The following is a 61,897-nucleotide window of genomic DNA, read 5'->3' on the forward strand; positions in this document are numbered from 1 at the left end:
ACTGATCAGCTCAGTTCCGTATGAGACGACTGAGTCTAACTTACAGTTGAGATTTGAGAATACGAGTCTTTAATACCTAGCAAGTAGCAACTTTAATGGGCCATACATAATTTGGAGTGATATAAAGGATCATTATCATCTGGCCTAACAATTTGGCAATATGCAATAATGAGCCGGAGATTGCTACATCTACCCACTGGGTAGACTATCCATTAAAATTAAAAAATAAATAATTTTATTGATTTGGACTCCACTTATTATTAATGTTTATCTCTAGTGGGTAAATTACATAATTAGTGAGTAGACAAAGTTTTTCCCTAATGAGCCAGATGATAGAAAAAATAGGAGTAATGCAAAATCTCATATATGACCGACTTATTATAAACTCTAATGCAGTAATTATAATCCTTTCATTCTTTAATAATTGTAACTACTCAATGTCAACGCTTCAAATTTGATTGTACTACATATTCCTTCATTGTTTGACTTTAAGAAGATTTTTAAAAGTTTGTATATGTCTGACTTTTACGACGACTTGTTCAATCTTAGGTTAGATAAGGGTCCTCTAAATACCCGAAGGGGCTTTTGAAGACAACAACAACACAACTTTCAGGAGATATTTTTCTCTCAATGTGATCTCACCACATTCATTTCATTCATCTTTGAAAAACTCCAGAGAGGAGAGCAGTACATTAAATACTAAGCTATGTCCACTGTCATAGTGACAAGTGTCCTTCTAGGAAATAGACAAAACAAACGGTCACAGGACCACTAGTACTGCTGCTGCTATAACAGAAAACTCAGAATATCAACCTAGGATCATGGGACACACCATGATTACAGATTACAGAGAATAGTGGACCATTACTACAATCAAGGGACCTATTCTCTTTACTCCCCCTCAAGCTGAGAGGAAGGATGAACTCCCAGCTTGGAGAGTAGGTTGTTATGTTGCTGAGTGGGTAGTATCTTAGTGAAGATATCTGCTACTTGTTCTGTGGAAGTAACATAAGTTGGAGAGATAACACCTTCAGTTGCCTTGTCTCTCACAAAGTGACAGTCAATTTTCACATGTTTTGTTTTCTCATGTTGTACTGGATTGGCAGCAATGGCCAGTGCTGCTTGATTGTCACAGAATAGAGGTGTAGAGCCCATGGACTTAAGACCAAGATCTTTCAGAAGTTGAGTTAACCACATGACTTCACAAATTGCAAGTGCCATAGACTTGTATTCTGCTTCAGCAGTGCTTCTAGCTACCACACTTTGCCTTTTTGCCTTCCAAGAGATAGGAGACTTTCCAAGTAAAACACAAAAACCTGAAGTAGATCTCCTAGTGTTGGGGCATCCAACCCAATCACTATCATAATAGGCCTGTAGTTGAGCTGCTGAGTCAGATGCAAGAAGAATCCCTTGGCTGCAGGAATTAGACAAGTACCTAAGAACCTTGATTGCAGCTTGATAACGAGCTGAAGTGGGTTGGTGCATAAACTGACTTAAGATATGCACAGTGTATGCAATATCTGGTCTAGTTATTGTCAAGTAAATCAGCTTACCCACCAGCCTTTGATAAGGTAGTGCAGGATCTGGTAAAGGAGTCCCTAAAGTAGCAGTGAGTTTAACATGACTGTCCATAGGAAGTCTAAGAGGTTTGCATTGCTTCATACCATACTGATGCAGAATGTCTTGAACATATTTCTTCTGAGACAAGAAGATCCCTTGATGAGATCTATCAGCTTCTATTCCCAGAAAGTATCTGAGCTCACACATATCTTTCATATTGAACTGGGAAGACAGGACTTGTTTTGCACTTGTGATAGCCATCATGTTGTCACCAGTGATGATCAAATCATCCACATACACAAGGATAGCAACAAAACCTAGCTCAGTTTGCTTAGTGAAGAGTGAGTAATCAGTTCTAGACTAAGAGAAGTTATGAGATGTCAAGGCTGTGCTCAACTTGGCAAACCATTGCCTTGGAGCCTGTTTTAGGCCATAAAGTGATTTGAGACGCTTGCACACCAGCACTTTATTGTTGCATATAGCTCTTTGCTCATCATCATTAGAGAACCTGAAACCTTGATGAGTGTAACCAGGAGGCATCTTCATGTATACAGTTTCTTGAAGATCTCCATGAAGAAAGGCATATTTTACATCCATTTGATGTACATGCCATGACTTCATTGCTGCAATAGCTAGTAGGGACCTTACAGTGGCAAGTTTGGCCACTGGAGCAAAGGTTTCAGAGTAATTTATACCTTGCTTCTGCTTGTTTCCTAGAACAACAAGTCTAGCTTTAGCTCTGTCAACTGTACCATCAGCGTGATATTTTGTTTTATAGATCCATTTACAACCAATTGGTTGCTTGCCCTCAGGCAATGTAGTAATTTCCCAGGTGTTGTTAGCTTCCAAAGCTTCCAATTCTTCATTCATAGCTGTTAACCAGTGCTGATTTTTCATTGCATCTTTTAGATGAATAGGATCTGGGTTTTGAGATAAATTACTCATAAAGCAGAAGAATTGAGTGGAGACAGGTGTAGATGTGGATTTATGGATTTGGGTAGGCAAGTTTGTGGTGGTCATGTTAGAAATATGGTAATCTGAGTGCCAAGATGGTGTTTTGTGTGTCCTGGTTGATTTTCTAGGTGGGATAGGTGAGGTTATAGGTATGTGTGTTTGAGTTGGAGTGACTGAGTAGAATCAGACTCATCTTCTTCATAATGATAGGAGTTTTGAGTGGGAACAGGTGAGGTGAGGGAAGGAGTGTTAGTAGGTTGAGAAGTAGAGTGAAAAACATGATAAGGGTATATGTTTTCATGGAATTTAACATCCCTAGACACAAATGTAATGCCAGTGAGAAGGTTATAGAGTCTGTAGCCCTTCTTATTCACAGGATAACCAATAAACACACATGACACCCCTCTGGGTTGAAATTTATCTGTGTTAGGTGTAGGATTAGATGTTATTGCTAGGCATCCAAATGATTTCAGATGGCTGTATTTGGGCTTAGTTTTGTGCAAAGCTTCATGTGGGGAGATGTTGCCTATGACAGGAGATGGTAGCTTATTAGTTATGTGCAGAGCAGTGTGAACACAATCACCCCAAAAATGCAATGGAAGGCCAGCTTGAAATCTCAAGGCTCGAGCCATTTCCAATATGTTTCTATGTTTTCTTTCAACCCTAACATTTTGCTGAGGTCTATCAACACAAGATGTTTGATGTAAGATCCCCAATTTTGCAAAAAATGGTTTACACTTCTTGTCATCAAATTCTAAGGCATTGTCAGACCTTAGAATCTTTACTTGCCTTTCAAAATGAACTTTTGCCATGTTGACAAGTGTTTCAATAGCATCAAAAGCATCTGATTTCTGTTTGAGAAGGTGAACCCAAGTAACTCTACTGTGATCATCAACCACAGTGAGAAAATATCTGTGTCCTCCCCTAGTAGAGACTCTGTAGGGCCCCCATATGTCTATATGCACTAGATCAAAGATTTGCTTTGCTCTAGATTGGCTAGGTGTGTAGGGTAGTTTGGTGAATTTGGCAAGAGGACAGGTTATACGTACCTCTGAGTCAGAGTGTTTTCCAATGTGAATCTCATCAATTTTCTCAATTTTAGACATAGGAGCATGTCCCAATCTATGATGCCAAAGGGTAGATGAACTCAATTTAGGTACTTGGGTTAGGTTTGTAGGGACATGACTGCAGGAAGTTGCAGCTGCCAGGGCTCTTTTTGGATGGTTTTTTGTGGTGTTAAAAGGTAATGTTTTTGCAATATTTTCAGAGTTTTTAAGGTTGGCTAAGGTGACAGACACAGGTTCATTAATCAAGTAATACAACCCCTTCACAGCTTTTCCTATTCCTTTCACAGCATTATTGTTAGTGTACAGCATTACTGTTAGTGTCTTGAATCACACAATATTTATGATGAAAAATGATTTTGCAGTTTCCTTCCTGGGTGAGTTTTGTTACAGATACAAGGTTGTGTTTAAAAGAGGGAATGTGAAGGACCTTAGTTAGGTGAAGATCATTTTGAAGCCTAATTTCACCAATGTGAGATATAGGTGATGTTTGTCCAGTAGGAACATTTATCTTAGGCTCATACTTGCACTGAATAGTGTTTTTCAAAAGGTCAAGGTTTCCACACATGTGGTCTGAAGCTCCAGAATCTATAATCCAGTCATTTACAGTAGCATCAACTAATGAACAAAACACCATACCTGCATAGGAGAAGTCCATTTCTTCATCAGTTTCTGATGATTGAACTCTGGATGGTGTTGGAAGCAAGCTTAAGAGCTGTTCAAGCTGTTGTTGTGTGATTACTGGGGAAGATGATACACTTCCTTCACCCTAGGAACTGGTTGTAGCATTAGCAGCTGTCATCTGATTTCCAGGCCTATGTTTGCTCCATTTTTGGGCATTTGGCTTCCATTTCTGCTTCTGTGATTGCTGGAACTTGTTTCTTGGGTGACCAGGAGGGTAACCTACCACAGTCCAGCACTTCTCTCTGGTATGTCCAGTCTTATTGCAAGCACTACACATCAACACTCCCCCTGTGCCTTTGCTGTACATTGCTAGTCCTTCCATTTCTTGTTTTACACCCCCAAGCACATCTCTCTGAGATTCTTCTTGCTCTAGGTTGGCACAAGCACCTTCTACAGAGGGTAATGGACTCATCATGAGCAACTGACTTCTCTGGGCTCCATACATTTCATCTAAACCATTCAGGAACTGAAATAGTTTCAGTTCTTCCCTTTGTCTATCCAGTGCTTCAATAAATGCTGAAAGTTCTGCTGTCATAGTGGTTATAGGAGGAAGAGTGTTTAAAGTTTCTAGCTCTTCCCAGCAAGCTTTCATCATAGTGTAATATTCACTAATAGGTTTATTTTGTTGTTTGGTTTCATAAACCTGTTTGTTTAACTTGTATTTTCTGGAACCGTTTGTGAGAGAGAATCTCCTTTCCAACTGATTCCAGATTGTGTGAGCACTGTTAACAAACATTATGGATTTTCTAATAGGGTCTGTTACAGATGACAGAATCCAAGAGATTATCATGCTGTTACAAGTTTCCCAGGCCTCTCCCTTTACAGCATCACTGGTATCTTTCTTCACAACTCCAGTGACAAACCCTAGCTTTCTTTTTGAAGCCAAAGCTATCTCCATAGAACGTTTCCAAGGTCTGTAATTACCAGTACCTTGAAGTTTTTCAATAGGTAGAAAGTTGTTTGCATCTGATGGGTGAAGGTAAAGAGGACTAGTTGTTTCAATTTTTGTTGTCATGGTTTAAAAAAGGATGAAGCTGAGAAAATAAGATTTTACAGATTTGAAGGAGAGAAGATTTGATGTTGTTGATATGAGAACCGTAGCTCTGATACCATGAAGACAACAACAACACAACTTTCAGGAGATATTTTTCTCTCAATGTGATCTCACCACATTCATTTCATTCAGCTTTGAAAAACTCCAGAGAGGAGAGCAGTACATTAAATACTAAGCTATGTCCACTATCATAGTGACAAGTGTCCTTCTAGGAAATAGACAAAACAAACGGTCACAGGACCACTAGTACTGCTGTTGTTATAACAGATACTCAGAATATCAACCTAGGATCATGGGACACACCATGATTACAGATATCAGAGAATTACAGATTACAGAGAATAGTGGACCAATACTACAATCAAGGGACCTATTCTCTTTAGCTTTAGAGGAGCATTATACGGAATAGGGGTGTCATGAAGGTCTGCTTTCATCATACACTTACAGTCCATTTGGTAGTTGGTCATAAATGGTGGTAATGAAAATGAATTTATATGTAAATTTGTGAAAAATATCATTGTCCATTTCCATGGTAATGCTAATTTATCCTAAAGTGTCCACTTTCTGAATTTTCATTCCCATCCAATACCACCTTGTAGGTGGTAATGAGTGGTAATGAAAATTGCTTCTCCTTGGAGGCAAAAACACAAGTTTAGGAGTGAGATTGTTTGCTCATGGAGAAAAAATGCCTCCCCATGGAGATTTTAAGGGTGCTTCCCTAATAAAATTACACTTAAAATTCATTCCCATTACCGCAATTTATTAACGTCGACCAAACGGGCCATTAATATTATTTTTACTCATTTATTTATTTGGTATCTCTAAATGAACATAGTACGAAGCCCAAAAAAGTAAATGAGCAAACAAAAAAAGCTCTGAATGTACCATACTCATGATACACCCGATATATGATAAAGATTGTCCGTAAAGGGTTTTTAATCAATACGAAAGTAAATTAAAGTCATCCATTGTGTAATTTTCATAAAGTTTGATTACAAAATTATTATTTATTTATTTTTAGAAAACGTTAAAATAAAACTCAAAACAAGCACAGTTGCTTACCTGTTTGCTTTATATTTTAACTAGCCTTACATGTACGCAATGCGTGTGATAGCATATGAAGTAGAAAATAAAATTAATTGAGTAGAAAAACTGTTTCTACATGTTTTTTTAAAAAAACAAATGTTCAATTTAAAAGTCATACTTTTCCTCTTTTCCCGTTCAAAATTCAAATGAAATAGTTAGTTATCCCCAATTTTTTCTTTTATTCCTTTTTCTTATTTTTTTTTTTTTGTATCCCCAATGTGTCGCCTTGTATAATAGAGATTCAACAACAATTCAATCCAAAACCTAAAAGTGAAGACCTGCTTTTGTGAGGCTATTGACATCTAACACATCCGCAGGGCTTCTCTTCACACTACACATCCACACGGCTATAGCACGTCGCTGCTTACGCGCCCACGCTACTGACGCTACTTCTTCGATCCTCCATCTTTGCTGACTCATCGATTTAGGTCTATTTTTTTTATCTTTGATTTCAAAGTTTTTGATTTTTTTTTCCTAAGCAATTCTGACTATTTGTTTATTTTTTGGATTTTGGTGCAAACTTTTGTTGTTTTCCTTAGATAGTTAAGTGTAATATTAATTCTTTTTATTGTTTATTTGATTTTTTTATACAAAATTGTTTATTTGATTATATGTTTATACTAGTTTTAGGACCCGTGCATGATGCACGGGAGTATTAATTGCTTGATAGCATAACTAATGATCAATAAAAATAATCAAAATAACGTAACATATTTAACTAATCATATATGAAGGCATCAAATCGTTATTTACAGAAATGATTTTTGTAACACAATCTATATGTTTGAAAACACTTCCTTGTAAACTACGTATGTTGTACTTGTACGCACTCCGTGTTCTTTGTCAAAAGGAAGTATCTTCAGACCTTTTTTGCTCGTAACTCTGGAAACAGCAACATAAAATTGGCCGTGGCTAAAAACAGGTCTCGGGAGATACAGGCCTACATGAGACAAAGATTGTCCTTGACTTTTATTTATAGTCATAGCAAAACAAACCATTAAAGGAAATTGACGTCTTTGAAATCTGATAGGAAACTTGGTGGAGTCCGACGGCGTCAATGTCATTCTTGGGATAAAAACTTTTGCACCCACATTACTTCCGGAAGTAACAGTAGCTTCAATAGCACGATTACCTAAATGATTGACGACTAACCTCGTGCCATTACATAATCCAGATGTTTGATCAATATTACGTAGAAGCATAAGGGCGCACCAACCTTTAATCGTATGCTATGATTTGGGAGACCAGAGCATTTAATTGTATTGAGGAATTCAGTGGAGTATATTTCGTGGACTCCAAAGTTTCCTTCCTCTTTGCTTATAGCATCCGAACTCAAATAGACTCTCTCTTCTCCTGGAATAGTAGATAGAACATTATAATTTACTATCTCCACTATCTCATTTGTTGGGGCCAAAATAGTTCTTTCTTGGAAATATTTAACTTCCCAAATATGCTCTTGTAGGTCTGGATACGTGCTTTCAACAATTGCTGAAATCGGATCGACCCCGGATCTATAAGGATATCTTTTGCAATCTCGATGACGGCTTCACCATCATTAGGACGCAGCATTTCTATCTCCTACGCTTAGTATCCACTCTGAGAATTCTCGCAATTCATCAACAGAAGATTTCGAGGAATCTGATTGTAATCTCATATTGCGAGTAAGTCTTAGGACCTTACACGAATCCCATAAGTAAGACAAACTAACAGTGGCGAACACGATATCCTGCCTACTTCCCTTTGGTACAACTGGTAATATCTACCTGAGATCACCACCTACTACTATCACTTTACCTCCAAATGGTCGATGCAAGTTATCCCTATCAACAGACCTCATTATGTCCCTCAAACTTCTATCAAGTTCTTCAAAACAATACTTATGCATCATTGGAGCTTCATCCCAAATGATAAGTTTTGTCTTAATGAGAAGAGCAGTTAATTCTGACCCAGGGCGAATTCCGGCGCAAGTAGAATTTTCATTTACATTCAAAGGGATACCAAATCTAGAATGAGCTGTTCTTCCACGTGGAAGGAGGAGAGAAACAATTCCACTCGAAGCTACTGGCAATACAATTTCGCCCTTCTTTCTTATTGCAGCACATAATGTTTTCCAAACATATGTTTTACCCGTCCCTCCATAGCCGTAAACGAAAAATACACCTCCTTCTTCACTCGAGACGCATCCAATACTTCTCGATAAATCATCGACTGCTCATCAGTTAAACCTTTATACAATTTGTCGTGTTCCAAGGTCATTTCCTCAATGTCATATGAAAGCTCATCTGCTATAAGCTTGTTTTGTCCTTCAAAATGATTAGTTCATCCGGAAACGGCATTTCCGCAAGCTGCTACCATTACTTTGGAGCATGGTTTCAATCTCAGCCAATGCAAAAGATTCGATTTGATCATCGGTTAAATGCAGGTCTGTGAAACATATAAAAAAACAGTAACCTATATTAAGAATGCAAATTGCTAAAAAGTATGGTTTTTGACTCAAAAATCTTTTCGTAGTTATTTACCTTTATTTTTTTTGAAGACAATGCTGCTTGTAAAGTATGTCATCAGATAATAACTGCCATATCTTATGCCAAACTTCCTCGGCTTCGACATGCTACCAGATAATAGTATAGAAGAACAAATGTCTTAGATAATACCCTGATTCTCTAAAACTTGCTTCTGTTATTGCATCGACATATTCCTTGTCATCATCAAGTAAACCCTTGCGTAGCAAGCTTCCTTGAATGTAGGATACACTAAACCATCAACCGTTCTAATGTCTTCGTAGCATGTCGCCCTTTTACACAATTCAATAAAGTTCTAAGATAGAACTTTCTCCAGGTCCTGGTGAGACATGGTAGATTCGTCTTATTGTGAAACCTTTAGCTCTTGGTGTCCACTCTCTCTGTGCCTGTTTCCAAACAAATTTTGTAGGGAACTCCACATAAGTAAGCTCCCTAGCTTGTTCATATTTTTGGTTACATTGCATCCAAGATAGGAATTTCGTATTGTCAATATGAGGTCTGTCTAGTACAGATTCCACATCCGCATGGTCATTAAAAAAACGGTTTGTTCTCCTAGTAGATGAAAACTTAATCTTTCAACAGCAGGGGTTCGATAATGTATGCTGAATCCAAAAATCCTCTAAATTGCTTCACACGCCAAAATATATCGGCAATCATAGTACATCTTTATCTCATCTATTTCTTTAGCTTCACCTTCTTTCTGTTTATCTTGATAAGCCGCAGCTGTAACCCTATCATATCCCTTGTTTATATATTTGAACAAATATTTAATTGATCTAGATTGGTTACACCATTCAACGTTTATGTTGTCCTTGATATTTACGAAGCAATTCAGCACTATACGAAACAACATTCCAATTATCAAGGTGAACCCCACTCTTCTCAACTATAGATCCATTATCTCTTCGTCTGTACACTGGATATCCTTCATCATCTACCCTAGTTGCATCATTGAACCTCTTGGGAAAATGCTTACTGCATTGTTGTCAATCATACACGGAGCATTTGTATTTGCTGACCCACATGGATCGTGCATCATGTACTCGCTTACTGCTTGATATAGTTCTGGATCTTCACATTTATCGGGCAACTCAGCACAAATAATCTTATCAATATCTGAAGCAACAGGGTATTTGTCTCCCTGGTGCATGAACAACAAAATAGAGCGTGCGGACAAATCACGCTTTTGGAATTGAACTGTATAAACCACTGAAAATAAGCAGACAACAAAATAAGTTTTGATATTCAAATTAAATACAATATATAACGATAGCAATCCAATTAAAATAACATATAATAATATATAATAATTAATAATAATAATAATAATATAATAATAATAATAATAATAATAAAATATAATAATAATAATAAATAATATAATAATAATAATATAATAATAATAATAATAATAATAATAATAATAATAATAATATAATAATAATAATAATAATAGAGAATAAGGACGATGTCTAACATACCAGCCCTAACCCTGCCAAATATTTTGCGATCTTTCAGATCTTTCACCACTGGTCTAGTTTCATCTTAAAAACTCGACATATGATGTCTGGCCTATCCTCTGGCCTTAGGCCTCTTTTTTTTACAAATCTAGTAATCTCGGCCACTTAGGATTACACGTAAATGTTATGAATAAATCTGGATAACCATACCATCTGCAAATAGCCATCGCATCTTGATAGTTTTCTCTCATATAACTATGTCCTCCTGTGAAGGAAGATGGCAATACTATACGACTTCCAGTCGAAGATCCCTCTGTTTCACCTCTTTCGACAGCACCTCTTAAATTCTTGACATTCGCAGCTCTCAAGCTTTGTTGGTTGTGTCTAAGAAAAGACAACCTTTCAGCTTCAATCATTGTGTAAGCATCTACTAGAATTGTTGTAACAACCTCCGAGATAATAGTATTGTTTCCGCCTCCAGAGCTCGGTCTTGTATTTTGTATGCAAAAAACTCACGCATTGTGAGTTTAAACCTCTTTCCTGTTGAACCGTCTGATGGAGTCTTATCTCTATGCATAATATCTGTTCTAAATCCATCTTCTCCGTATGGAAATAATAGTGGATATTGCATAGCGAGGTAAGAAGGATGAAGTTCGGAAATTTGTTGTAGCTTTCCACCCTTTTCGATAATTTATTGTCACTATCAATATCTCCTACGATAAGTGCAGCTACTTCTGATGTTGTTGGCAAATTGTAAGTTCTTCCATCAGACTCTCTTTTGCCGATAAGTTTTAATTTCAAATTCTCACACGTGTTAGATGCAAACCTATCCCTAGCCATTCTAAAATTATGAGCTAAAGGGTTATTATGATCTAACATATCTTGTAATTCTGCGACTAAGCGATCTTCAAACTTGTCTGGGTTTGATGTACCGGTAAGACATAATGAATAATAAGTTAGGATTTGAAAAGGAATATGTAAATTAAACAATTAAAGTTACAATGATACTTAAATCCATTTACTATGTTGTACCTTGCAGCTGTTTTCCTGTTCTTTATTTCATCCTCATTATCATATATGTAAAGTTTTGGTCGTGCACCATCAGCAGGCAATAAAGTACCTATTAAGTGATGATTTTGACCACCAATTTTGTAATTTATGGACCTCGACCTTTAGTTGTAGGTGCAATAATCCTTCCACCCATTGATGTAAACGAATACATCATATTATATCCTCTTATATTTCTCAAGAAAATGGTTGCTTCTATTATGTTTCTTCTTCAATAGATCATAAATAATTTGAGGTGGATGTTTTAGCAGAGGTAACTGAACCTTCCCTTGCATGCAACACAACGAAAACTTTGGCTTGATGTTTTTGGTTTTCTTGTTGATCTCTCATAAACCACATTTCCGCGCCACAAAACTCACATACATATGTTGGGTCTCCTAAATCTGAGTAGCTCTCTGTGAAAAAACAAAATCATAATAAATATGGATATAAACATAAATATAAGAAAAACACAATAAATATAATAATAAGTACGACATTTCGCATGATATGCAATAGTTATTAAAATTATATGCCAACCTGTAACGATATCCATATAATTGACGTCGTTGTCACTATCGTCTTCTGTAACACATCATCTTGAACGGTAGTATTTGATTGGTCATGAGAACTTGATTCAATATTTTCATCTTTATATAACAGTCATAAAAAAATACATTTTAGATACGATGTGAAAATACTTCAAATATTAATACTTATTTAATAAGTAAATAATAAATTAATACCATTTATAATTCTCCTGTAACTGATTTAAGGATATTTGAACTTCGAACCACATGTCTCTTAGATCTAACATTACTATGAGATTGTGCCAATTCCAACATGTCTCCAGAAACCATAGAGCTGCCTATTAATTATTGCGTTTTAGTTAATATAAAAAAAATCGATGTAATTATCGAATACAATCATTCATTGAATAGTAAGAATGCATACCTCGAGCTCTTTTTTCTAACATAATCGCTTTCTGTTACTTCTGGCAATATCAGAAGGAGATTGTGTGGCTAAAGTAAATGTCAAATAAATATCTTCATAGATTTTGCATATTAATTTTATTTAATCGTTTAATATAAATAATAATATTACATATCGAATGTATGTAAAGCGTATACCGTTAATAACAATGCTGGTAGGATTATTGTTAGAATAATTGTGTTTAGCGGTGCCTCAAAAGACGACTTAGAAGATGATGATTGCAAATCTAGAAAAATAAAAATTTGTAAATTAATTAACTTAATATCAACAATTAAATTTAATTACCATATAAAGGGAATTTATCATATATTTACCTATACGCCCCAATGGAGTAGTACAAATAACTTGAATCATTAAATATTGTGCTTATTGACGGTGAATTAACAACGGATCCATCTGAATATAATACGAAAAGATAAAATAAGTTTATATTTAACGTACGATAATATTTCGTATAATAATAGCCTCTATAGTACACATCTATACCGTTCAATGAACGACAAAAAACATTGGAATTAAATACGGATTGCTGCGTCCCTAAATTGGCCGAAACTTTTTCACGTCTTTGTAATAATAATTGTTTTCTTTTTTGCCTTGCACATCGTTGTTCAATTTGTTTTGATACAATTGATTTAGAGATCTTGAGGATACTGCAAACAAACAAAAACAATACAATACAAAAATGAAGTTATATAACGACAATATAATTGCCAAATGAAAACCAAAACAAACGATAATGTGTTATACTAATTAATTAAATTTAGAATAATAATATTTTATTATGACTATATCTTAAGTAACTATAGTATCACAAATAAATTAATATTGAGAGGGTTAAAGATAATATGTTTACATATAAAGTCTTCTTAAAATTCATGTTTTTTGACATTAAAATAGACTGCTTTCATGAAATTAACCTATATATTATTTGTTTTCTTTTAAAAACATATAATAACATTAGTAACATACCATTTGACTATGTACAAAATATCAAATTATAAGCCAACATGTAGTGATTATATTTCGGTCAAGACAACTTTTATAAGCAACCTTGTTATTATATTGTGATGATTCACATGCATTCTATTACTTCATTTCATTACTCATTTCAATCATGACACAACTTCTTTTATTCTATCTCTCTAACTTCTCTCTTAGATTCTTCACAAATCTCTTCATCTACTCTCAAAAATTTCCAAAAAATTTCTTCATTTCTCACGATTTTGTCCTACAAATTTTTATTCTCAAAATCAAATACACAAATTCAACATCAAACATGAGAACACAAAAAAAATCAGATTTTTTGGTTCGAAATATCTCGGTAGAAAATAATATGGAAATCTACATATTTCCATTTTTTCAAAGTTTTAATTCGGGAATTTCTCAAATGTTGATTAGTTATGGAGAATTACTTGCAAAATATAGTTGCATGTCATCATCTCAACATATTCAAGATGGAAATTAAAGATTTTTGGTAAGTTTTATACTTTTTTTTTTTTCGTTTTTGTTTATATGGTATATGTTATGTGGATATGTAGTTTTATATTTTTTTTGCTTTTGCTTATAAAAATATGAATAAATACAATAATGAATTTCGAAATTTGATTTGCATGTAAAATTATGATGAATAATGGGTGAATTTAAGTAAAAAGTTTAATAGTAAGTGACAAAAATATTTCGTTTATAATTTTTTTCTTCCGATAATAGTATACATGATGAACTATAATTAAATTTTTCTTTAATTATAATTATTCATATTACTGGTTATTAATACAAATATGATTGAGTAGTTAGATTGCATTTAATGTTTATTGAAAATTAATTTTACCTTCATTATAATGAAAGTAAGAAACAAATATTTTTGGTAATTTTAACATGTTTTTTTTTCCGTTTATGTAGATATAGTTTGTATGATATTTATATGCAGTTTTTGATTTTTATTGAAAGATCTTAAAAAGATATGAATAACTACAAAAACATATTGTTAATTGATTTGCATGTAAAAATTTGGTGAATTATGGGTCAATTTAAGATACATAAGTTTAATAGAAAGTGAACAAAAGATTTTGCATATACAATTTTTTTCGTACGAACATATAATTATACATGATGAATTTATAATTACATAATTTTTTCATTATAATTATTAATATTATTGCTTATTATTATAAATGTGATTGAGTATTTAGATTGCATGTTAATATTTCTTTAAAATTAATATGTTATCTTCAACATAATGAAAATAAGAAATAAAGTCCTAATATTTTTTTTAATTATAATTTAAATTTAAAACAGTGTACTATTGAATAATAATATGATTTTATTGGTTTTAAAATTATAGATCTTGGTGGAATATCAACAATAAGTTGGTATATTTTATATTCGGTTCACTTGAATTGAATTTTAGGTAAGATTTTGCATATACAATTTTTATATTTTATATTCGGTTCACTTGAATCAAATATATCTTTTCTTCTCTCCTTTTTTCTCATGTTTGCTTTTCTACCCATTTCTTTTACATACTTAAAGTCTAAAAATTTATTTGTTCTTATGTCCAACTCCAACTCTCTAACTGTCTAACAATTGAATTTTCAATACAACAATTGTTTCATTCGCTCATAATAAAGCGACAATTTGACGAAGTGGATTTTCATAGACTAAATTTAACCAAGTAAAAAATATCATTATGTAAGAAAATGAGCTTTTTAATCTCTAGAACCCCTTTTATTGCAATAGATAAGTGAATAAGGGTCAAACTTGTGTGTTTAGGATCTTTAAGTTAATTTCCCCCATAAAAAAAGTTATAGAACAACATATATTAAAAATATTGATATAGTACAAAAATAGAATATGATGAAAGTATTTTTCAATACCTGACATGAACAAAAGTATAAAGTTTGCGCTATTATCTAATTTGAAACTCTATTCTCATTGTTTGTATGTGCCATGAAATTATTGGTCGATTTCTTTATGATACTCATTATATATTTATAGATAGTTTGATCGGGACCCCCCAAACATAAAATCCTAGATCCGCCTCTGCTCATACATTGTTTGTAGTTGACGAATTATATAGTATAATATAATTATAATGTGTGCAAATATTGAATGTATGTTAGAATATATTTAGCATATATTCTATACTGTTGTACATATCCTAGTTTAGCTAGTCAATATTTGGTTTCCATGATTCTTGCAAATCAGTAAGCTATTTTAGTTAGTGTTACGTTACCTTTTGTATAGCAATCTGCCAGCTAATTAGTAGCCTAGCTTTAAGCTTGTATCCTGCATATATTGTATGATGATGGAATACAACACTCACGGAATTGACTTCCTTCAATGTATGATGTGTAATTGCGTTGGAACCTTAATAAAAGTGAAGAATTCGAAGTAATATGATTGTTTGAGTCTAGAATAACCTTCAAATTGCATAAAGAACAACCAAAATGTATCAAATCATTAATCGAATTTGAATATAAATATGACAAAAGAATAAAAAGAAATGAAGAGGGATAAGGATTACATTTGATGAATTAACAAACAATAAAATACATAAAGAAATGATAACAAAATAAAAAACGGAATTTACAGGATGAACTAAAAAACAATTAATTAAAAAAAGATTAAGAATGAGAAAGGCTGGTTTCAACTTTAGCGGGCCATTTTTTTTGATGGATTTTCGGTTTCTATTATGTTTGGAGGAGAACATAATATTGATGTAGGAGTAGGGGAAGAAGTTGACATCAATATGCAAATTGAAAGTCCGAAATTGAGTTGTGATGTTTGAAGAGAAAACGACACTATTTATACTAAAAAATCTTCCGTTTTTTTTTAAAAAAAATTTACGTTATCTAGGTAATTATCGTTGATTGACAATCAGAATAACTATTGATTGATTGATTGGTAATATAATTTCGGATAGTATCAATTTAAATTAACTGATTGATTGACAATTACCATTGAGCGAGGGAATAATTAAGATTGATTGATAATTTAAATTACTTCCCGTATTTAGTTGATTAGTAAAATATTCGTATAAACCCAATATGGCAATTAAAAATTTCGGATATACACCAATATTAATTTGAATTTTGAATTACGAAATTGTACCAATAATTAACGTCAATCAAATTAATATATGAATGGAATATCCTTGATTTCCGGAAATCTCTTATGAGATCATGATATTAATTGCCTAATTTAAAAATGAATCAATTAATTTCCGAATTCCTTTGCATTTTTCATTAATTTTTCGGCTAAAAAAACATGCATTGCCACGTGGACACTCTCATTGAGCGTTTAATTGTGAGGAGCTCTAAAATTGCTCGGTTAATGTGAGCTTGACACGTCAGCTTTTGTCTTCTGCTTTAGATAATAGTATAGATTAGTTGTGAGATATGAATTGAATATCCTTTTGGTTAATAAACTCAATAATATCATATGAATTCCAAATAAAATAATAGTGCATGTAAAATTAGTGTTATAATTTTGGAATTTTAAAAAGAGCATGATTTGTATGATTTGTAAAGTACGTGTAAATTGTGTAGTACTGTGGTCTGTGGGTGATCATTTGATCAATGAGAACTTGTATTTGAAAGTAAGTATTGATGATTTAATTGCGAAAATTCTCAAATTATGATTTATTTAAGGATAAAGTCAGTCGCGAGGCTATGTTGGGGCCTAAGAGGGCCTTGACCCCTGCAAGCCTCAACATAGATTTGAAGAAAATAAATGGTTATCAATGATTATATCTTGCTTTATTGGTAAACTGACCTTCCGTTCACCTTATTTTTGCTTATTTCAGATCTAATCAAATCAGGTCAGATCAGAAAAAATAAGTTCAGATCAGATCATGCTTATATTTAAAAACTCATTATTATTATTAGGAAAAATTGTCAAGAATAAGTCAACCTTTGCGTTGACCGCTTTTAACAAGTCAACCTTCATTTATTACAATAGCAAGTAAAGCTTGTACACGAATTAGCTTTTAACAAGTTTTTTTACTTATGACCTGAACAACCCCTACAATTTTGTTCAGTTTTAACAGGTGTGTATTCTAGAACTCATTAAATTGTTCTCTAGAACATATTTGCACTGCTTGAATTTAATAAAAGTTCCGCGAGAAACTTAAAACTGAACATAATTGTAGGGGTTGTTCAGGTCATAAGTAAAAAAACTCGTTAAAAGTTAATTCATGTACAAGCTTTACTTGCTACTGGAATAAATGAAGGCTGACTTGTCAAAAGCGGTCAACGCAAAGGTTGACTTATTCTTGACAATTTTTCCTTATTATTATTATTAAATATCTTTCGTTACATATTAGTAAAAATTATAATAACTAAATATTAATAAAGTACTCATTGAACGAATTAAACAAGACCCCACATGATTATATTTCTTCTTATATATTGAGAAAAATCTAAAAGATAAGATCTTGTAAATTAGATCAGATCAGATCAGAAAAAATAAGTTCAGATCAGAAAATTTCAGGTGAACTAAACATATGTTTAGAATTCTTTGTTAAATTGGCCCGTCCACAACCAAGTCTGGTTTCGCCCCTCGATAAATCTATCCAATACCACAAGGAAAATTGTTTTATTATATAATTGTTCTACAAGCAGCACATAAATCTGGTTTTGTTTTATTATGTGACAATCATTTGCAGTAGGATTTGTACATCTTTTAGCCTAGCCTCGAATCCTTGATGTTATGTTTCAAAATATGGGTTGCAATGCAGATCTTTTCATGGCACATAAAAAGGACTTAAATTCTGACTATGGTAGATTACCAATGGAATTGTTGATGATGATCCTTATCAACCTCCCGGTGAAATCTCTTGTACAACTTGCTTGTGTGTGTAAATCTTGGTTGCGGCTCATTCGAAACGATGTTCAATTTGCTATCACACACTACGTCTCTCGAAGTACATCATCAGCTTGTTTGATGGGGAATTTTGATTACATTGCCCTTGACTTTGTAATTTGTCCGAGAAAACATGATGGCGCACCAGAGGAATCATGCGTTTACAATTTTTGCGCCTTCACTTTAACTGAACAGAAGACATTTCTTAAAGTGAAAGAGTTTGAGCTAGAACTTGGTTCGTACTCAGCCTACTAAGGGACAGAATTTTCCAACTTTTGTCATGGCATAGAGTGCATATATGTCATTTCTAAACATCATGGCCCTAATGGGAAGTCTTCTAAGCTCATAGTATGGAACCCATCAATTCGGGAAGTAGTCGAAGTGCCAAAGTCCCTTAACATTGATTCCCTTAGATGCACCGATTTTGGCATTGGGTATGACTCTATTTGTAATGACTACAAAATCGTCGCAATTATGAGGATTGAATGCTTTCGGTATGGTACTTGGGTGGTGGATATCTTCTCTATCAGTAATGGTTGTTGGAGTAGTCTGCATGACATAAACATCCTTCAACAGTACCACGGGGTTTTGTGTCCACCTGTGTTGAATAGTAACAGTAGTATTCTTAACTGGGACTGTGACAATTTCATACTATCTTTTGACATAGTTGATGAGAAATTTCGCGAGATCCCAATGCCAAACTGCCTATGTCAGGAGGGAAATGTACATAGTCTGTTAACCGCTTGCCATGTGAAGGCTTGCCTATGTTGTTACTCGTATCGTTGCAATGAAGATATTAACATATGGGTACTAACTTGCTTGAATGCAGGTGATAAAAGCAGAGTTGGTAATGATCCTGTTTATAGTTGGGTTAAGCAAGTTTCAATTAGATTTCCAGATCAAAAAATTGTTTACCCTATGAGTTGTTGGATGAATGACAACGAACTTTTGTTGAATGTGAAATATGCTGAGAATTTAACTGAGGTATGTTCTTATGACCTTCGCACCCAACAATTAAAGGGAACAGGGCATCGACGTAGAATTACATTCCGGGCTCACAGTTATACAGAAAGCTTGGTATCGATCAAGAGCCTCATGCAACATACAACATACAGTGATATAACATACAACAAATTCACTCCTATAGAACAAGATGGTCGCGAGAATCTAACATGTTTTACTGAATTACTGTGACAACAATGACGCAGTAGAGCACAAGAATAATGATGGATGCGTCTATTTCATTCGAGAGGTTGCTCCAAGAAGTGTTTAAGCTAGTATGATTATGAGCTAGTTGTCACAGTTCAGCCATCCCTAGAGCAGCGCTGGGCCGTAGGCGTAGGCTAGCAGCGACGAAGAAATCTGTCCGCACGTGACATAGTGTTAGCAAAGGTGCTGACAACATTTCTGTTGCTTCAAGTACAAGTGGATATTGTAAGTTCTATTTGATAAAGATCTTATCTCTAGTTAGTTATGCATTCTATCTTTACGTAGTCAATTTGTATAGTTGAGATATTCTCTCCTAGATACTTGCATATACTTATCTTTACCCTCAGCATATCTTTTTGTAACTACCTGTACTTATCTTTCTCTTCATATACTTAGTGCTGTAACATAGTATATATATCCTACGGGAGTCATTAATATAATTAAGCTTTTGCTAATCTTCACACTATTGACTATCAATCTAGAAATAATACCAAACAATAATAGAATATCAAATAAGAAAGCAAGGAAAGAACATCAGAAACTTTTTACGTGGAAACCCAAGAACTGGGAGAAAAACCACGAATCTGCACTAGGAATCGATGAATGTTTGATAGAGATTACAAAAGCACTCAAGAGCTCTCTCTAAAGCTTTTTCTCTCTCAAACTATGTGTTAAAGATGATGAATAATGAATAAACATAATTAGGGTTTATATTTATACCCTCATTAATACCAAAAACCGGAAAAAATTAGGCTTTGCGGTTCAACACCCCGCGGCCGCGCTCGACAACCCGCGGGCGGACAGAACCCTCAGTTTTGTCAGTTCTTCGTAAAACCGTCATAACTTTCTCGTTTCTCACCGGAATTGGACATATGACCTATCATTGGAAAGCTCTCGGAACAAGCTATCACCTCCACTTTAAATCACCTCAAAATCATTTATAGATTGAAAGATATGTCCATTCAAAGTTGGCCTTATGTCCCAAATGACGTTTTCCTTCTACGCAACCTCATCTCCACACCCATACACCTCCATGAGCTTCATATCATGCCATATACCCAACAATCTCCCACTTGGAGATAGGTGTAAGTGAAGAAAACTTCATACCTTCATCATCCTCTCATTCATCACAACTCCTACACACAACTCCCACTGCAAAAGCAATCTCTAGTTGTGCCCAAACCATGACATACATCAAGCATCCCATGACAACACATCTCCTCTACACCAAGGAAAATAACATTGAAGTTTGCACCAACTCCAATTCAAAAGATATCAAAGTCTACACCGATTTTGATTCTTAATCACTAAACTCCAAATCATTGCACCATCACTCCATGAACCTACACACCCTCCTACCCCAGAGGTCGGATCACCTTAAAGACAAGCACAACCAAATGAAGATCCCTTCCTCTACGACTAAGGAAGACAATCACTTCCTCTCCAACCAAAGAAGCACATTGAAGTCTCATCAAACTTCAATAAAACCAATTACCACCTAAGCCAAAGAAACTTCTCATTGTTCTAAAAGCAAACTCACATTGCTCCCACTCGAACAATACACCCTTTGTTCCACTTAGGATTTCCGGCACTACATGCTTGTGTGCCGTCTTCACCTTGTTCGCTTACTGGTCAATTTGCCACCAGGATACCGCTTCACCACGGTTCTCATCCCTTGGCCCATTATCAATAGTTTTCCGACCAAATGATACCTTACATGAAGTTCTCATCCCAATCCCAGGCCCCTTCACTGTGCTCCCCATGGTGTAAAGTGTTCCAGTCCTTGTCCCACGAGCTATGATCATTGCTCCCTTGACAATTTTCCAAGAACCACCATCAAACACAACCTTGTAACCCGATGTAGCAAGTTGGGCTACAGATATCAAGCTTTTCTTCAACCTTGGGATGAACTTGACATTTTTCAACTCCAACGAGCCACCATGAGTGAGTTTCACACTCACATCACCTTTCCCCATGACTTCCACTGCCTTTCCATCCGCAAGATAGACCTTTTCAAGTTTTCCGGGTTTGAAATTCCGAAACAACTCCTTGCATGGTGAGGAATGATGAGAAGAACCCGAATCCAAGACCCATGATCCCGAGCACCCAACCAACTCTTCCTGATCATCAATGCTTACCATCAAAGCATCGGAATCGTACTCAGAAATCAAGTTAGTTGATGCATCTTCTTCATCATCACTTTCTTGAACCTTATTCTTCCCTTTCCCATTCACTTTCTTAGGACAATCTCTCTTTAAGTGTCCTTCATTACCGCACCCCCAGCAAGTAACACTCTCCTGCCTTTTGACTTACTCCGATCCCCCTTTGACTCCGATTTTCCCTGAAAGTTCCTCCCTTTTCCCCTCCCTCCACCTTCTGCACTGTATGCTCCAGATGATTCTCCACTCTCCTTCCTTCGAATGCTCTCACTCAAAATCAGATCACGGACAACATCATAAACCAATTTCTCTTTACCAGAGGAATTACTAACAGCAGTTACAACAGTTTCCCAAGCAGTAGGTAAAGAGGACAACAAAATTAGGGCTTTCACTTCATCCTCAAAGGCAATATTAACCGAAGATAACTGACTTATTAATGAATTAAATTCATTAATATGTTCAGCAGCAGAACTACCATTATTCATCTCTAAACCAAACAAACGGCGCATCAGATATACCTTATTCATTGCAGAGGGCTTTTCATACATATCTGACAGTGCTTTGATCAATCCAGCCGTTGTTTTGATATCCTTGACATTGAACGTCACAGTCCGAGCCAATGTCAAACGCACCACCGCTAGTGCCTGTCTGTCCAGTACCTTCCATTTAGCCTCTTCCATGTCAGCAGGCTTTTCAGTCAAAGGTTGATATAGATTTTTCTGATATAAGATGTCCTCTATTTGCATCTTCCAATATCCAAAATCTGTCCCATCAAACTTCTCAATTGTAATCTTTGAATCCTCCATTGTTAATTATTCTAGATCTAGACAATAATCAAACCTAGCTCTTGATACCACTTGTAAGTTCTATTGACTATCAATCTAGAAATAATACCAAACAATAATAGAATATCAAATAAGAAAGCAAGGAAAGAACACCAGAAACTTTTTACGTGGAAATCCAAGAACTGGGAGAAAAACCACGAATCTGCACTAGGAATCGATGAATGTTTGATAGAGATTACAAAAGCACTCAAAAGCTCTCTCTAAAGCTTTTTCTCTCTCAAACTATGTGTTAAAGATGATGAATAATGAATAAACATAATTAAGGTTTATATTTATACCCTCATTAATACCAAAAACCGGAAAAAATTAGGCTTTGCGGTTCGACACCCCGCGGCCGCGCTCGACAACCCGCGGGCGGACAGAACCCGTCAGTTTTGTCAGTTCTTCGTAAAACCGTCATAACTTTCTCGTTTCTCACCGGAATTGGACATATGACCTATCATTGGAAAGCTCTCGGAACAAGCTATCACCTCCACTTTGAATCACCTCAAAATCATTTATAGATTGAAAGATATGTCCATTCAAAATTGGCCTTATGTCCCAAATGACGTTTTCCTTCTACGCAACCTCATCTCCACACCCATACACCTCCATGAGCTTCATATCATGCCATATACCCAACAGATATTTTGTCACATTCTAGGTATTTCACTGTGCTGTCTTCTATTTATATTTTAGCTTCTTGCTCCTTTTTTTCAACTCTACTTGCGTCATTTTTTTGTAGTATGACAAACATGATGCATAATTGCATATGTTGTAATATATCAGTCTTGACTCATAGGCTAGATTGCATTGCATAAAGGGTATCATAGTAAGGTTAAAGTTCGGAATTTGTTATCTAATCATGACTTAAAAATTGATGTGTTTTCAATACTACGAGGAACTCCAAAAAAATAACTGAGATTTGTAAACAATGACAATCACAATGGCAAACATGTCAAGGACAGTGTTATGCTTCTCGCATCACTATGGAGTACCTAGACTTTGCTTTTTGTTCGTTGAGCCACAAGTGCTACGCTTCACATCGCGAAATTCGCCCAGATTTTTTAGTATTGGATCGATTTGGCCAGATGAAAATAAATTAATCTGTTCATTCTCTTTCCTTTTCCTTTAAGGGAGATTTTGGAGTCTTCCCTTTAAGTTCTATATACTGTATTTTCTCTCGGTTTGTGGCACATTGTGCCACAACCTTAATCTTCATGCTGCTCTGTTCTGTGTGCTAGTGCATTGATTTCCTTGTTCATCTATACAAATATATTAAAAGGCGTGGATAAACAAGAAAATGCGCGTAGTAAAGGGGTTTGATCCCGAGACCTTAAGTACATACACTAAAGTCTTAACTACTAGACTAAGTTGTATTTAGTGTTATTATCATAGAGTATTCTATTAATAAATGAAATTTTTTCTTACCGTAGCTACCAGGAAACATGGTGGTATCACCACTGAGTAGTGAGTACTATGTTTCCATACAAGTCTTTCTTAATATATCCACATGACTACATCATATTTCATGATCAAATTATAGGTGATTTCATGGTACTAGCAGCTTCCATTCCAATGAAAGATGCATGCCTTTGTCTAATAGTTTTGATTTATCTAAGTTTCACCCATTTGGGGGAAAATGAGGGTTTTATAATGCAATTATTCTCATCACTTCCATCTGTATCTTAGTAATTCAATAATCAAACAATGAAAAGACATATTCCTATTGCATGCAAAACTTTACTCTTAGGTTCCGTTTGGTAGGGCGTAAAACGTTTTTCCGGAAAACTGTTTTCCTCTATTTTCGGTTTTACATTGTTTGGTTGGCAAAATAGTGTAAAACCATTTTCCCTTGGTGTAAAATTACTCTCCCAATGATGGAAAACCATTTTCCTTTCAAAATGAAGGGAAAACTATTTTTCTTATCTCTCTTGTACACTCCTCTCACTACCTCCTTACTTTCCCTTTTATTTTCCTTTCATTTCATCATTTTTCTTACATCGAACCAAACAACGGAAAACTAATTTAGGAATTGTGTTTTCCATTGTAAATTGTTTTCCATGAAAATCATTTTACACTGAAAATGTTTTATGCCCTACCAAACGGAGCCTTAATTAATGAATGAGTAAAACCATATAACAATTTCTAATTTGAAATAGCTTATACACATCAGGAGTACTTGAGGTTTTTGGTATGTGACTTTTAAGTAGCTTTTTTTATTAGCTTTCGGCATTTTCATGTGATTCAATAAAAAAAATATCAACGACTTTATCTTAACTTGGGAATACACATTTATGACAACACATGTCACCCTTCACCTAGCTCACAAATGACATAGCTCGCTATGTTATCATGTACACTCATTAACATTGACTGGTTTCTCAGTAAAAAAACACGCTAACAAATGTAAGTATCAATGCTTGAACCCACAACTTCATGGTAGATTTTTTACCACCATTATAATTTCCCAACTAATGTTAACAAAGTAAGTAAAAAAAAGAGAAGTCATATGCTCATCAATTATTCTAACTCTTCATTGCTCAATTTATTTTAGTTCAGGTGGTTAATCTCTTATGACACAATTATACACAAGTCTCTTTATTTACTCAAACATAGATTTTATAAAGAAAGATAATAGAAAAAAGGTATTCTTCCATTAATCAACTGAATTTTGTTGGTCACAAAACTTAATCAACAAACATCTTCTAATTTTATGTACACTTCATTCTTCAAATAATTTCGTAATAGTAAAGGATTAAAATCCAGCTTAAAGCTAAGCAAATAAATTACTTAAGAAATTAATTTGTTTAATTATTTGTTAACAAATTATGTGCTAAATTTTGAGTGTCATACTTATTTTTGCTCATTTTTGCTAAAGTGAAATAATTATCTGAACTTATTAGATATTATTAATCCTTATTAGACTTTATCTGGACTTATATTTTCTAGAAAAAGACTGAAAATAGTGTAAATATAACACTAGAGTTTAATTAATATTTACAAAATAATAATAGTCCACACCTATGTGGAGAATTATATTCATAATTCACCATCAATTAGAACAGTAAACGTAACAACACACGACATGAATTCTGAAAAATTACATGCAATTGATAATTTTCATAGAAGAAAATGAAAACGTCGTTGGGTGGACTTGAATGCAATTGGAACCACCTCTAACATTTTTGGAATTTGAGAGTTGAACCTTCATTACTTTAGTTTTGGGATTGTACCCCTTAAAATTCCCTTAGAAAACAACATAGTAGTAGGCCTATACCTCTAGTAAGCAATTTTATTGCTCCCCTCAAAGACCCCATGCTTCCTTCACTGGATCTAACAAACCAATAGAATCAAGATCAATGATGAATCGTCCTAACCTTTTCAAGCGTGCCTTGAAGCGATCACGCTTGCGAAGGCGGCCTCGACCACCAAGGTCGCATTCTTGTGTCGTACCACAATATTCGTTACTAGGTGAACAATTTCTTGTTTCCCAGTCCTTTTGCAACATATCTTTCATGCACTTAACGGGAACTGCAACACCATTATTAATGTATGCCCATCCTTTTACCCCTTCTAGTCCCGCACTTTGGCAATGTGTACAATTGATGCTTTCGACCCTCATGTGCAAGTTCGTTTGAGAAAGTGACATGCAACAAGGGTGTAAAAATATGGTATAACCAACATTGATAGTCAACACGTACCTCCATCCCTCCACAATTGTGTTACAAGCGGCACATAAATTTGGTAACCCTAATTGATGATTATTTGGTGGCAACATACTTCTATCTAACACAAATTGGCCTTGTGAATAGAAAGGGTGAAGCTTTTTGGGAGGAGCGTTTTGACAAGCTTTATGCAAATGATAGTCGCATCCATTTGTGCACGTATAGCAAGAGCCATACCCGATTTCTTGACATCCGTCGCATCCAAATGCGTCAAATTGCGCTTCCCTTAGGAAGGAATGTGCGCACGTATTTGTTCCCATCTTAGCTTTTGACGAACCTATCTAATCAAGAAGCTAGATGTGATTAATTCAGATGCTAGATTTCGATATTTTGCGAACTTATAATTGCATTTTAAAAAAAAAATTATATAAAGAAAAAGCAATAAATATAATAACAACAATTTAAACTAGGAAAAGCTCTATACATGTAATTTGAATGTAATAAGTTGTACTTACTTAGTTACTTTGAAGCGAAAATAAGTTAGGAAGAACGAAATCGAAACTAAATTGATATGAATGGTGTATTTAAGAATGTTTCGAGATCGTTTTTTTCTTTTAGATTCTAATTTTCCTAGTAACTAATTTGAAAATTAGAAAAGAAGGTGATCTACAATTTAGGAAGAGCTCTCAAGAAATGCTATTGTATTGGCTTATGGTATCCACTCAGTAAGGTCATGCGTTTATATATATGCACTTGGCTACTTGGGAGCTAGAGCATAGATGCATGCATTATTGGTGGACTAGTCTACACTTACAGTACTGATTGCGTATGAGAAAAGGTGATGAGTTGACGACTGAGTCTACCTTACAGTCGACAGTACGAATCTGCATTATTACTTGCAATTTATATGGGCCATTACATAATTTGGAGCAATATAAAAGGGTCATTGTTATCTGGCCTAGCAATTTGGCAATATGTATTGATCAGCCATTATCTGAGCAAAATAGCAATACAAAATCTCATATACTTCCTCCATTTCATAATACTCGCTACACTTTTCATTGTGGGAAGTTTCACGTTATTTGTTATACTTTCTTTTTGGACAATAAATTCTCTCTATCTCTTTCCTCTCACATGGGTCCCTTTTCTTTTTACCCTCTACCTCTCTCTTCTCCAAAAATTGTCTAGGAGTCCGTGAATTGAGAAGTGTAGCGAGTAATATAAAACGGAGGAAGTATGACCCACTTATTATTAATTTACACTAAGACGAAAAATATATTTACATGATCTAACTCGATCAATTGATCTCTTTAAATTAATAGGTCAAGCCTTTTGTTTAAAATTGACCCATTTAACTTATTAAGTTTAATTTATTAACTGATATTTTAGGGTAGATTTTGGAGTAGTCTTTACCTTTTGCATTAGAAGGTGAATCCAAGTGCATATTCTCATCATGCACCCTGTTCTTTGATTTTAAATTATATGTTCTTTTTATTGCATAGGAAATTCCCCTTGATAGGCTCCTACTTTTGAAAATTCCCGATATCAGGTTCAACTTTTATTTTTTTACTATTGCTAGGTTTCAGTTTTCGTAACTTAGCCAAACGTGACGTAAATAAGACTTAAAAGTTAATTTTATGTTGAATTTAGGCTTGTTATGGATGTCTCATGACATAGCTGGTTTGGATTTTTGATGTAGCACACTTCTTGACCTGTTGGCTTTTTTGGTTACTGATCTTATGTTGTTAATGATATTTTACTGATTGCTTATGTATAGATGCTTTTTGGTAATGATCTTATGTTGTTCTTATCAAATTATATATGCATCAACAAAGTTGTATGTTAGATGTATGTATTATATATAAGATTTAGAATCTCTCTTGAAAACCACCTTCAACTTCTTCAGAGTTGTGCTAAGATTTGAAATCTCTCTTGAAAACCAATCCCACCCACCACAATTTACACCCCAGAGTATTTGCACATATATTCTTGAGTGCACTCAGCTGTAATTGTTTAAGTGTTAAAGGGCATTTAAATGGCAAATATAGATGCCTAAGTAGCGTAACTGCGTAAGCTTGCACAAGACATCGGAAATTTGTACATTGTTATCATAATCAATGTTCCTATAATCTAAAGTCAATAAATTCCTCAACTTCCCAATTGATATGGGACTTTGGGAGTTCTGTAAGGAGATTGATTGAGTGATCCTAAGAGTTGTCAACCGTCTTATTATTGAATTTTCATTGGTCAAAAATACATTAAAACATTATTTTTATATCACTTATCCCCTCATTTATTACATACATATCTATTTTAATGTGTCTAATATGGTTGGCAACCTAGAAGGTTATTCAAACATTTTTCATTACGTAATATTTAAAGCATGAATACCGAGATACCTCAGTCCTCAAGTGTATCAAGCTGCCAATTTGTGAACAATGACAAAAATAGAAGAAAGTTTGTGTTATGCTAAGAGTCAATTAGGAGTGTTAACTTAATTATACCATTGTTAGGAGAGGTTAGGTAAAAGGTAACATAAGCACCAACTATGAGAAATCCATCAATCCACATGTGATGTGTAAATAATGAAAGTTAGTTACCATAGTCAATAGCTAGATATGGATAAGGGAGCATCGAATAAATATGGTGAGCTACAACAATGGCTAAAGAACCTAACACAGCTAAGTTCAGAGATAATTGAGCATGCCATGACGTTAGTATTAACATTCAGCATAAAGTTAACGTTTAAGCTTCATTAATGCCACGTTTAGCTAAGTTGCGAAAAGTGAGGCTAACAATAGGGAAAAAGAGAAATTGAATTTACCATTGAGAATTTCCCATGTTCTTTCCCATTGTATCATCAATTATTTAGTCTCAGAAAATTGACATTGACGTATTCAAATCACGATTCGATTGTATTGCGTTAATTACTTCCAATGAAAATCTAATTGTACTTTCCTTGTCTCTCCTCTGCCATTTTGCTTGCATAACCTTAGTTTTATAATTATAATTTTTGTTGTAAGTTATAACCAAATAGAGCTTTATTTTGAATAGGATTGGATTACTCGTGTAATTCTATTGCGGAATGTCGAATTCTGTTGTTTGACTCTCTTTTTTTATCCAAAAACCTCAAATTTAATTCGGGTTTAGAAGATGATTTATTTTGTCATATACTATAGTAGTCTTGGAGCTTAGTCTAATCACTTACAATTTTTTTGGATGAATTAGATAGAAAGGAAAGGGGAGGAAAAAAAAGTGAAGGGAAGGAAATAAAGAGGTAGGAAAAGTGAGCTCATAATTTCCTTTTTTCATCACTAAGAGGATTGGCTTTTGAGAAGAGGAAGGAGAATGAATTTTTCTCATTCCAATTTTCATTCTTTCACTTCTCCCATTTTATATTCAGACAAGAGAAACTAAGTCTTCCTTGTCCCTTTTAAATTTCTTATCTAAACATACTCATAGGTTCACTGAACATCCAAAACAATTTTAAATTTCTTATCTAAACATACTAACAATTTGTTTACTTTTCCACTCTAGGGTGCAAGTTAGATGTGGTTTATCTATACTAATATATTAAAAGGCGTGCATAAATCAGGAACGGTGCCACGTGGCGCTCTTCTTAGGGAGTTTTAGTTCATGTAATCCATGTACAATAAAAAAATTAGAAATTGCATAGTATAGGTTTTGATCCTGTGACCTCAAGTTCATGTACTAAAGTTTTAACCACTAGACCAAGTTGTATTTAGTGCTATCATATCAAAGTACAATATTAATAAATGAAGTGCTATCATATCAAAGTACAATATTAATAAATGAATTTTTTTCTTACCCGTGGCATAGCCCGGGCCTAATAACTAGTTATTTTACAAAATTTGACTTACAAATTGATGGTTTAGTCAAGTAATTAAATATTACTCCCTCTGTCCCAAATTATTTGCTACATTTCCTTTATCACAAAGACCAAGGAGGAAGTGGGGACCACTGACAAAACAAGAATGGACAAAAAACAAATAGGTAAATTGTGGGACATATGTACTACTTCCTCCGTTTTTTTATAGATGCTACATTTTCCTTAAATGGAAATGTCATAATAGATGCTACATACCATAAATGGATTCCTTTTCACGATAAAAATCTTAAAATACTATTAAAAAGTTGGTGGTCCCCCACTTTCTCTTTTAAAATACTCATACTTTTTCCTTAATAAATGGTTTTTTATTCAAAAAGTGGTGGTCCCCTACTTTCTCTCTCTACCTTTCTTAAAAACCCCCCACTTTCTCTATGTAGCAAGAATAAAAACACGGAGGAAGTATATATGGAAATATTTACAAAAACCAAGGAGGGAGTAATGACAAATTTGTAAATAAAGTGTGGGACCTATGTACTATATATGAAAATATTTGCAAACGTAGCAAATAAATTGGGACACACCTAAATGGCAAAATGTAGCAAATAAATTGGGACGGAGGGAGTACCTATTATTTAGAAGTTGAGAGAATATGAGTTGGTAATTAATTAAGTGGAGAGTCTTGAATTAAATCATTAATTAGTATTCTTCTCAAACTCTTTCCATGGATATTCAAGAAAAACCAACCAACTATAAAAAAAAAAATATTAAGATTGCTAGAACCACCATGTGGGATTTGAGAATACTTTATGACCCATTTTTACATTAATATATAAGATGTCCATAATATAATGGTGATACATCTTATCATTGCAAAATGAACATAATATAATGAAGAGTGTCATTAATCGAAAAATATGATGTTCATAATATAATGATGATACATCTTATCGTTTCATTCATGAACATACTAAAATGATTACAGATAAGGTCAAAACTCAAAAGCAACCACCATAATATAAATATTATAAATTACATTAATTTATCTTCGAGATTGTGAGAGAACATACGTTTAATAGGGAAAAAACTTGGTTAATCCACCGGGTAGATTACCCACCCCATAAAATAAAGTTATGGTAATTATGATAGTGGAATCCAACTAGACTTAAATACTAATATTTTAATTATCTATTAGTAGCGGATAGTCTACTTGGTGGGTAGATGTAGCAATGTCCGTTTAATAGTGTGAAATTTCTAGTTCTCCCAAATACTAAATGCAATTCCACCAATGCTTTCATTATCGATTATACCAGACCAAGAGAATAAAAAATACTTTAAATTTGTGCCAACACTTGTAAGCCATTTCCATAGCGGCCTCCTACTCCATCTTGATTGACTCGAGAATTGAGACCGCCTTCTTAAGTACCATAATTATGATTTGTATGTCCATCATAATTAGGTGGACATGAGTAGTATTTTCTCTCCCAATCCTTGTGCAACATATCTTTCATGCACTTAACATGAACTGCAAAACCATTCTTAACGTACGCCCACCCTTGTGCTCCTTCATTTCCTACTCTCGAACTTTGACAATGCACACAATTGACATTTTCGAGCTTTGCATACAAGGTTAAATGAGGAAGTGTCATGCAACAAGGGTGTAAAAAAATGGTATAACCACCATTGATAGCCAATACGTACCTCCATCCTTGCACAATTGTGCCACAAGCAACACATAAGTTTGCTAATCCTTGATGATTGTATGGTGGCAACATACTCTTATCTAACACAAATTGGCCTTGTCCGAAGAAAGGATGACATATCACTGGAGGAGCGTTTTGACAAGTGGTATGCAAATGGTAGTTGCATTTATTTGTGCATGTATAGCAAGAGTCATAGCCCATTTCCTTACATCCGTTACATGTGAATGCGAATCGATCACCAAAATTCTCTTCTCTTAGGGAGGAATGCATACGATAGTATGTTTCCATCGTAGCTTTTGATGAACCTATCAAGATTGAAATGCTAGAATTTGAGATTTGCAAAGCTATAATTGCATTGGTTTTAGAAAAAAGAAGAAAAAAGCAATGGAATTAATGATCCAATGTAATACTTGCAAGCATTTACCATACGATTGGACGATTTTATTAGGTCATTAAATGTACCCTGTTTATTATTCACACTAATAATATTTTGAAAATTATAGAAAAGTTTGCTAGAAATCATCTTTTAAATAATTTGTGAGAAACAATCTTTAAATTGGGCATCAGACCAACTCTTATCATTCTTTTTGCTAAATGAAACTAGTGGTCGGACGACATTGACTTCACTTCTTAGGCATTGACCTGCACATTTTTTTGTTTACATACTAATTCCTTCCTTTTTATTCATGATTTTCTCATCGTATCTTTATTTTGACATTTTACTTTCTGAAAGATCTACTCCCTCCGTCCTATAATATAGTGTCTATTTCATTTTTGGTGGGTCAAACTTTAAAATCTTTGACAGCATATTCTCATTTGTATATATAAAAAACATATTCATGTGGGATCTTGTTAGATTCGTCTCAATGTGTAGTTTCATAATATCAACTTTTTATATTTTTATTAATACGAAATTGAAGATATTAAAGGTCAAAGTTACGTCTTGAAGACCGTGTAAAAAAGAAACAAATATTATATTATGGGACGGAGTAAAAATTTTGTTGTAAAAGTGCGACTTATAGCAAGTGATAAGTAAAGGAAAACTATATTAGCATGCTAACAGACACAGTGACGAATCTTAAACCAAAAAATTAAAATTGTCAAATTTCTATCGCCTAAACATTAAAACGAAAAGTTGAACAGTTAGCCATAAAATTTTCTATATATAATGTAACAAATCTATTAAATCTAATATGCCAATATAAAGAAGGCTAGACTCCGAGAAGCTCCAACTAAGATCATCCCCCTACTATGGTACATTTTGTCATTATTAATAATATATTATTACTTATTGTCATAAATAATTTGAATGTAAATAGATAGTACTTTCTTTAGAGCAATGCAAATAACTTAGTAATATAAGAATAGTATAGGAAATATCTCAAGATGCTTAAGGATGGTTTTTGTAGGGCTAATTTTCCTAAATAAAAATGGATGATATGCATATATATAAAATATATATAGAAAAGTAAAAACCAAAATAAAGAAGAGTACTTCCTCCGTTTCTTTTTACTCGCTATACTTCTCATTTCACGGACTCCTAGGCAATTTTTGGAGAAGAGAGAGGTAGAGAGTAAAAAGAAAAGGGATCCATGTGGGAGGAGAGAGATAAAGAGAGTTTATTGCCCAAAAAAGAAGTGTAGCAAGTAATGTGAAACTTCCCATAATGAAAAGTGTAGCGAGTAAAAAGAAACGGAGGAAGTATTTCACTTACAATTAGTAAAGAGCTCTTAAGATTTGCTACTTCCTTGGTTTATGGAGTTATTGTATCCATTTGAGACTAAAGTGATGGGTATATATAGATTGATAAACATATTAATTGACACGAAATTTCTTCAATTTTAACTTTTTTTGTTTCTTTGGTGTTATGAAAATTAAGTCAACTTCACGTAAAAGAAAATAAAAATTAAGTCAGCTTTAATTTGTGAGTAGAGATGGCAGTGGGTAATGGACCCTACCCAGATCTGTGGATCCAGATTCATTTTTTTACGGATCTGGATCCTCAAATTTTGGACCCTATGGATCCGGGTAGGATATGGTTCCTCGAAAAAAACAGATTTGGACCGGGTACTAAATCATTATCCAGATCCGGATTCGTTTACCCGTTTTTATAATAATATTATTATTTATGATAATATTAGTTATTACATGTAATAACAGATTTTTACTTGAATTTCGAATTATTGTTCTAATTAATATGCGAATTTACTAAATAATTGAGTTCGAAAAATGAGTTGATAATTATTAATTTTTCAGAAATAATTCATTAATCTACAATTTGATAATTTAATAGTTGTAAATGGTTGCAATGGTTATTTTTCAAAAATTAAATGTAAATTTTGGTTGATATTAGATGACTTTTATTGTTTAAAATCTTTAATTATTGTGAAAACTAGGATAGTTTGAAGAAAGTAGGCAAGAATCCGTTTAGGACCCGGATCCATAGGATTCATATGGATCCTCATTCTTATTACCCAATGGATCCGGGTAGGATTTGGATCATTGCATAAAAAACGTATCTGAATCTGGATCCTAGATGATCTTGTCCAGATCCTGCCCATTGTCATCTCTACTTGTGAGTTGTGAGAGGGATCGACCACTTGGAGTTTAGACACTAGTTGAGCCAGTTTTGTATGAGTCAAAGGTAACGAGTAACGACTAGGAATTAGGGATAGGTCAAGTGATGAGTTTTGCCATCTTCCCTAGCAAGGTTTAGGTTCAATTCCTATCTCAAATATTTACTTGCAATTTAAAGGTGGGAGGGAATTCGGAAGTGTCTAACTATAATGGGCCTCTGAATAAAGGCCATGTACGGGGACAACTTAGAAAAAAATTTCTTACTAATTTTTTTTAAAAAAAACGAGTAACGACTTAGTCTAACTGACACTTGACTGTACGAGTCTTCTATGTTCAGTTTTCAAATGGCCAACATAATTGCGAGTGATGTAAATGGGTCATTACTATTGGGCCCACAGTTTTGCCAATATGTTGTAGACTAAGTCAGTAGTCATCCATAGCAGGGTAACAAAAGTAAAATTACTCCCTACTGTTTTTTTTAGGGATTACTATACTCCCTTTGTCATATACTTCTATCCCCACTAAGAGTATTTTAAGAGAGGATTTTCCCTTATCATTCTCCCAATTTTAAATTATCTGTTCGCAAACTTAGACCAGGTTAACGTACGAGAGGTGCCGGTCTAGCAGTGCCCTTCATCTTACCATGAAATCTTCAATTTTTATTTTTATTTTTTTTAATAAGATAAGGAAAATTCTTGACAAGTTGGGGGAAATAAAGGAGATCCCAACTTGCAAAGGATGAGAATCGATTCCATAACCTTCTGGAACCGGGAGGAAAGCTCTAACTACTAGGCTATCCCTCACTCTTACTATGGGGGTCTCCAATGGGGGCCTCAAATATATATATATATATATATATATATATATATATATATATATATATATATATATATATATATATATATATATATATATACTTCCTTCGTATCTTCACTTGTAATATTAAATAATGATATAAGAATTTAGAAGGGAAAAAAAGATAGAAAAAGATTTAGAATAGGACCTTCCATGTATAAGAGATAAAAAAAAAAAAAGAGAATATATTGTCAAAAACAATAATATTATAAGTTATATGCAACTTAAATAAAATAAGAAACATTGCAAAAAAGAGAGAAAGTAATCGTTTAGTCTAACTTTAATATTATTGTTCTGTTTCTATTGGACCGCATATTCACTATGATTTTTTTAAGGTAAGAAGAAATCTTCTAGGTTGTCCTTGTACGGGGTCCCACCCAGAGGCCCATTACAAGTCAAACACCCCCTTAACCTCCTCATCCTTGAAACCAAGCAAATGCTTGGAGTACGTAGGAATTGAATCATAACTTTGCTTGAGAAAATGAAAATGCTCACCAATTGAAATAATCTCAATTCCTTTTTTTTTACTAAGATTTAAAAACAACTACCCTTAAGTTTTTTTATCTGAAGAAGAAAAATAGGAGGTGTACACAAGAGACATCACCTAAAGCATACCTAAGGATGATTACACCAAGCTTCAAGTACGATAATATAGAAGAAAATACTGCACTAAGAAACTCCGAGTAGATGCTCCGCCGCGACAACATACCATCTCCCCAGGCCCAATTGAAGATAACTTCTTGAAACCCTTCACGGGACAACCAGGCAAGACAAACACCACTGAAAATTAATAAGCTCCCAAATCATCTCAAGAGAACCACAACAATTTAAGATCAACCACTAATCTTACAAACTGAAAAATAGTACAAGAACTAAATAAATCAGGATAAGGAAAATAAACCTAAAAAATAAGGACTACCAAAAAGCTAGTATTCGCCTGAGCTGCCGCGAACACCAGCCGACGTGAACATGACCCACCACGAACAAACACTAGTGATGCGAACACCCACGACCCACCGCGAACGAGAACAGTGATGCGAACACCATCCGACGCGAATGAAGCACCAACTGACGCGTCAAGAAGGGGAACATCCGAATCTTCACCTGCCATAAAGGATAGGCTATATAGGACTATAAGACAAGCTAAGCCGTAGAAATGGCTAGAAAAAGAATGAAAATGAGAAGAGGTAGAAGGTTAGGGTTTCAATTTATGAAGAAATTGTATTGGGGCTACGGTTTTTAGAGAGAAAGGGAATCCCAAATCTCTACAAAACGTTTTTCCAATACAACACAACTATCCTTATGTTAATAAAATTGACTAAACATATATTTTTAAAATTAAATATCAACTTTTTATATTTTTATTAATATATAATGAGTTAATGACGGATATTTATGGTCAAATTTGTAATCAACACGTGTAATAGCAAATTAGATGGTGTCATAGATAAAATTTGATCTTTTTGTCGATTAGATTGAAATAAAACAACTAATAAGAAACGTATGAAATGTACAATACAAAAGAAAATTATGTTTTAACTATTTCTTATAGGAAGAATTTTAAAAACGAATTCCGTGATCTCTCCTTCACATTCATCCTTCCCCCTAATTATAAGTATCAGACTCCTCACTCCTAAGAAAAAATCTGCCGCCTGCCCGCCCACCGGAATTCTGCCGCAATAGAGAGGCCTGCCGGCTGCTACAGCTGCGCTGCTGGCTGCTGCTTGGAAACGCCGGAGCTCGGAAGTCGTAGCTTCCGCTGCCGGTCGCCGGATTGCGGTTAGTTTTTTTTTTTCAGGGGAAACATGTAATTTGATTAAGTCTTTAATTGCTTGGTTTAATACTTTAATTTTCTGGGTTGCTAGTGTCGGTGGGTTGAGAACAAGGTATTTGGGCTGCTTTTTACTACTTATTGCATGATAATTGAGTTACATTTTCTGCAAGTTTGTGCTGAATTAGGGTTATAGTACTAAAATTTGGTTAAAGCACCTTTTGCTTCTAATTTTATGAATTAGATTTGTTTTGCTTGTTTTCAATTGTAATATCATAGTAACTAAAACTAGTACTCCATATAGGAATTGAGATTTATGACATTGAATGATGAGCAATGTTTTGGATTGTAATATTTTTAATGTAGAATATTATTTTTTAAATGTTGAGACCAAATTTATTTAATTAGTCAGAGTACCCCCGATTTGAGAATTCTGGATACGCCACTGATCCTTCGAGTTATATCACTTCCATATCTGCTGCTCTTGTTCATTTCTTTGCAAAGGTTAGTAAATTCATGAAACTTCTGTAAATTTGGTTGAATATTATGCTCGAAATTGCTGCTTAGTCATATGTTTAGAATTTGTTGATTATATGAACTTGATAATGGAACCTTGCTCGATGTCGTCATATATATGCTTCATATCTTTTGTAATGGAAAGATTCGGTCTTTATATAGCATGATTATATGTTTAGCTTTGATTATTAGTTTTGAAGAATTGAGGAACTTGGAATCGTTTGTTTTCTGTTGTTAATTTGAGGTGGGGTTTTAATGCACGCTAATTGTTTGTAGAAATGTCTCTTAGACTTGGAAAGATTCTATGTGAATTTGTTTTATTCCCATTTTTGTACGTTCTCTTAACTGTAGTTTGGTTGTTTCTTTAATTCTTTGTTTTCTTGTTGTTTATGGCTGTCTTCCTCTGTCTCTTATTGGGGTATAGTCTCATGGTTAGTGCAGGAATTGTGAGTCATAATGGATAAATACAAAGAGGAAAAGGTGAAGAAATTCGAGGAATTTGTCGATCGTCGCTTGAAACCTGATCTTGTTAAGGCCATTGCTGAAAGGTAAGACTTTTGTTTTCTATCCATGATATATTTGGGCCTTTGGGGATGCAGTTTGACGCTTACAATATGGAAAGTGTTATGTATGCTCAAAAGACTATGTTGTGGAAACTTCAAGTAGGTAATAGCTATATTACTTGGATCCTCGACACTCCGACATGAGTATGAATACTTCAACACTTCTCTTGGGGACAGAATCATGGAATTTTGTCCGTATAATAGACTAGTCGGGTACTTAGACACATACTGTTGTGGTGGTGTCTAACATGGGTACAGTCCGAGTATCATAGGGTAAAAAGTCTTTGCATTGATATAATGGAGTATTTTTGTATATTAATCACTAAGAAAGCTCCTTCATTATATTGAACTTGGCAATGGTGAGAACTTGTGTGATGATAAGATTAGTGAATATTAGAGAAGGACCATTTTTATGTTTTCGGTATTATGTGCTAGCTAAAGCTTTCTGTGTGCTTGAGCTAACAATTCATATGCCTGCTTGCAGGGACAAGGTTTTTGAACAACAGAAGACATTGTATCCTTTTTAATTTTGGTTACATTTCTCGAACTAGCAAAAGTATCATGCAAATCATTTATTTCTTTGTATGATCTATGAAGCTCTATGCTTCCGGCAGTGGCGGAGCCAGGATTTTCAATCAGGGGTAGCATAAGATAACTAACCAAATAATCATTCATAGTACTAGAATATAATTCACGTGAAACTACACTTATAAGTTATAACCCTTTTAAAAATACGACACTATATTATTATTATTATATGGTTCATAATACTATATTCTTTATACTTACATTATGAGATAGTTCTTCCCATAAAAACTCTACTTACCTTACTACTCTATCGTATCCAACCGTTTTAAAGCCGGATAATTTTTCTCCCTTATAATGTATAAGTCTGAAGAACTAAAAATAAGAAACTAATGAAAAACTTGACGCTGATTTGATAGAGGGATACAATATAGAATAACAAAAAAAATTCAAAGCTACATTTTTTTAAAAAAAAATATTCAGAATATAGTGTAGAAAATGAGAAAATACATGGATACTTTATAAAAAAATCCAAGAAAATTATCTTATAATGCATAGGAGAAGTTAAAGAAAAAGGAAAAAAGAACTAAGGAAAAAAAAGAAAAGAGAATGAACAAAAAGTAACAAACAAAAAAATGTTACATGGGTAATTGAACCAGAGACCTCGTTGTATTTGGACTCTAACAAAAACGACCTTACCACTACGGCAAGCAAATTTCTTTAGTCACATATTGCTAGATTTTGTATATAGCCGTTTCTTTTTTTTTTTTTTCTTCCAAGCCGGTTTTTTTTTTACTTTTTTTTAGGGGTAGCATATGCTACCCCTTGTTACTTAGTAGATCCGCCCCTGGCTTTCGGATGGGAGAGTAAACATATAATACATATATGTATATATGTATGTATATCTTGCACTCATGTCAATTACTTTGATTAATCTTAACACACTGGCATATTTAGGAGAGTTAGCATGTGATGCACTGAAATTAAGATATTAGTTGGCCTTCATTTATTTGAACAACAGCTCTGATTTGAAGATGAACATACAGAATTTGGAAAAGAATAGTGTAAGCAGCCTCAAGACGTTAGTCAATCTTGGTTCTGAAGTGTACATGCAAGCGGAAGTGTAAGAAATTATGCCTTACTCTTATATTTATAGCGAGCTCCCCCCCCCCCCTCCCTCTTTCTGGCCTCTTCTCAAATGTCTGTGTTTGTGGTTGCAGCCCTGACACACGTCACATATGTGTAGATGTTGGATTGGGTTTTCATGTTGAATTCACCTGGTCTGAAGCTTTACTTTTTATCTCAGCAAGGGAGGAACGACTGACCAAGTAAAATTCTCTGATTTCTTATTAGTTTACTGTATCTCCTACTATAACCAGTACCGTTCCCCCCTCCCTCCCAATCCGCAATCACACACACACATAAAGAAGAGAATAGGGAAAACTACATCATTTGAAGAATGAGTTATCTTACACCATAGCAAGGACTTGCTGATCTTCTGTTATGCCTTTTTTTTTACTTGTAAAGTTTGGATAAGTTGGCATTTGAGATCATCTGTAGTTGCCAACAAAACTACATAGGCTTTTCTTGACTCTATACACCTAGCAATTTCAAAATAGTTTTAGGAGCAGTAAATTAATACTTCTGATATACCATTTATCTTTGAAATTCTAGAACAGTAAGGCCATGTTTTATTCATCCAAATGGTGGATAATCTTATGTTATTTTCTCTTATGACTTCATTACTTCTTTTTTTGATGTTCCTTGCCATTTATGATCTTTTTAAATGCTTAATTAATGGATGAAGATTATGTGATATGGATTTAGATGAAATAAAAACAAGAAACCTTTGGGAATAATTGAACTGAGATTCCAAAAATACTTTAACAAGAATAATATGTGTCCAAATGCTTGGGCGTCATCAGAGGGTGGATCCAGGCTTTCATCATGGACCTTTACCATCCATTTTCACCAAAATGTGGACAATAACATTTATTGATGAGAATGTTGCCTATGTTATGCTTTCTGATATCATGTATATATCAACAATAGCATTAGCATTAACATAATGCGTATAAAGAGGCTTCTGTCCAAGGCAAAGATAGAGGATTGGGTACAGATATAACTTTACCAATGGAATAACAGATATATATGCTTATGGCTAGACTCTTTGATCCCATAGTCCCTTGATTGCTTCTACTATCATGTTCTATTACGAACATCACATTTAAACTTCATGTACTTTCTTTGCTTCTTTTGCAGGCAAGTAGAGGAGTACACTCGTCTGATTGCATCGATTAAAGCACAGATTAAGCTGGTATGGATATACTTGAACCTTTCTTTATGAAAGGGGTGGTTTAAAGCTTGAGTAGGTGTGGTAGGGTGACTCCCTTCGCGAAGGGAGTTTCCACTATGTAGTAAAACAATGTCCAATTGACTGTGGCTCTCGATTATTTCTCTGCAGGTTTGTGAAGGGATACGAGAGTTGCTTCAGATTCCAGTGAAATGATGACTCTTTTCTGGAGGATTTTGCCTTGAATATAGGAATTGTCTGCTGATAAGAGTTGGCATTAGTTAGAGGAGCTGATATCAAAGTCCTACAGTGAATAGAAATGTAAAGATGAGAGCACAAGTAGTAGACTGAGGGCTCGTTTGGTTGAAATTGGAAAGTATAACTTCCCATGAATTTGCATTGTTCATGAATTTTTATTTCCTAAGAAGTACATTTTTTTGTTTGGTTGAACATGGGAAATTATATTTTTCATGGGAAGTTTCACTAACCTAGGGGGGCCTAGGTAAGTTATTTCCTCCATTTTGTAGGAAATAGAATTTCCTAGGAAGTTCTACTTCCCATGTTTTTGCCAACCAAACAACAACACATATATTTACTTTCTAGAAATTCTAATTTCTCATGCATTTGAAGGTTAACCAAACAAGCTCTGATGTTCTATCTGCTAAATTTTATTGGTTTTCGTGTTACGAAGAAAATACATTCCATACATTATGCTGTTATGGAAAAGCAATTCCATACATTTTGCTGTGGATCAACGGAAAAACAATTCATTCTTTGGCCCATTCATTCTGTAGATCAGGTTTCTGACATCCTACAAAACGCTTATCTGAACTTTGTTGAGTTTATCACTTGTCTGAACATAACAGAGTTTATCACTTGTCTGAAGTTAATCCAACTTATAACTTATTTGAGCCCATCAAAATTTATATTAGCCACTAATTGAAATTGGGTATCCCTTAGCTAATTTGAACTTTAATCTAGCTTATGACTTATCTGAACTCATCAAAATTTATTTTAGCCATAAATTGAAATGGAGTTGCCCTTAACTAATTTAAACTTAGGCTCCGTTTGGTAATATTTTCAGTGTAAAATGATTTTCATGGAAAACGCAATTCCAAAATTAGTTTCCGTTGTTTGGTTCGATGTAAAAAAAATGATGAAATGAAAGGAAAATGAAAGGGAAAGTAAGGAGGTAGTGGGAGGAGTGTACAAGAGAGAGAAGGAAAATAGTTTTCCCTTCATTTTGAAAGAAAAATGGTTTTCCATCTTTGGGAGAGTAATTTTACCCCAATGGAAAATGGTTTTACACTCTTTTGCCAACCAAACAATGTAAAACTGAAAATAGAGGAAAACAGTTTTCCGGAAAAACGTTTTACGCCCTACCAAACGGAGCCTTAGGCTCCGTTTGATAGGGCGTAAAATATTTTCAGTGTAAAATGATTTTCATGGACTTATAATGGAAAACACAATTTCAAAATTAGTTTTCCGTTGTTTGGTTCGATGTAAAAAAAATGATGAAATGAAAGGAAAATGAAAGGGAAAGTAAGGAGGTAGTGAGAGCAGGGCCGTTCCTGATATTTTATAGGCCCGGGGCGAAACTAAATCTCAGGGGCCCTTAAATATGATGGTAGAACAAAATTTTTACCACTCATTAGTACTTCATCTGACAGCAATATAAGTACACTATGTTTTTTCTTAAGCTTACATCAAAATAAATAGTGAAGGTCATGTACATATCTAAATAGCATTAAAGTCAAAATGAAAAATATGTTTAAATGAATAATGGAAACTTTTAAAATGAATTACTTCCTTCGTCTAAAATCACTTCTTACACATATTAATATACATAACTTTAAAGGATTAGTATCAATTGTTATTTTATTAAAAAAAAAAAGTAGATACGACACGAGGTAGCAAAGTAGTTATTTTACTTGGAAGAGGGAGAGAGTGGTGGTTCATGTTTGTTGAGAAAAAAAGAAAAAGACTAAAATAACTATGGGTTGCATCCAAAAATAAAATTGCAAAGGGTAAGTACGACTAATAAAAATAAAAAGTGTAGAAAGTATTGTGTGATAGAGGGTATAAAAAGAAAAATTGTAGATAAAAAATATATAAAAAGAAGTTGAATATAGGAAAGTCCAAAAAAAAAATAGAAAAACAAACTTTTTATCCTTATGGGATTTGAACCCATGTCTTCTACACTAGCAAGTGTAAAGCAAACCACCAGGCCAAACTTCATTTTGTTGATTATAATTGTTGTTTCTTTCATTTATTACAAACTTTAAATCAAAACTGGGCCCCTTATATTGATGGGCCCTGGGCGATTGCCCCTCAAAACAGCCCCCAGGGCCGGCCCTGAGTGAGAGGAGTGTACAAGAGAGAGAAGGAAAATAGTTTTCCCTTCATTTTGAAAGGAAAATGGTTTTCCATCCTTGGGAGAGTAATTTTACCCCAAGGGAAAATGGTTTTACACTCTTTTGCCAACCAAACAATGTAAAACTGAAAATAGAGGAAAACAGTATTCCGGGAAAACGTTTTACGCCCTACCAAACGGAGCCTAAAATATTTTCAGGGTAAAATGATTTTCTTGGAAAACAATTTATAATGGAAAACACAATTTCAAAATTGGTTTTCCGTTGTTTGGTTTCATATAAGAAAAATGATGAAATGAAAAAGAAAATAAAAGGGAAAGTAAGGATGTATTCAGAGGAGTATACAAGAGTGATAAGGAAAACAGTTTTTAGTCTCTCCCAATGGAGTCTCTCTTGTAATCCCATTTTTTAGTCTCTGTAGCTCTGTGAATGAGGATATTTAGCACCTGTGTTTCCCCTGTCAACAGGCCGCCAATGTTCGGTCTGGCGTGCTAAGTCACTAAGGGGCTAAGGGCTCAGTTATCAGCAGAGAACCTTTCGCGAGAGAGCTGCCTACGCTGTGAGATATTGTAGAAGGAAGCTGTGAATGCTAAGATTGTATGTTCACTGAGTCTTTGTAGAAGGAGCTGCTTACTCTTTTTTTTTGACAAAGGGGATACAAAAAAACTAAAACAAATTTATAAGGTGAATTGCAAACAAGTTCTAGCACACATCTGCGCTTTATCATGTGCTCGCTAAACTTGTTGACGATTTACCTTTAAAAGAAAACACCAAGAAAAGGAATCTGCTGTACACTTAATGTCTCGTATCGTCCAGTAGACCGATGATGGAACATTCATGGGATATTTCAAGGCCATTATAAGATTAGCACAGTCGGTAAAAAAGGATATGCATCGCCAGCCCTGCGAATGAGCCCAAGTGAGAGCATGAGTCTTTGTATGGTTTCTGGTTGCAAGAAACAACAGAAATCTCTCTAATGTGTTGTTTTGTCCTGAGCAAGTGGTCAAGTGTGTAATTGTTTCAAGTAGCTTGTCGATGTAAAGACTAAACAGGAAGATATACATGCTAATCTCTTGAGTTTTAATTAATAGTGATGTTGTGAATAGATGCTGCATATGATGAGTAGCATCTATTAGTTGGTTTATGTTGTCTGTTTTTGTAAGTTTAGGGTGGACATGTTCCTTTTTTCGAAAAGAAAAAATAATTGACTGTTCATGAATTGAAAACGATTCTTCTCAAACTCTTTCCACGATGATCAAGATGACAAGATACAAGCAACCATCAGAAAATGTTAGAAGCTTGCCAGCATTTTCTAGTTAGAAGTTTGACACATCCTTGATAGTTGATCCTTTGATGGGAATATTTGGTAACCGTCAGCATAAGATCATGACATTGCAAAGTAAGACATTAGTCGTTAAGGGTTTGAACCTCTTATGCAAACTTTTCGATCATTTTCTAAGGGAATGTCATGTTAGCATATCATATTGGAGACAAAGTGGTGCCATATATGCGTATAAAGTGGGATGATATGTGGCGGTTTCCACGAGCAATAAAATTTCATAAATAATCTCATATTAATCATGAACAACTTTTTTTTGGTTTTGACGGGATTTTATTCAATAATGAACATCCTAAAAGCATTACACAAACTAAAAGCAACAACCACAAAATATAAGTTCTAAACATTATACTCCCTCCGTTTTCTTTTAATTGTTACACTTCACTTCGGGGGAGAACCAAGGAAATCGTGCAAAAAAAAGTACAAAAAGAGAATGTTTGATTTTGTTTAATGTAAAAGAACCATTAGGATAATGTAGAAAAGAGAAAAATAGGGTATGGAAATATTTTAGGTAGATTATTAAAATAGGTGCTGGGGTATATGAGGTGGAAAAGTGTGAAAAAGTTGATGTGATAAGTTACCAACTTACCATATAAGAAAAAACTAAAAACGTAACAATTAAAAAACATACAAAACAGAGAGTGTAACTATAAAATAAAAAACGGAGGGAGTATTAACTTTGACGAAGGGTAAGAAGTTTCAAGTCCCCCAATACACTATTTGCAAATTCCACCACGACTTCGTGTAACTATAAAATAAAAACGGAGGGAGTATTAGCTTTGACGAAGGATAAGAAGTTTCAAGCCCCCCATACACTATTTGCAAACTCCACTATGGCTTCGTGTATGGGACCGATCACACCAAAAGGGTCAAATACACTAACAACGTGTGCCACCACCGATAGCCCAAAAAAGAAAACATTGCGTTTTCTAAAGCGGCCTTGATTTGGTTGTGTGCCAAAATTGCGCTCTTCATTTGTATATTCATGATCAGGTGAATAGCATTTCCTCTGCCAGTCCATGTGCAACATATCTTTCATGCACTTAACGTGAACTGCAAAACCATCTTTAACGCATGCCCACCCTTTTACCTCTTCATTTCCTACATTTGTGCTTTGACAATGCACACAATTGACATTCTCGAGCGTCGAGCGCAAGGTCGGATGAGGAAGTGTCATGCAACAAGGGTGTATAAAGATGGTATTACCATCATTGATAGTTAAAACATACCTCCATCCTTCCACAATTGTGCAACAAGCTGCACACAAGTTTGGTAATTCTTGATGATTATCATATGGTGGCAACATACTCTTTGCTAGCACAAATTGGCCTTGCGCAAAGAAAGGATGAGAAATCACTGGAGGAGCGTTTAGACAAGCTGTATGCAAATGGTAGTTGCATGTACTTGTGCATGTATAGCAAGAGCCATACCCCAATTCCGTACATCCGTTACATGTGAATGCAAATCGATCACCAAAATTCTCCTCTTTCAAAGAAGAATGTGTGCAGTAGTTTGTTTCCGTCATAGCTTTTGATAAACCTAGTCAAGAATCAACAGAAAAATATGATATGAATGCTAGACTTTGAGATTTTGCAAAGTTATAGTTAATTTCATGATATTCTATTTTCTAAAAGCAATAGAGATTATGAGAACTATGTACCAAATTGCGAGCATTAATATCATGATTTGTTTTCATTGGGTCATTGAATATACTTCCTCCGTCCTCTATTAGTTTACCCTTTTTTTGCACAGAGTTTTAGGAGAAATAATATTGTGGGTCATAGAAATAACGAAAGAGAAACTATTATTTTTTATTAAAGTTGAATATATGTGTGATGAAACGTTTGTGGTCCGATTCCAAAAACAGCAAAAAAGAAAGGGTAAACTAATAAGGGACACCTTTAAAAGGAATACGGGTAAACTAATAGAGGACGGAGGGAGTACTATATACTTGACACGGATAATGTTTGTGTAACCCTTTGAGTTGCCAACCCTCTTATAGAATAAAAAAAATAACGATAAGATGTTATGTGGTTTGAGGTTCCAAAGATGATACAGTCAAAATTGTCCCCATTTTACATTCATGAAGTTTCTAATTTGTAAAAAAACAAAAAAAAAGTCCTCTTGACATTTGAATTGAAAGTTCTAGCTAACAATTACTACATTTTATTGGTTACACTTTAACATTTTATACTATTCACAACTTTCACTTTGATCATTCATTTGTGATTCATACGTGAATAAAAACATAGTCACGTGAGATCTTGTTAGATTCGTCTTAATATGTATTTTATAGATATGCACTTTTTATAATTTTTACAAATAAAAAACTAAAGATATATGTCCTCAAAGTTTTGCATTGGCATGCGTGAAAAGTGTAAGTGTTAAAAGTTGGAGGGAGTATTTTTTTGACTGGCCGGCTATAGCTAAATTGGTTATACTACCTCTATGAAAATGAAATAAGTGATAATTGCGAAATACAATTTGTGTAGATTAAATACATTGGAGGATATACATGTTATATGCGATCAATGAGAGAACCGGATATCCAACTCCAAGGCACGGAAACTACGCTTTCCTATTAGTTTAATTTCACCCCTCTAGGATCACCGGGTTACCACAAAATAACTAATGAGATACAATGGAGAGAAACAATCCACTTAGATGATCTTCTAAGTGAATCAACAAGAACTTGTGTTTTTGTGTTTGTGAAGAACACTCAAGAGAAGATTGCAAGGTTTCTCTTAAGCAAAGCAAGAAGTATTTTGGAGTATAGAAAATCTGATTTTCTTCTAACCTCTCACTCATAGGAATCCAAATGTTATATAAGCATAAAACAACCTTTCATTGACTAGAGTAGTTAATACATAACCCCATCTTAATCACTCATCAAAGGCCTTTAATCTACTGATTTAAGGACCTTAAAAGTCATTAAAATGATCAGCAAACATCACAACGGATATAAAACCGTCAAGGCATCTTTTCGCATTCCAAGGCAGAAGACGCGTCGCGAGTCGCGAGGCGCTGGTAGCGACCCGCGACGGGCCACTAGCCGCGACTCGCGACGGTTGTCGCGACTCGCGGCCAGTCTTCTGTCTCCCTTGGTTTATCAATGCGTTTTCCACTTGATGCACTCTAGCCTTTTGCATACTAGACCTCCTCCTCTTCTAGTACATACCCTTATGAGTTTCAAACCCATTACCCTATAAATGTTCCAACAATCCTCCTCCCATTTATAGGGTAATGTTGAAAAGTTTTTCAACTTGCTATAAATCGCAAACACATGTTCATGCATCATGGAAATATCTAACGATTGAATTTCCATTTAGTAAAAGTAATCTTTACAATAATTTAGATCATAATGATAGACAAAGCTTTGAATCATATAACCATTACAAATTATTGAAGTTACTAATACACACAAACATAAACTAGGTTCTTAAAACCTCCGACACCTATGAAGCCTTGGTGTCCATATCCATTCATAAGCATTCCAAGTCAAGCCTAAGACTTGATGAAGCGGCCAAACTTCTAGCTTACATAGGTAAATCTTTCCGAACATGCTCCTACAATTGAGCACCTTATCAAAGATTTATTAAGAATAAAATTCAACCTCTTTATCATTGTAGCAACAAGCACTAACCTCGGGATGTATTAAACAAGTGCTCCCAACCTCTTAGAGAAGTACTATCCTCCTTGAATTTGAGATCTAACGTTGTATTAGACATCAAATAGAGTTTTCCTTCACCATAGGTTGATCAATAGGCTTAAGACCCATCCCTTTGTTCATTTTGTTCACTAGTTCCCTTGACAACGGTTTTGTAAACGTATCCGCCAAGTTCAAACTAGACCGAACAAAATTAATAGTTATACAACTATTCCTTATCATTTCCCGCACATAGCTATGTCTAACTCCAATGTGCCTTGACTTGCCATTGTAGACTTCACTATATGCTTTAGCTATGGTTGATGCACTATCACAATGGATAGCAAGAGGTGACATTGGTTTCACCCATAAGTCCACCTCACTCAACACATTCCTTAGCCATTCCGCTTCTTGGCAACAAGAAGCCAAAGCAATGAATTCCGATGCCATAGTGGAATCCGTTATACATGTTTGCTTCTTGGATGCCCATGAAATGGCACCTCCTCCAAGAAGAAACACCCAACCACTAGTGGATGAATAATCTTCCTTATTCGAAATCCAACTAGCATCCGAGTAACCTTCTAAGATAGAAGGTTCTCTTTGTATGTTATGACATAATCCAAGGTCTTATTCAAGTACCTTAACACTCTTCTCAATGCTTGCCAATGCAACATACTAGGATTACTAGTATACCTACTGAGCTTGCTGCCAATAGCAAAGGCTATATCCGGCCGAGTGCTAGTCATAGCATACATCAAGCTTCCAATTAAGCTTGCATACTCCAATTGTGAAATTGGAGTACCACTACTCGGAACCAAGTGAATACTAGGATCCATAGGAGTAGCAAAATGAGTCGAATTTGACTCATTATACCTCTTGACCACTTTCTCAATATAATGAGATTGTGATAAAGAAAACGACCCTTTCCCTCTTATTATTCTAATACCTAGAATAACATCCGCTTCACCCAAATCTTTCATGGAGAAGCTAGAGGAAAGAAAGCTTTGGTCTTTTCCACTTGTTCCAAATCAGTCCCAAAAATAAGCATATCATCAACATATAAGCAAATTATAACTCCTTTACCGTTATTATCAAATTTGCTATATACACACTTATCGGACTGATTTATTTTGAACCCACTAGACAACACAACTTCATCAAATTTTTGATGCCATTGCTTAGGTGCTTGTTTAAGACCATACAAAGATCTAACTAATTTGAAACTTTAGTTTCTTGACCTTTACCACAAACCCTTCAGGTTGATTCATGTACACTTCCTCCTCCAATTCACCATTAAGAAAAGCAGTTTTTACATCCATTTGGTGAATTACTAGACCATGAATCGCAGCTAATGCTATCAATAGTCTAATAGTAGCTATTCTAGCTACTGGAGCATAAGTATCAAAGTAATCGATACCATATCTTTGCCTAAAACCTTGGACCACTAACCGGGCCTTATGTTTTAGTATGGTTCCATCGATTTTCTTTTTCCTTACAAAAATCCATTTACAACCTAGGGGTTTGCAACCGGGAGGTAAATTAGCTAAAATCCAAGTGTGATTACCCATTATAGAATCCATTTCATCATTCACTGCCTCTTTCCAGAAAGCAGAATCATGAGACTTCATAGCCTCATCAAAGGTCCTAGGATCCTCCTCCATATTGTAACAATATGAAATTTGAGTCGAAATTGACTCCCTTGACCCTTCAACTAAATATAGTTGAAAATCCGGTCCAAAAGATTTCTCTTTTCTAATTCTTTACTTTTCCTAATTTCCGGTGTTGTAGTATCATGATCATTAGAATGTCATCTACAACATTGGAACTAGTACTAGGTATCATGTCCTTTGGTCTTGGAATCGATGAGAATCTAGTCTCATCAAATATTGCATCCCTTGACTCTATCACGGATGAATAGAGACAAAGTCATTGGGCTCAATGACATAAAACCTATAGGCTTTGCTATGTACCGCATAGCCTATAAAAATGCAATCAATTCCTTTTTCACCTAAAGTTTTCCTTTTAGGTTCCGTCAATTTGACAATTGCCCTACAACCCCATACCTTAAGGTAATTGAGATTAGGCTTTTTATTACACCAAAGTTCATAAGGGTAGTCTTATTCCTTTTATTAGGAACTCGATTTAAAATTATAACATGAGTTAAAATTGCATCACCCCAAAAACCGTCATTAAGACCCGAATTAGAAAGCATGGTATTAACCATTTCTTTTAGGACCCTATTTTTCCTTTCCGCTATACCATTACTTTGAGGTGAGTATGGGGCGGTTGTTTCATGAATTACACCAATGGAACTAAAAGTTTAAGACCTTTAAAATCGAAGTGGAACTCCAACTTAATCAAAAGATTAAAAGACTTCGAACGGATATGGGTGGTGAATATTGTTGGAACATTTATAGGGTAATGGGTTTGAAACTCATATGGGTATATACTAGAAGAGGAGGAGGTCTAGTATGCAAAAGATTAGAGTTCATCAAGTGGTAAAAACGCATTGATAAACCAAGGGAGACAGAAGACTGGCCGCGAGTCGCGACAACCGTCGCGAGTCGCGACCAGTGGCCCGTCGCGAGTCGCGACAGGCGTCGCGGGTCGCGACCAGCGCCTCGCGAGTCGCGACGTGTCTTCTGCCTTGGAATGCGAAAAGATGCCTTGACGGTTTTATATCCGTTGTGATGTTTTGCTGATCATTTTAATGACTTTTAAGGTCCTTAAATCAGTAGATTAAAGGCCTTTGATGAGTGATTAAGATGGGGGTTATGTGATTAACCACTCTAGTCAATGAAAGGTTGTTTATGCTTATATAACCTTTGGATTCCTATGAGTGAGAGGTTAGAAGAAAATCAGATTTTCTATACTCTAAAATACTTCTTGCTTTGCTTAAGAGAAACCTTGCAATCTTCTCTTGAGTGTTCTTCACAAACACAAAAACACAAGTTCTTGTTGATTCACTTAGAAGATCATCTAAGTGGATTGTTTTCTCCATTGTATCTCATTAGTTATTTTGTGGTAACCCGGTGATCCTAGAGGGGCGAAATTAAACTAATAGGAAAGCGTAGTTTCCGTGCCTTGGAGTGGGATATCCGGTTCTCTCATTGTCAGATTTTTCAGCCCGCGGACCAGCCCGCCCAACCCATGAATTTCACGGTCCGGTCTTGGGCCGTGAAATCTCATCCTAGCCCACTACGGCCCACGGTCTGGCCCGCCCAGCCCGCACCAGTTGCCATCACAGTATCCGCGAATTGTCAAATTAAACAGGACTCACATATTAATATAAATAATCAGCATGTGGAAAATTGTACTTTGAACAATGCGAAAATGCTACATAGGAAAGTATCCGACGATGTATAAAGGTTAATTTTTTAGGTGCTAATTTCCTTAGAGGGCGTTTGGTTCATATGATTTTGGTACGAGACCGGTATGGATTTAGAATGAGCAGAACCCATACTTAGTGTTTGTTTACAAAATTAGTAAATTTAAAACCAATACCTCAAACCCATAAGGTATGGGGTTTAGAAACCAAGGGGGAGGTGGGCATGGCTCATACCAATACCTCAAGGTATCGATAGAAGAAAAAATTTAATTCCCAAATAAAACCAAACACATGGCATTAGGTATCAAGTTCCAAACCTATACCATTTTGGTTTCATTCCTAATTCCAAACTCATACCACTATATGAACCAAACGCCTTTTAATGAAATGAATGATATGTGTATAAGAAATCAAGAAAAGAATATTACCTACAAGTTTTGTTGAGATGAGAGCTCTCAAGAACTGTACGATATCTCCTTTGGCTTATGGTATATTGTTAATGGTATTAATGTCATGGGTTTATATAGATTGGACAAAAATTGATTGATGCTTCCCCTCAAATAAAATAAAGTTTTGTACAGGATTTTTTTTCCGTTACTATTTTATGATATTTTTTTTGGCTGTTAATTTAAAACTAGTCTTTATACCCACCAAACGAAAGAGCTATAAATAATTATAACTGAAATATTAGTGATATTCTAGAATATTAAAATTTCTACCAGATTAGTTGATAAAAAAATATGAGGCACAATATGTACTCCCTCCGTCTTTTTTTATTTGCTACATTTTGCCATTTAGGGGTGTCTCAATTTATTTGCTACATTTGCAAATATTTCCATATATAGTACATAGGTCCCACACTTTATTTACAAATTTGCCATCACTCCCTTCTTGATTTTGTAAATGTTTTCATATATAATACACAGGTCCCACAATTTACCTATTTGCTTTTTTGTTAATTCCATTTATGTCAATGGTCCCCACTCTCTCCTTGGTCTTTGTGAAAAAGTGCTTGTAGCAAATAAAAAAAGACAGAGGGAGTATTTGTTTAGTTTCTACTTCTATTGTAGATGTCGTATGACTTTGAATCAATGAATTAATGTTATTTAAAAAAAAAAATATGAGGCACAACAATTTAGTTAGTTCCAAAATTTTAATGCTTGAGTTATTAGCTTTCTCCACTTGGGATATAATTTTGTTTAAAAGGAGACTTTCCTAAGATGACCATGTGGGAAGGGGTGAAAATCTGTTCAAAGTGATCAGTCACCGTCTGTTTCAAAACAACATCATCAGACACCCACTGGCACTCATTGTTGACGTCTCTAAGGCAAGAGATCTTCCTACAGTCACTAGTGGAAAAAACATCAAGTGCTCCGGTTAAAAACGTACAAGTGCTCCGTTTGACCCGTAGCAGACGTCATACGAACACTTGAGTATTTATCAAGTGCTCCGGATTTCTTAAAAACCGAAGCACTTGTGAATTTTATATATTCAAAATACATCTAGCTCTTAATTTTAGCTAAGCTTTGAAAATAATTTGTATTCATATCTCCTAGTTTTGCTCGATCAATACCCGCCTTCTGAGCCTAGAAAGTGAGCTCTTGTAGTATTCTGTTTAATTTGATATTTGAAAATGAGCATTATGGCATAATAAATCGTTAATAAATGAATTTTTAAAAAAAATTGAGGATAAAATTGACAATTTTAATAGGATTGGGGTAAGAGAATGTTATTATTTTAATAAAAGTGTTAGAGATCAAAAAGTTTGTTTATGTCTTTATAGTTACATGTAATTATAAAACTTTATTATGTTTTATTTTGAAACATCAAATATTGAAATTGTATTGTATTGATGATTAAATTCCGACATTTTATTTCGAAGGTCATGTGTTCGATCTCTTGTAGTTATACATTGTTGATTATTTTTAACTGAGATCATATTTATATATAGTTTTTAGGTTCATTTAGGTTGCATTTTAGAGCATTTAGTTTCATATTTAGGTTCATTATTGCATTATATTCTAAAGTTATGTTTTTCTACTCCTATTCGGTATGTTTTCTTGTTTTTGATGAATTTCAGGCATTGAGGACGTATTTGGAGTATGATTAGCTAAACTTAAGGATTAGGAGCACGTCGAAAGAAGCTACAATGAATAAGGATCGTATGGATATGTCATAGTACGAGTTTGAGCAAAAACGAAACGGAAAATCATTAGAAGAAATGTGACAAAAGAGTCGCGTCTACTCTTCTGATCATAACTTTTGATGTGATTCTTAAAATTGAGTAATTCCAGCAGATTTAGAAACTACACTTGAAGAGATTTCCAACGATAGGTGGCACGCCCCGAGGATACTTCTAGTCAAGGAGTTATGCCTTTTGGAAGATTGCACTGTTTCTGCTGGAATCTGCCACGCGTACGCGCGGATCACTAATCCGCCTATTAATGATTTATTTAAGACTTTCCTTATCTTGTAAATTACTTTCCTAGTCATATCAGGTTAAAGAATATTATTTAGATTAGTTTTCATTCTCTCTCTCTCGCCTCTCCCCTTTCACGTTATTTTTTCTTAGTTCTAGGTTTAGTTTTTCTCCTCTCTTTTTCTCTAGTTTCTAGTTGTAAACCCTAGTTTTCATTCTTCTCCATTAATTCATGAATTCTATTAGTTTCTTTATTGATTTCTTTAATTATGTTTTCTTTTATAGTTTTAGATCTCATCTTTTATTTCATGTTAGAGTAGTTTTTATTTCTAGGGTTTTGGAAATCCATGTTTATATGCTATGATTTGATTGATATTTATTTGTGGTTTGATTAGTTATTGATTTCTCTAATTGATTAGTGTTTTATTATTAATCTTGCAACCTGATCAATTGTTTGATTAAATATTGTTAATATCGAGTCATAGATCGAGAGATAGTACTCTTTAGAGGCTTACCTACAATTAGCAGATCTAATTATGTTGAGCGACCGTACTAGCATATGTTGATTTGAGAGCGTTAATGTTTGACCAAGGATTAACCCGTGTTCTAGATATCTGATTGATTGAACTGTGATGATATTTTGATAGTTTATAAGTATAAACATGGTGAACCATTACCCTAGATCCTTTTTAGTTTGATTTTCGTAATTTGATTAGTTTAGAACTTTAATTCAATTATTCCTGATCTTGTTTAGTTTCTCTATACCTTATAAACTAGATTAAAACGACCATCTCTCTGTAGATTCGACCCTACTTACCCTACTACAGGTTTTGCAGGAATTATTTTTGACGGGTGTACGACAACCTATCAGAACGTCATACATTTGTGTAGATATTATGAGAGATATAGTTAGTGCATGAAATGGGTTGATTGGGTTCAATGTGACTAAATAGTTATTTATAAATTATCCGAAATAATTTTATAAAACATTTATTATAGTATGAATGAATCATAAATTTGTCAAAAAACAATCTTTTAAATACATATTTTTTTCGAGAAACAATCTTTTAAAAGAATCTCCAAAAGAAAACTTGTATTATTAATTTTTGCGAGAAATGATCTTGAATTCTTGACCCATTTTTCGACATTAACTCATCCCAAAATTTTGTACTCCCTCCGTTTCAAAATATAAGGCACGTACGATGTTCAAGGTCGAACTTTGACCGTTAATTACTTTCAATGTATGTTGATAGAAAGTTTAAAATAATAATGTTATTTATAATATTTATTTATCATATAATGAGAGATATTTATGGTCAAAGCAAATTTTCATAAAATGTGAATGCCTTATATTTTGGAATGGAATGAGTATATAAAAAGTTGTTTAATTTATGACAAATTCCTTACTTCCTCCGTTTTTTTTAGATGTTACACTTTTGAAAAGTTCAGTTACCTAGACAAAATTTTAATGAGGGATTAAGAGAAAGTAAGTATGAGGATTAAAGGGAGTGGGGAGCACCAGTGAGCCACCACCACCAGTAGGCCACACCAGTGCGCCACCGCTGCGACCACCACAAGACCAAATCGACCACCGATACCCTCTCCCTCCCCTTCCCCTGCTAAACGCGCAACCCCCTTCCATTTCTCCTTCCCTTGCAGTCGCGCGATTGTGTTTCGGGGGGGGGGGGGGTTCGGCGATAGGGGTGGGGTTTTCGGCTCGTGGTGTAAGGTTTTCGAGGGGTAGGTGGGGGTTTTTGGCGGGTGGGTTAAGGTTTTCGAGGGGTAAGTGGGGTTTTCGGCGGGTGTAGTGGGGTTTTCGGCGGATGGGGTGGGTTTTCGGCGGATGGGGTGGGTTTTCGGCAGGTGGGTGGTGTTTCAACGGGTCGGGCGGGGTGCGGTGTTGGGGAGGGGGGTTGTTACAGTGGTGGGGAGGGGGTTGGACTACTAGGGTGGGTGGAAGAGGGATCGTGGTTAAATGTTAATTTAGATTAAATTTGGTTAAATTAAATATATTTAATTTTGATTAACGGTTATAAGTAAGGGTAAATTGGTCATTTTATAGGACAAAACTTACTAATTTAGGAAAGAAACAAAAGTGTAACATTTATTTTGAACCATTCCGTTTTAGGAAAATGTAATATCTAAAAAAAACCGAGGAAGTATAATTATTTTTTTTTCTAAATATGTCAACTAGACTTGAGAGTTGCATCTTTGCTTTTCTTTAAAACGGTGGGCCGCCGTCTGTATGACATAAGGTTACGACTTTTACGAGCTGCGACTAAGTCTAACTGATATATTGAATGTAGGCGGTTGCTTCTGAATTCTGATAGTACGAGTGTACGACTTAATAGTTGAGTGTTAAGTAGGTCAATCCTACTCGACAACACCTCGAATCTTTTAAGTTCTAATGCTTGCTCTTCACACAGGCCGCACACATTCTAAAATGATATAAATAATCATCAACTATAGTTCATCTCTTTTTTTCTTTTTTTTCATTCTATCACATTATTTTTCATTTATAAAAGTTATATATTTTTTTTTTTTTTTTGTTAAGATGAAGGGATCATACTGAACTGACACCTCGCACAGATACACAACCAGTCTGGTTTGCAGATCAGACTCTTTGGAGGGAGGAGGGATAATAAGGGAAACCTCACCCCTAAGTAGGGGTAAAAGTTATTCGGATAAAATCCAAAATCCAATCCAATCAAATCCGAATTAGTAATTCGGGTCGGATTTGGATTGTGTTCGGATTGAGATTTTTTGAAAAATTGAATTTTTGGATCGGATTGGATTGAGAATAATCGGGTCCAAAAATCCAATATAACCAACTAATAATATGGCTTGTATTATGTATCTGGATTGGGCTTTAGTGCTTAACTGATTTTTTTTATATAAAAAACCTACTCCATAACCCAATACACATAGCACTTCAACCCTTCCCTTAAAACACTAAGTGTACTTAATTCCTCATTTCCTAAATCTACTAAGTTGTTGTTATGCTTAATTATTTAATCGAAACACTAGAGTTTTAAAAAAATCGGATTTTCGGATCGGATCCAATCTAGAGTATGAAAATTCGGATTGGATTGGATCGGATTCAAACACTAATTGGTTTGGATTCGGATTGAAAAATTGAAATCCAAATTTTATTCGGATCGGATTGGAGTAGACCCTAATCCAAACCGCACACCGAACTTTCACCCCTACCCCTAAGGTGCCCCTAGTGGCACTTGATCCCATGACCTTGAAGTCATGAGACCAAATTTTTACTACTAGACCAAGCCTTGTTTGGTAAGTTATATATTAATTGCATTATATTTATTGTAGAGTTTTCCTTGTATTTTGTATTAAGTAGTAGTTGCGAATTGTGAATTGTGATTTGAGATCTTCTCTCTTCTCTACATTTTTAATATTTTTGAGAATTGCGTCCAACCTATATGTCGCAATAGGAGAAATCGGAGTAAGTATGCTATAATCAACTAAAGTAGGTAAAAAGTAAAAACTCTTTTACTATAATGTAGAGGCGTAAATGATGCGACTCAAACTGAAGTTTAGGATAGTTCGACTCGACTCGCTAACATTTTTAATCAAACTTGAGCTGAATCACGTTCATTTGAGCTGAGTTTTGACCAAGTCGAGTTCTGGTAGCTCACAAGTTTTCTCATCCCACTAACACCTTATATAATAGTATGCAGGAGTTCGATATTATGCTTTTAATAGTACTTGGTAGTTATGGTTTTAAGTTTCTCATGAATAGGTTAACTCTACTATCTAACATCTCGACTCTCGAGTTTGACTCAGGATTTAATTAAATCGAGCTTAAGATTGATTCGAGTTTTAATCAGATAGCAGGCTAAATATCACAATCATGGTTACATCCTTTTTCTTATAGTTGTAATTTAGGCTTAGATCCGTCATGGACTCATGGTTTTTGTCTCTATCGTTATGATTTATGATTGCATTAACATGATGTTAAATGTATGATAAACTTTGCTGACATCAGACGGGTAACCGTCAGCATGCCAATGTGTTTAGCGATGTCATATAGACAAATCGAGGAACTTGGAATTTTTTTTTGGACATAGTCATATAGACAAGAATCGACCAACTTGGAATTCTTTTTTCTTTTTTGAAAAGCGAACTTGGATTTTTTTTTATTTTATTTATCAATTTATGTTGTTATTTGAGGTGGGGTGTTATTGCACGCCAATGGTTTGTATTAAAATAGGAAATTAGTTAGAACGCTCCCCCTTAACTCCTTATTCAGGGGTTCGATCCTTATTCAGGGGTTCGATCCTTACTCCCAGCATTATGCTAGAACAGGCTATTAGCTTTGTAGGGGTTAGCCCTTGGGCTAACTTAATTTCCTTTTAAAAAAAAAAAGAATGGGAAATTAGTCAAACTAATTTTTTTTTTTTTGAAAGCTAGTCAAATTATATACTTCATATGAAATGGTATATTTATTGCTATTTTGTTAGTATTTGGGTTAATATTTGCTCATTCTCTTACTATAGTATTGTGAAATGGAATTATTATGGAACATGTCTAATTATTGGATAATATTATATGTAAAGGGGTAATATTATATTGATGTGAATCTTAATGAAGAATTCACTTAATTTGGGCTCTTGATGTAGTTTAGTGGATTGTGTTTATGAAAGTTTGTATTTTTTTTGTTGTTTTTATTTAGTTAGTAACAAGATATGAAGAACTCAGGTGTATTTTCAGCTCACAGTTCAACTAGGATTTTGGATTCTCTCCTGAAACAAGGTGGATTCTCTCCTGAAACTTGAATTAACTCAAAATCAATCTCTCTAATTATTATTGATGGTCGAAAACCCATATATATAGTACAAGTTTGCTAAACCTTGGTACCTAGCTACTAGAACTAGTAAAACAAATAAACTTATTTATCTTTATCTTTACCGCCAGCATATGGGTCCATAGACGCAGCAGCGACGGTGGTCGGAAACGGCGTCGTGTGCGTCGGGATGGCTGCAGTCAGCGCCGGCGAGGAGAAAGGGACGCCGGAGGTGAGCGGGGCAGCGGTGGATGGTGCGGCGGAAGCAAGCACATAATCCATGGGAGAGAAGAAAAAAAACGTACGTAAGGGGAAAAAAATGAGGGTTTTTGTTTTGTTTTTCCTTTTTTTTCTTTTTTTTTTTTTTTTTTTTTAGGAAAACCTAAGCTGTGATACCATGTACAAGTGTGAGAAATAATTGTGTTAACCTCTTGTAGGTTAACCTGGCATTCAATATATATAGTGTTTATAATACAGACCTATAACTATGAAAGTACCCTTCTATCCTTTACAATATAATATTATCCTTTTACATATAATATTATCCAATACTAATCTATTCACTTTATTTTTAGAATTTATAAGAAAAAGAATTCAGATAAAAATTCTGATAAATAAATACAAGAATTGACTCACTCACAAGTCACAAATAAGGTTATGCCACAGTGATAATAATTTCATATTAGAGGTGATCATGGGCCGCGCTTTGGCCAAAAAAAGTGGCCCGTTTCGATCCAAAGCCACGAGCCGAGCCAAGTTTCGGGCCAAAAAATCTACGCCAAAGCCCGGTATTTCGGGTCGGATCTAGCGGACTTTTTGGGATATTTTCGGGTTGGGATGAAATTTGGCCTATTTTTCCAAATCTAAGTTACACGTAGTCCGAATTTTTCACCCAAAAAATCGGGTTGGGTCCGACCATGGGCCGAAAAAACGTGCCCAAAATCCACCCAAATCGGACCGGACCGGACTAATCACATGTACTTCATATAAGTAAAAAAACAAAGTTAATTAAGATAAGTTTATTCAAGCGAATATAAGTTGAAAAGGACGAGCCCATTGTTTTGACTACTTTTTCCGTCACTTATAGGGGAAGTAGTCTCATTCACTCTCATACTCTCATTGTTAGTTTGTTACCACAACTTCGAAGATGTACACAATGATGGAAACTAGGGAAGAGTGGTGGACTTATTATGAAAAAATTTCATTCATTCATTATAACAGTGGAGATTTCTACATATTTTTAATACACTAAAATATCTAGATTTAGATTTGTTACAAAGATTTTTTACAATATTTTTCTAGAGTACATTACTACTTGATTTTTTTACTTAGTACAAGATATTTCTAGACTACTTCATACATTAGATTTTCGGTTTTTTCACCAGGTACCCCTGTGGTTTTTCAAAATTCATGGGGTACCCCTGGTTTTAAAAAAATGCACAAGGTACCTTTATTGTTTCAATAAAATGCACCAAATGCCCTTAATGACTAACGATGTTAAGTTTCCGTTAGTCATTAACCCTCATTAACCCTCTAATCCTAATTAACCCTCTAACCTAACACTTGAACCCTAATCCTAACCTCCTAACACCTCACCCCTACCTTAACCATCCAACCACCTCCTCCCCCCACCCACGCAGCCCCCACCCTTCCTCCCTCCACCCTTCACCCACCACTCCCGTCGAATTGCCCCTCTCCACCCCCACCACCCCCGTCGAATTCCCCCTCCCCACCCCATCGAAATCTGTTGATGGTCTGCTGTTCTTAGACTCTCAATCTCTCTCTCCTCCTTCATCATTGATAATTTCGAAAATGATTTCAAAAATAATTTCGAAAAAGGATTTCAAAACTGATTTCAAAAATGATATCGAAAATTGAATTTGTAAACTGACTTTGAAAATAATTGCTAAAATTGTTCGTTGGTCGTGGTCTGAGCGGCGATAGGTAATGAGCGGTGGTGGGTGACGCTAGAGTAACGGTGTGGTGCGTGGTGAGGTTTTAAGAAGGAGGGTGGTCTTATGGTGGGCTGGGGAGGTGGGTTTCAGGGAAGAGTGGGGAAAATCGACAGGGGAGTAGGGTTTCAGGGGAGGGGGGGGTGCTAGGGGAGGGGATACGCCGGCGGTGGGGTGGGGGAGGGGAGATGTTGCCGGGAGGGGTATGATGTCGGGGTGGGGGTGGGGTGGGGTGGGGGTGGGGGTGGGTTGGGTGGTGGTTGTGGGGTTAGGGTTTCAAGTTATGGAGTTAGGGTTTAGTTAGTTAATTAGGGCTTAATTAGTGTTTAATTAGGGTGAGAGGAGTTAATTAACCCTAATGACTAACAAAAACTTGACACCGTTAGTCATTAAGGGTATTTGGTGCATTTAACTTAAATATTAAGGGTACCTTGTGCATTTTTTTAAAACCAGGGGTACACCATGAATTTTGAAAAACCACAGGGGTACCTGGTGAAAGAACCCTTAGATTTTCTCCTATATTTTACATTACTCGCCTCTTTATCACACAAGACCTTCGAAGAGGGATGTGATGTTTGTGGTTGACAAAGTTTAAAAGAAACTCTCCTTGTGGAAAACAAAATTTTTCTCCCGAGCCAGACGACTCACTCTTATCAGATCAACCATAAGCTCCATAGCCTCTTATTACATGCAGGCGGCATATCTTCCCAAATTCACGTTAAATGAGCTTGATAAAACTTGTAACAATTTCCTTTTGGGGAAACAAAGGGGGAAAACCAACTACACTTAGTGGGTTAGGCTCATACTTTTCTCCCCAAATCAAGAGGTGGACTTGGAATTAGGAGTCATTGTGATCTAAATATAGCCTTGATGGCCAAGCTTAGATGGAAAATATTGTATGTGGAGGATAATATCAAGACTTGTTATCTATGGATTGTAATAGGCTTTATGTCATGACTATTTAATTTATGAAACTCCGTAACTCATAAAAAAAAAAAGTATGAAAGTAGTTTGGATCAACTCTAAAAATAAAATGAAGGAACAAAGAATACAAAACAGGTTTTGAAATTCTTCATCTACTCAAACAATACAAGAGCTGCATGCACTTGAAGAGTTTACCTTCCATTTGTATACTATTCTGTTTTTCTTAATCTACTAGGACGAAAAACCCTACTAAACTCGGATTTTTCATAGTTACACCTCGTCTTATTTATTAAGTGAAACCTTTGGTAGTAGTACTG

General features: G+C 34.8%; 5 protein-coding genes and 1 long non-coding RNA gene across 14 annotated transcripts; 2 read left to right on the forward strand and 4 right to left on the reverse strand.

Annotated features, from left to right (window-relative positions):
• Window positions 1-4,347: 4,347 nt before the first annotated feature.
• On the reverse strand, window positions 4,348-5,277 carry LOC104898448 (uncharacterized). The gene has a single exon (XM_010685533.2). The coding sequence runs from the start codon at window positions 5,275-5,277 to the stop codon at window positions 4,348-4,350; it is 930 nt and encodes a 309-aa protein (XP_010683835.2).
• Window positions 5,278-6,441: 1,164 nt separating this feature from the next.
• Window positions 6,442-19,714, forward strand: LOC104897709 (F-box/LRR-repeat/kelch-repeat protein At2g27520-like). Its single transcript, XM_057395981.1, has 2 exons — window positions 6,442-6,830; window positions 18,162-19,714. The coding sequence occupies exon 2, from the start codon at window positions 18,761-18,763 to the stop codon at window positions 19,478-19,480; it is 720 nt and encodes a 239-aa protein (XP_057251964.1). The 5' UTR covers window positions 6,442-6,830; window positions 18,162-18,760; the 3' UTR covers window positions 19,481-19,714.
• LOC104885472 (uncharacterized) lies at window positions 8,717-10,800 on the reverse strand. The gene is made up of 3 exons (XM_057395857.1): window positions 10,560-10,800; window positions 9,882-10,133; window positions 8,717-8,826 (listed from the first exon to the last, which is right to left on the reverse strand). The coding sequence occupies exons 1-3, from the start codon at window positions 10,798-10,800 to the stop codon at window positions 8,717-8,719; spliced, it is 603 nt and encodes a 200-aa protein (XP_057251840.1).
• An 11,183-nt stretch (window positions 19,715-30,897) lies between the features above and the next one.
• Window positions 30,898-33,546, reverse strand: LOC104897607 (uncharacterized). Its single transcript, XR_007275320.2, has 2 exons — window positions 33,411-33,546; window positions 30,898-32,001 (listed from the first exon to the last, which is right to left on the reverse strand). It is a non-coding gene; the product is annotated as an uncharacterized LOC104897607 (long non-coding RNA).
• A 3,099-nt stretch (window positions 33,547-36,645) lies between these two features.
• On the forward strand, window positions 36,646-41,408 carry LOC104897608 (uncharacterized). Of its 9 annotated transcripts, none has more exons than XM_019250467.3 (8): window positions 36,646-36,907; window positions 37,308-37,403; window positions 37,840-37,963; window positions 38,463-38,492; window positions 39,525-39,626; window positions 39,724-39,831; window positions 40,766-40,820; window positions 40,968-41,408. In XM_019250467.3, exons 3-8 carry the CDS (start codon window positions 37,872-37,874, stop codon window positions 41,010-41,012), a joined length of 432 nt encoding a protein of 143 aa, XP_019106012.1. In that variant the 5' UTR covers window positions 36,646-36,907; window positions 37,308-37,403; window positions 37,840-37,871; the 3' UTR covers window positions 41,013-41,408. The 9 variants fall into 9 exon arrangements, with proteins under 9 accessions (XP_019106012.1, XP_019106011.1, XP_010682832.1 ...); XM_019250466.3 differs by having other exon boundaries at window positions 37,852-37,963; XM_010684530.4 differs by having other exon boundaries at window positions 37,857-37,963.
• Window positions 41,409-44,758: 3,350 nt separating this feature from the next.
• LOC125498408 (uncharacterized) lies at window positions 44,759-51,953 on the reverse strand. Its single transcript, XM_048646581.1, has 2 exons — window positions 51,910-51,953; window positions 44,759-46,046 (listed from the first exon to the last, which is right to left on the reverse strand). The coding sequence occupies exon 2, from the start codon at window positions 46,030-46,032 to the stop codon at window positions 45,307-45,309; it is 726 nt and encodes a 241-aa protein (XP_048502538.1). The 5' UTR covers window positions 46,033-46,046; window positions 51,910-51,953; the 3' UTR covers window positions 44,759-45,306.
• Between the last annotated feature and the right edge of the window lie 9,944 nt (window positions 51,954-61,897).

The sequence above is a fragment of the Beta vulgaris genome, chromosome 6 (assembly GCF_026745355.1).
Source record: "Beta vulgaris subsp. vulgaris cultivar EL10 chromosome 6, EL10.2, whole genome shotgun sequence".
NCBI classification, from domain to species: Eukaryota; Viridiplantae; Streptophyta; class Magnoliopsida; order Caryophyllales; family Amaranthaceae; genus Beta; species Beta vulgaris.

Bases quoted from the DNA above. Each gene is read 5' to 3' on its own strand.
- LOC104898448 (XM_010685533.2), bottom strand. From the start codon at position 5,277: ATGACAACAAAAATTGAAACAACTAGTCCTCTTTACCTTCACCCATCA.
- LOC104885472 (XM_057395857.1), bottom strand. From the start codon at position 10,800: ATGATTGAAGCTGAAAGGTTGTCTTTTCTTAGACACAACCAACAAAGC. The intron at 10,134-10,559 runs GTAATCCTAAGT...GCTTATTTTCAG, and splicing joins TTTATTCATAACATTTACGT to TGGTTTATACAGTTCAATTC. The intron at 8,827-9,881 runs GTTCAATGATGC...TATGTTTCACAG, and splicing joins AGTAAGCATTTTCCCAAGAG to ACCTGCATTTAACCGATGAT.
- LOC104897709 (XM_057395981.1), top strand. From the start codon at position 18,761: ATGAGGATTGAATGCTTTCGGTATGGTACTTGGGTGGTGGATATCTTC.
- LOC104897608 (XM_019250467.3), top strand. From the start codon at position 37,872: ATGGATAAATACAAAGAGGAAAAGGTGAAGAAATTCGAGGAATTTGTC. The intron at 37,964-38,462 runs GTAAGACTTTTG...GCCTGCTTGCAG, and splicing joins GTTAAGGCCATTGCTGAAAG to GGACAAGGTTTTTGAACAAC. The intron at 38,493-39,524 runs GTATCCTTTTTA...TTTGAACAACAG, and splicing joins TTTGAACAACAGAAGACATT to CTCTGATTTGAAGATGAACA.
- LOC125498408 (XM_048646581.1), bottom strand. From the start codon at position 46,032: ATGACGGAAACAAACTACTGCACACATTCTTCTTTGAAAGAGGAGAAT.